The 69,030-nt window shown below is 55.0% G+C and overlaps 4 protein-coding genes across 12 annotated transcripts; all 4 read left to right on the top strand.

Moving 5' to 3' along the window:
* Positions 1 to 4,110: 4,110 nt before the first annotated feature.
* Positions 4,111 to 5,043, top strand: LOC102451962 (olfactory receptor 5AR1-like). The gene has a single exon (XM_075926103.1). It carries the CDS (start codon positions 4,111 to 4,113, stop codon positions 5,041 to 5,043), a length of 933 nt encoding a protein of 310 aa, XP_075782218.1.
* Positions 5,044 to 11,130: 6,087 nt separating this feature from the next.
* Positions 11,131 to 12,069, top strand: LOC102451721 (olfactory receptor 8U9-like). Its single transcript, XM_014570160.2, has one exon. The coding sequence runs from the start codon at positions 11,131 to 11,133 to the stop codon at positions 12,067 to 12,069; it is 939 nt and encodes a 312-aa protein (XP_014425646.2).
* Positions 12,070 to 17,135: 5,066 nt separating this feature from the next.
* Positions 17,136 to 18,074, top strand: LOC102451484 (olfactory receptor 8U9-like). Its single transcript, XM_006116428.2, has one exon. It carries the CDS (start codon positions 17,136 to 17,138, stop codon positions 18,072 to 18,074), a length of 939 nt encoding a protein of 312 aa, XP_006116490.2.
* A 21,461-nt stretch (positions 18,075 to 39,535) lies between these two features.
* Positions 39,536 to 57,742, top strand: LOC142829286 (serine protease 53-like). Of its 9 annotated transcripts, XM_075928626.1 has the most exons (21): positions 39,536 to 39,660; positions 42,840 to 42,866; positions 44,248 to 44,416; positions 45,509 to 45,789; positions 45,910 to 46,076; positions 46,194 to 46,410; positions 46,543 to 46,693; positions 47,383 to 47,642; positions 47,788 to 47,951; positions 48,899 to 49,130; positions 49,355 to 49,411; positions 50,001 to 50,057; positions 50,440 to 50,496; positions 50,961 to 51,017; positions 51,387 to 51,443; positions 51,992 to 52,048; positions 52,720 to 52,776; positions 54,249 to 54,305; positions 54,848 to 54,904; positions 55,610 to 55,666; positions 56,990 to 57,742. In XM_075928626.1, the coding sequence occupies exons 1-21, from the start codon at positions 39,618 to 39,620 to the stop codon at positions 57,031 to 57,033; spliced, it is 2,325 nt and encodes a 774-aa protein (XP_075784741.1). In that variant the 5' UTR covers positions 39,536 to 39,617; the 3' UTR covers positions 57,034 to 57,742. The 9 variants fall into 9 exon arrangements, with proteins under 9 accessions (XP_075784741.1, XP_075784742.1, XP_075784744.1 ...); XM_075928627.1 differs by lacking the exon at positions 50,440 to 50,496; XM_075928629.1 differs by lacking the exon at positions 54,848 to 54,904.
* The last annotated feature ends 11,288 nt before the right edge of the window (positions 57,743 to 69,030 follow it).

Below are 69,030 nucleotides of genomic sequence, written 5' to 3'. Positions count from 1 at the left end.
TAATTAGCCTCACTAGCACCAGTCCTACAATTGACAGGTACCTTTTTTTCTGTTCCATATAACTTGGGAGCTTAAGGCCTTTTTGAATAGCGAGGACCCAGGAAAGGTGGCCTCTTTGCCTTCCCCACCACAAGCTAAATATGAGTGAAGAGTTTGACACTGTTGCAGAAAAAGCAAACTTGATTCTGGGCTGCATTTACAGGAGTGTGGTGAGCAAGACACGAGAAGTCATTATTTCGCTCTACTATGCACTGATAGGTGCTAGGAGTGATATTAATGCCGGCAGCAACTTAACCACAATTCATAGAGTCTAAACTTTAAACAGAATCCTATAAATCGAATATCTCTTTGAACCTTAGCAACACACAGGAGAGCCAGACGGGTTCCAGCTTTGTACTTAGCAGCGTTCAGCTTTGATCCAGCTGGCTTGGGGCCTACCAGCCTCCCAAGACAACCCAACATTTGTTTGGGGTTGGACAATTTGGTTTCTCAGTTTGAACATGTTCTTGGTACCTGGCCAGAGCGCCGTCATGGTTCCATCACAGCAGGCTTTTGAAGGCCGGTCTCATCTGTTTCTATTTGAGACCTTCCACACTTTTTTGTGTGTAAATCAATATGCATCCCAGCTACTCATTCGGTCTAGTGAGTGTGTCAGGTCTGGCAGGTTTTGCTTCACCTGCCATTGGATTCTTTGCCAGTAGGCACTAAGGGGCTGTTGGGTTTCAAAAGTACCTGTAGCTTTTGAACAATTATAGAAATCTATATAATGTGCCTTGCAAGTGCGCAGGGCTCTGTGTTGGGAGAAAAATGGGGCACCTCAGCCATCTCCCTCTCCTGTCTGCCTAGAGTGTTGTCTAAGCACCCAGGGTGGAAAGATGCCGTGCAGCAGAATGGCCTTTATTATAGGTTAAGACAATTATAAAAAAAAGAAGGAACAAATATAAAGTTCCTATGACATTGGATTGCCTGTGGGCATCCTCCTGGGCGTTCTGCATTGGACTGAATACCAAAATGGCATTCAGGGTTGGGGTGTTCCTTCTAGCAGAGAAATAAACACAAAAAAGTCACATCCCACCCAACATCGCCATATTCACTGTGATTCCCTCCTCTTTGGTCTACTGGAAAAACATGGTAGACTCTAAAGAGCAGGTGTTCAGGGAACTTCATGACTCAGAGCTCTGTGAAGGGGACATAGATAAAATTGTACCTGGAACTAACTTGTCAGGTTGCCGGGTGGGAAAAAAAATCCATGTTCGGAAACCAAAAGCAGACAAAAATTCTGGTGAATTGAAAAGTCAATCAACAAACAAAAAGTGATTCTGAGTTGAATGAATCATTTCAATGCCAGCACTTCTCCCTCTCCACAGCCAACTCTTCAGCTCATGCCAAAATTCCTGGATGTAAAAACAAGGGGACCAACATTGTGTGTGAAAAGTTTCACCCACCTCTAGTTTCAATTTGTGTCTTGGTCACTGTGTCAAGGGATGAGGATCAGGAGGAGCAAATGCGGGTGTAAGGGTTCACCTCTCACAAGTGCCCCCTATTGGCTGAGAAGAGGTCTCCACAAACTCCTCTCCTCCCGTTGGCTCTGGACGTGGAAGGATCCCAGACGGCCTTTCTTCTTCCTCTTATAGGACCAGGCTTCCTTCCTACCCACTTGTGTAGCTACAAGGAGCGGAGGGGGCCTATGGCTCCACCCACAACACTGGATCCCGGCCCTGGGATACCAGAAATACCTCTAGACCACTTAGTGTCCTCATTGCCCAATGCTGCTCACTCCCTGGGCATCTCCTCCAAGAAGCTGCCCTCTCATTTCCCTCTTTCCGGGCTTTGAGATAAATTCCTCACTGCACCCTGTCCGGGATTCTGCATTACAAACATGGCCGGTCTTCAGCCACAGGACCTGGGCTTCAGCTCAGTCTGCAAACCAGCCCCCACTCGGAGCTGTCCGAGGTACCGCTGCCTTCCCAGTCCCTCCCTGGGGCTGTCTGGCTTGAGCTCCAGAAAAGAACTGCCAAGCTCTGGCCCATTAGCTTCTTTATACTGAACCCTGATTGGCTAAAGCAGAAGTAGCCTCTCTAGCATCCCTGGAGGACCCCACATCTGCTCTTTGGCCTGGGGAAGGTGTGTCCAGGCCACAAGCCTCCCGTAGGTGGTTTTGGGCCATGCCACAGGGAGTAAGCGATGGGAAACACTCCCCCAAATCTCTACCATTATGTGCACCTCCTGCACCAGTCTTTGCCCCTGGCAAACTGGAAGTCAGGCTGACCACATCTGGAGATGGGACCTTTTGTTCTTTTGTTTCCAAACCTGGCACTCAGGCTGGCTTCCTTCAAAGATTCCTTCAAAGATTTTTTTTAAAGTGGGAAATTGGATTTTCGTTTCAACTAGATTTGCATAAACATCTAGTTTTCCTTCAAAAAAAGCCAATCCCACACTCATAGTTTGGCAAGAACAGGAACTCTAGTGATGTCCTGGGGCAGTACCGCAGGAGGACAGACCATCCTGTATCAGAGGGGATGGAGTCCAGCCTGGGATCTGGGCCCATGGTAGAGGAGGATGGGATGTGGTATGTGGGCCATCTCTGGCTGTGTCCAGACTCCATGCCTCCGTCGACGGAGGCATGTAGATTAGCCAGATCGGAAGAGGGAAATGAAGCCGCGATTAAAATAATCGCGGCTTCATTTAAATTTAAATGGCTGCCCCGATCTGCCGATCAGCTGTTTGTCGGCAGATCGGGAGAGTCTGGACGCGATGCCCCGACAAAGAAGCCTTTCTTCATCGACACAGGTAAGCCTCGTGAAACCAGGTTTACCTGTGTCGATGAAGAAAGGCTTCTTTGTCGGGGCATCGCGTCCAGACTCTCCCGATCTGCCGACAAACAGCTGATCGGCAGATCGGGGCAGCCATTTAAATTTAAATGAAGCCGCGATTATTTTAATCGCGGCTTCATTTCCCTCTTCCGATCTGGCTAATCTACATGCCTCCGTCGACGGAGGCATGGAGTCTGGACACAGCCTCTGTGTGTTTTGTTTCTGAGCTGAAATATTAACTTTTCAGCTGAAAGATGTGGGTCTCCACAAACACGCTTTTCCTAGCTCAGTTCTATGCACAACCCAGCTTGCAGTGCAAAAGCAGAATGAAATATCCCTCAGGCTTGGACTCTACAACTCTGATAAGAATTACATCATTTACGGACACAGGGGGAAAGAAGGTGCCAAATTAATCCCCAAGGCATCAGCTCCATGGCTGAGATTCACTGAGCTCGTTAATTAGCTGTTGTGTCTCTCACCTCAGCTATTCCCAGTGGCTCCAGGGATCCTATCCCATAGATCACAGATCTGATAATAAAACCTTCCAATTGCACCAAAGTGTCAGTTTCTACCGATGGAGAAACGCCGCCACGTCTCCCTCTGTCTTATGCACAGGTACGTTCTATTGTCCAGCTTCAGAGTCACACACTCACAGAGACAATGTCTCTGACAGAAGTCCCAGCTCCTGCCTATTGAGTTAAAGGATGAGAAATTGGCTTGGAAAAAATATAGGCGATTAATAAGTCACAGAAGCTGGTGCCTTCCTCTCTTTACGTCTCAGGGGTTTTATACTGAGTAATGTTCATGCCGTTATGAGATGCCAAAGAGCTTCATTGTCACAGTGAGTAAGTTTCACCCCAAAACCGACATGCTGAGCCACAGAGCTTCCCTTCCCCAAGAAGGGTGGAGAGATTGACACTTGTTTACTCTCAGCCCTTTATGAACTAAGCAATAACCTCGTTAGCTAGAGATGGCTTTCACCCTAAATCTCCCACAGCGAAGTCACAAGTCGCTGTTTGCTGCTCCAATTAATGAACAGGAGTGTTTGGGGGCGGGGGGAATGAGTGACCTGCAGGTCCTTGTATGTGTGCAGTGTGTGCCATTGGCCAAACAAGTAGAATGACCAGCTGTTAACTAATGGTGCGGTGGTTTAAGCTCTTCCCTGATCTAAAACTGCAATCTATTGAGAAACTAATCTCCATTTTTCATCACTTACTTCATTACAGCAAAGGGACACGTTCCCTGTTATATCTACATGTCCGCATCCCTGTAGCAGCCTGATCTTGGCCCAGAGGAGATGGAAGAGGGAAATCACTCGGAGGTGACTGAGTTCATTCTCACAGGACTGACAGATCGTCCAGAGTTGCAGGCCCCTCTCTGTGGGGTGTTCGTAATGATTTATGTTATCACCCTGGTGGGCAACGGGGGGATGATCTTCTTAATCACAACAGACCCCCGACTCCACACCCCCATGTACTTTTTCCTCCGGAGTTTGTCTTTCTGTGATCTCTGCTGCTCCACAGTGATTGCCCCTAAGATGCTGCAGATTTTCTTAGCAGAGAAGAAAAGCATTTCTCGCACTGCCTGCGCTGTGCAAATATATTTCTTCCTTTATTGTGTAGATATTGAGTGTCTCTTGCTGGCTGTGATGGCGTACGACCGTTATGTGGCCATCTGTAACCCGCTGCACTATACGGTCACCATGTCAAGACAACGTTGTAACTTGTTGGTGGCTGGGGTGTGCGCTGTGGGTTTGGTGGATTCTGTGATACTGACATATTTTACATTCCGGCTGTCGTTCTGTCGCTCCAATCTCATCAGGCATTTCTACTGTAATTTCCCCCCACTTATGGCGCTCTCCTGCTCTGACACCCACATCAGAGAGATTCTCATGTTTGCCTCCACATGCTACATCATAGTGAGCAGCGCTGTGACCATCCTCCTGTCCTATGTCTGTATCTTCTCCAGCATCCTGCGCATCCGCTCTGCCAAAGGCCGGTGCAAAGCCTTCTCCACCTGCGCTTCCCACTTGTGCGCCGTGGGCATGTTTCATGGCACCCAACTCTTCATGTATTTACGTCCCCCCTCCAGCTATTCCATGGACACCGACAAAATAGCCTCCGTGTTCTACACGCTGGTGATCCCCATGTTGAACCCCCTCATCTACAGCCTGAGGAACAGGGAGGTGAAGGACGCCTTGAGGAAAGCCGTGAATAAATTCCTGGCCTAGTCTTGGACCTGTTCATCTCATTGTGGTTAACCGATGGGCAGTGGAAACAGGGCAATTCAGTTTGCAGCCCATTGTGATAGCATTTCACACAGTCCTTCGTAGAATTGTTCATTATTATGTTGTTGTTGTTTTACGCGTGTCTGTATTCCAAGACGGGCTGCAGATCTCCATTGAGAACAGGGCTTCTCTCCAATATTGCCTTAGTGTGCACATCACAGTCTATGTGATGTGCTTTGAAAACAGGAAGTGGACTATATTGAGAAAGAAATGGGGCAAAATGTCTCCCGCTTCTTCCAGTACTTTGGGCAGTTCCATTGGTGACGTGTGCGATTTTTGTGGGGAAATCAAAGAGAGTTTTCCCAGTATCCTGCTATTCTGCAGCCCTTTCTGTGCTCTGTGGGGTTCCTGTACCTACTGTCACCTGCTTTGTGTCCATGCACGAGGAGGAGAGAGGTGATTTCCATCACACCGTGCTACGGCAATGGGAGAGTGATGTCACTGATGAGTCGAGCTTTACATTTCAAAGCCCTTTCTATAGCTTGGTACCCATTGGCTAAGGGAGTGGAGTCTCCCCATTCCCAGACATGTAGGGAACATTACAGAACAGATAAGATGCTCCAGTGCTTGTTGTTGTTCATAGGCAAGGGAAATAGATTCTGTACTACCGGGCTCCCCTGTCCTTCTCTGCACCATCAATTAAAATTGTTTAAAATATAACAATGAGGGTTTGCTGCTATATTTTCACTTCCCATGTTCCATGAGGATATTCCTTGAAGAATGGAGGAAATATTTGAATGAAGGAAATCTTTTAGTCTGGACACCATGCAGTTACCTGTACTTAGTCAAACTTTCCAGAGGCAGCGTTTTCAAAAGCCATCACTCATTCAGGACAGCAGTGGACGCCAATGTGGATCTTAAATTCCTGCTGCCACCCTTTCCTCATCTCTGAGTGTGAGTAAGTAGGCTTGCCTGCCTTATTACTGGGTGCATCAATGTGGATGTGTCTTTCTATAACCCTCATCAACGTAGCAACTATGAGCAGCTTACAAACTTGAATGTATTTAAATATAAGTCATCCTGTGGCTCCTTAAAGGGTAACACATATTTCTTTAAATTATCATGACCTTACGGGGGCAAACCCCACTTCTTTAGCTGGTGAGCTGGAATAGAAATACTAGAAACCAAGTTATGTATTTGAAATGTAGCTGTTCTTCTACAAAGCTTATAGGAAGCACATGGGATGTTTATATGTGGGAGGGGGGTTATCAGGTGGACTAGGTCCCAATGCTCCCTACAGGAGGCCAGAGGCCTTGCCATACTCCATCCCAGTGAAAGGGGCAGAAGAGAGATCCTCCATTCTGGAGAGAGTGGCTGTCTCCATGTCAGCCAATCAGGGCCCAGCAGACCAGTGTAAAAGAAGCTTCTAGCCTAGCGCCTGGCAGTTCCTCACAGGAGCTCGACCAAGGCAGATCTATATACTGACGGGGAGAACAGCAGCACCATGGACAGCTCCACGTGTAAGCTGAACTCTAGAGCTAGGGGAGGCCCAAGTCCAGTGGCAGAAGATTGGCCACGTGCTAAATATAAGAACTCATAGCACTGTGGACAGGGCTAGTGAGATCCTGGCCTCAGATCCTTGTGATGACCAGACCAGGGTAGCCCCCGGGGGAACTGAGCCAGGGAGCTACCAAACAGCCAGGCAAAAACTTACCTGACATCCCTCAGCCACAGAGGGGACCACACATGGGTGGAGTGGGTTTTAGGGGGGAAAGGCAATACGCTGGGTTTATTGAGAATACAAGGCAAAGCAGTTATCATACGCATACACAGACAGACAAACACACACACGGTCCCACATGTCCATGTCCAGGACCAACTATATTGCTTACAGAGGAGTGGGGGGGTCTATCAGTGCAGACCCATGCTCCAGTCTTTGGCAGGCTGTACCCCCAAAACTATGGCAAAGCACCCCCTTTCCATAGCAGTTTTCCTCCATTGGGATTGGGGAGTTTTGCACGGCCATGCTCTTTTTCTGAGGGAAAGTTGGGATCTCCTTTGCTTCCCTTGCTCCTTCTCTTTTTTGTGCTGCCAGGCTATGCTGGTTACCATCACAGATATCACGCCCCAGTTGATAAATTCTCACCCTATTCCTTAGGGTCCTGGGTTATCCAAAGAGCACAGATCGCCATGCAGTTATCTGTGACGCCTCCTTCCCCACAGTTGGATCCCCCCTTTAGCATCTCTGGTACGGTGGTGTCCTTCATGCTTATCTCCCACACGTTCCTTCCTCTCACATATAACAAGGGTTACAAACCGAATGTCACAAGAGCAGATCATGACATTCCTTCCCTCTGTTATGTTACAATAGCTACTGCAGAAATAGAAACACAATGGTAACCGTAAACATCTCAATCTATTTCTGCTCCCAGATGGTTTGGCAGAGTGTACAGCATCAAACACACTGAGACGTAGCACATTAATACTTAGAATGTCATCAAAATCAGGAAATAGGATATTTTTATGTCAATTTCAGCAGCCGATCACAGAGGGAGAGTTCAGGATTGATATTCCTCTGCAAATATGACCCTGGTTCCCTGGGCTTGATCAAATACATTAACTGGATGTCGCCCGCTACAGCCAGTGTCTACCACCTCTAACAACTGCATTGTTACATCCAAAGGGAGGAGGGGACACTTCCAGCCCACTTAATTAGCCTCACTGGCACCAGTCCTACAATTGACAGGTACCTCTTTTTTCTGCTTCATATAACTTGGGAGCTGGAAGCTTAAGGCCTTTTTGAATAGCCGGGACCCAGGGAAGGTGCCCTCTTTCCTCTCCCCACCAGTGGTACTGCAGGTGCTAGGAGTGATATTAATACCGGCAGTAACTTAACCACAATTCATGGAGTCTAAGCTTTAAACACATTCATATACATCGAATATCTATTTGAACCTTAGCAACACACGAGAGAGCCAGACGGGTTCCAGCTTTGTATTTACCAGCGTTCAGCTTCGATCCAACTGGCTGGTGGCCTGCCAGCCTCCCAAGGCAAACCAACGTTTGTTTGGGTTGGACAATTTGCTTTCACGTAGGAGCATGTTATTGGTACCTGGCCACAGCCCTGTGATGGTTCTGTCACACCAGGCTTTTTGAAGGCCAGCTATATATTAGATGCACTGAGTGTGTCGGGTTTCGCAGGCATTGCTTCAGTAGGCACTAAGGGGCTATGAGTCTTATAGAGGTATTCATAGCTCATGTAGAAATATAGTAATACAAGTGATCTGCTTTGTAAGCGCTCAGTGCTCTGTGTTGGGATAAAAAATGAGACACCTCAGCCATCTCCCTCTCCTGTCTGCCTGGTGTGCTGCCTATGCAGCCAATGTGGAACAATGCCATACATCAGAATGGCCTGTATTATAGATTTAGAGAACTACAAACCAAGAACATATATAATATTTCTATGAGAGTGCATTGCTTGTGGGCATCCCCTTGTGCCATCTGCATTGAACTGAATGCCAAAATGGCATTCAGGGTTGGGGTGTTCCTTCTAGAAGAGAAATAAACACAGAAGTCACATCACACCCAACATCACCTTGTTCACAGTCATTCCTTTCTCTTGGGTCTACTGGAAAAACACGGTAGACTCTGAAGAGCAGGTGTTCAGGGAACTTCATGACTCAGAGCTCTGTGAAGGGGACATGGATAGAATTGGACCTGGAACTAACTTGTCAGGTTGCTGTGGGGGGAAAAAAATTCATTTACCGAAACCAAAAGCAGACAAAAATTCTGGTGAATTGAAAACTCAACCCAAAAAAATGTGTGATTCTGGGTTGCATGAATCATTTCAGTCCCACCACTTCTCCCTCTCCCCTGCCAACTGTTTAGTTCATCCCAAAATTCCTGGAAAAAGAAAGGGACCAGCACTGTGTGTGGAAAGTTTCACCCACCCCTTGTTTCATTTTGTGTCTTGGTCACTGTGTCAAGGGATGAGGATCAGGAGGAGCAAATGGGGGTGTAAAGGGCTCACCTCTCGCAAGTGCCCCCTTTTGGCTGAGGAGAGGTCTCCACAAACTCCTCTCCTCCCACTGGCTCTGGGTGTGGAAGGATCCCAGACGTCCTTTCTTCTGAGTTGCCTGGGACCAGGTTTCTTTCCTACCCACTTCTGTAGCTACAAGAGGCTGAGGGGGTCTATGGCCCCACCCACGCCACTGGATTCTGGCTCTGGGACACCAGAAATAGCACTGGCCCACTAAGTGTCCTTACTGCCCACTGAAGCTGCCCTCTCCTTGCCCTCTTTCCGGGCTTTGAGAGAAATTCCTCACTGTACCCCGTCCAGGGTTCTGCAATTCACCCTAGCCCAACACGGCCGGTCTTCAGCCACAGGACTTGGGCTTCAGCTGACTCTACAAACAGGCCCCAACTTGGAGCTGTCCGAGGAACTGCTGCCTTCCCAGTCCCTCTCTGGAGCTGCCTGGCTTGAGTTCCAGAGAGCTTCTTTATACTGGGCCCTGATTGGCTGAAGCAGAAGCAGCCTCTCTAGCATCCCTGGAGGACCCCACATCTGCTCTTTTGCCTGGGGAAGGTGTGTTCAGGCCCAAAGCCTCCAGCAGGAGGTTTTGGGCCAAGCCACAGGTGGCAAGCAAGCGGACACACTCCCTCAAATCGCCACCATTATGTGCACCTTCTCCACCAGTCCTTGCCCCTGGCAAATTGGAAGTCAGGCCAACCGCATGTGGAAATGGGAAGTTATGTTCTTTTGTGTCCAAACGCGGTGCTCAGGAAATTTGTTCCTTAAAAGATTTTTTTAAAGTGGGAAATTGGATTTTCGTTTCAACTAGATTTACATGGAAATCTAGTTTCCCTTCAAAAAAGCGAATCCTACACTCATAGTCTGGCTAGAATGGGAACTTTAGTGATGTTCCGGGGTGCAGGAGGACAGACCATCTTGCATCAGAGGGGATGGAGTCCAGCCTGGGATCTGGGCCCATGGCAGAGAAGGATGGGATGTCCTACCTGGGGCATCCCTGTGAGTTTAGTTTCTGAGCTGAAAGTAGTTGGTCTCCACAAACACACCCTTTCTAGGTCAGCTCTACACAGGACCCACCTTGCAGAGGCAAGAGCAGAATGAAATATCCCTCAGGCTTGGACTCTGCAACTCTGATACAAATTGCATCCCTTACTGGCACAAGGGCAAAAGAAGGTGAGAAATTAATCCCCAGGGTATTAGTTCTATTGCTGAGATTCATGGAGCTCGTTAATTTGTTGTTGTTTCCCCGAGCTCAGGTATTCCCAGTGGCTCCCAGGATCCTGTCCCATAGATCACAGATCTGAGAATAAAATCTCCCAATTGCACCAAAGAGTCAGTTTCTATCGATGGAGAAACGCCGGCACGTCTCTCTCTGTCTTATGCGCAGGTACGTGCTGTTGTCCTCTGTAAGACTCACACACCCACACGGACAGCGTCTCTGAGAGAAGTCCCAGCTACTGCCTATTGATTTAAAGGATGAGAAATTTGCTTGGAAAAAATAGGCGATTATTTAGTCACAGAAGCCGATGCCTTCCTGTCTTTACCTCTCAGGGGGTTTATACAGACTAATGGCAATACTGTTATGAGATGCCAGAGAGCTTAATTATCACAAGGAGCAAGTTTCTCCCAAAACCGACATGCTGAGCCACAGAGCTCCTCTTGCCCAAAGAGGATGGAGAGATTGATGCTTGTTTACCCTCAGCACTTCATGATAAGCAATAATCTCCTTAGACACAGATGGTTTCACCCTGATTGTCTCACAACAAAGTCACAAGTCCCTATTTGCTGCTCAGAACAGAGAACAGGAGTGTTTGTGTGCGGGGATGACTAACTTTCATGCCCTTGTAGGTGTGCAGTGTGTGAAATTGACCAAACAAGTGGAATGCCCACCTGTGAACTAACGGCTCTGTGGTTTAAACCCTTCCCTGATCTAGAACTGCTACCTATTGAGAAACTAACCTCCATTTTTCATCGCTTACTTCATTAGAGCGAAGGGACACGTTCCCCAACGCATCCACTTGTCCACATCCCTATAGCTGCCTGATCTCGGCTCAGAGGAGATGGAAGAGGGAAATCACTCGGAAGTGACTGAGTTCATTCTCTCAGGCCTGACAGATCGTCCAGAGTTGCAGGTCCCGCTCTTTGGGGTGTTCCTACTGATGTATGTTATCACTGTGGTGGGCAACGGGGGGATGATCTTCTTAATCACGACAGACCCCCGACTCCACACCCCCATGTACTTTTTCCTCCGGAGTTTGTCTTTGTGTGATCTCTGCTGCTCCACAGTGATTGCCCCTAAGATGCTGCAGATTTTCTTAGCGGAGAGGAAAATCATTTCTCACGCTGCTTGCGCTGTGCAATTGTTTTTCTTCCTTTATTGCATTGATATCGAGTGTCTCTTGCTGGCTGTGATGGCGTACGACCGTTATGTGGCCATCTGTAACCCCCTGTTGTATATGGTCATCATGTCCAGGCAGCGTTGTAACCTTCTGGTGGCTGGAGTGTTTGCTGTGGGGTTGGTGGATTCAGTGATACTGACGTGTTTTACATTTCAACTGTCATTCTGTCACTCCAATGTCATCAAGCATTTCTACTGTGACTCCCCCCCACTCCTGGCACTCTCCTGTTCTGACACCCGCATCAGAGAGATCGTGATGTTTGCCTCCACATGCTACATCATAGTGAGCAGTGCAGTGACCATCCTCCTGTCCTATGTCTGTATCTTCTCCAGCATCCTGCGCATCCATTCTGCCAAAGGCCGGTGCAAAGCCTTCTCCACCTGCGCTTCCCACTTGTGCGCAGTGGGCATGTTTCATGGCACCCAACTCTTCATGTATTTACGTCCTCCCTCCACCTATTCCATGGACACCGACAAAATAACCTCAGTGTTTTACTCGTTGGTGATCCCCATGTTGAACCCCCTCATCTACAGCCTGAGGAACAGGGAGGTGAAGGACGCCCTGAGGAAAACCATCAATAAACTCCTAACTCAGTCTTGAATCTGTTGATCTCAGTGCTGGTTGACGCATGGGCACTGGAAATGGGACAACTGAGTTTGCAACCCATGGAATACCCCCATGGGCTGTGTGAAATGACATCACTTTGTTATTATGTTGTTATTGTACATGTGTCTGTACTGCAACATGGTTTTCAGGTCTCCAGTGAGATCAGGGATTTTCTCAAATATTGCCCTAGTGTGCACGTAATGATCTAGGTGATGTGGTTTGAAAACTGCAAGCTGACTGCGTTAAGAAAGAAAGGGGGCATCAAATGTAGCTCCCTCTTCTTTCCAGCCGTGTTGATTTCATTGGGCAGTTGTAAGAGTGATGTGTGTGATTACTGTGGGGGGAACCAAAGGGATTTTTCTCGGCTTCCTGCGACTCTGTAACCCTTTCTGTGTTTTGCAGGCTTCTTCTATATATTGTCACCTGCTTTGTGTCAAGGCATGAGGAGGAGAGAGGTGATTTCCAACACACTGTGCTAGGGCAATGAGAGAGATATGTCACTGATGTGTAGACCTTTGCTTTTCAAAACCCTTTCTATAGTTTGGTACCCGTGGGTTAAGGGACTGGAATCTCCCCACTCCCAGACATGGAGATCTTAGCATCTCTTGTTAATATCACAGAACCTATATGATACTTCCGTGAATGCTGATGCTCACAGGAAGAGGAAATAGATTCTTCACTCTTTGGCTCCCTCGTCCTTCTCTGTACCATCAATACAAATTGTTTTAAACATAAGAATGTGGGTTTGCAACTTTATTTTCACTTCCCATGCTCCATGAGGATATGCCTTGAAGAATGGAGGAAATGTTTCAAGGAAGGAAATCTGCCAGTCTCGACAACATGTACTTATCTCTACTCAGTCAAACTATCCAGAGGCAGCGTTTTCAAAAGCAGAGTGCTAATGGACAGGCATGAAAATGTGGATCTTAAATTCCTGCTGTCTTCCTTTGTCCATCTCTGATGAGTGCGAGTAACTAGACTTGCCTAGCTTATTACAGGGTGAAAAATGTTGATGCATCTTTCTATGACCCTCATCAACGTAGCAACTCTGAGCACCTCACAAACTTGAATATATTTAAAAAGACGTAGTCCTGTGGCTCCTTAAAGGGTAACACATATTTCTTTAAATTATTACTAGCTTTCACTTGCAAAACCCACTTCTTTAGATGGTGAGCTGGGGTAGAAATACTAGAAACCAAGTTATGTATTTGAAAAGTAGCCCTTCTTCTACAAAGCAATTGAGTTTTGCTTCTAGGAAGTACATGGGATCTTTGCGGGGAGGGGTCAGTTATGGGTGGGACTATGTCCCGACCCCCCATACAGTTGGCCAGATGCATTGCCATACGAGGATTCCAGTGTACCCTCCTAAGCCCCCTCACCTTACAGGTGGGAAATTTTTCCTAATGTCCAACTTAAACCTTTCTTGCTGCAGTTTATGCCCATGGCTTCTTGTCCTGTCCTCAGAGGCCAAGGAGAACAATTCTTCTCTCTCATCCTTATGACACCCTTTTAGAGACTTGAAAATTGCTATTGGGTCCCCTCTCAGTCTTCTCTTTTCAAACTAAACAAGCCCAATTCCTTCAGCCTTCCCTCACAGGTCATGTTCTCTAGACCTTTCATCATTTTTGTTGCTCTTCTCTGAACCTTCTCAATTTCTCCACATCTTTCTTGTAATATCATGCCCGGAACTGGACACAATACTCCACTTGAGGCCTAATCAGCATAGAGCAGAGCGGAGGAATGACTTCTCGTTTCCTCCTCACAACACTCCTGTTCATGAAGCCCAGAATGATGTTTGCTTTTTTTGCTATAGTGTCCCACTGCTGACTCAAATTTAGCTTGTGGTCCACTCTGACCCCTAGATCCCTTTCTGCAGGACTCCTTCCTAGACAGTCGCTTCCCATTCTGTGTGTGTGACACGGACTGTTCCTTCTTAAGTGGAACACTCTGGCCGTGTCCAGACTCAGGGGTTTTTTCGGGAAAAGTAGCCTTTTCCCGAAAAAACTTCCCCTGCGTCCAGACTCAAGCCGCGTTCTTTCGAAATTATTTCGAAAGAACGCGGCTTTTCTTTCGATGGCGGTAAACCTCAATTTACGAGGAAGAACGCCTTCTTTCGAAAGTTCCTCTTTCGAAAGAAGGCGTTCTTCAATGTGAAGAGGCCGTCTTCGAAAGAGAGCATACAGACTCGCTGGGTGCTCTCTTTCGAAAAAGTGGATTTCTCTTTCGAAAGATCTGCCTGCAGTCTAGACGCGATCTTTCGAAAGAGGCTCTTTCGAAAGATGCTTTCGAAAGAGCCTCTTTCGAAAGAAGCCTGCAGTCTAGACATAGCCCCTGCGTTTGTCCTTATTCAACTTCATCCTATTTACCCCAGACCATTTCTCTACTTTTTCCAGATCAATTTGAATTATGATCCTATCCTCCAAAGCACTCTCAAATCCCTCCTATCTTGGTATCATTTCCAAACTTAATGAGCGTACCCTCTATGTCAATATCTAAATGGTTGATGAAAATATCGAACAGAACCGGTATCAAAACAGATTCCTGCGGAACCCCACTTGTCACACACTTCTAACAGTTAATATCTACTCTGAGAATTGTTATCCAACCAGTTATGCACCCACCTTATAGTAGCCCCATCCTGATTGCATTTCCCTAGGTTATTGTTAAGAAGATCATGTAAGACCATGTGATATGCTTTATTGAAGTCTAAGTATACCACATCCACCACTTCTCCCTTATCCATAAAGATTGTTATCCAATCGAAGAAAGCTGTCAGATTGGTTTGACATGATTCGTTCTTTACAAATCCATACGGGGTGTCACCTATCACCTTATTATCTCCTAGATGTTGCAGATGAATTTCTTGCTCCATTCTCTTTCCCTGGCACAGACATTAAACTAACTGCTCTGTAGTTTCCTGAGTTGTTTTTATTTCCCTTTTTATAGCTGGACCCTAGATTTGCCCATTTCCAGTCTTCTGGAATCTCACCTGTCTTCCATGACTTTTCAAAATGACAGCGAAAGGCTCAGCTACCTCCTCTATCAGCTCCTTGAGTATTCTCAGATGCATTTCATCAGGCCTTGGTGTCTTGAAGACATCTAACTTTTCAAAGTAATTTTTCACTTGTTCTTTTTAAAAATTTTATCTTCTAAACCTACCCCATTTCCACTAGAATTCGCTATGTTAAGCATCTCTTCATCATCAGAAAAAGAAGCCTCGTCTGGGTCCTCTTTCAGGGCTTTGAGATAAAGTCCTCGCTGCACCCTGTCCGGGGTTCTCCAATTTTCTGTAGCCCAACAAGACTGGTTTTCCGTTACCAGACCAAGGCTTCAGCTGAGTCGTCAAACCAGCCCCCTCTTGGAGCTATCCGAGGTACCGCTCCTTCCCAATTCCTCCCTGGGCCTGCCTACATTGAGATACATAGACTAACTGCCTGGCCCTGGCCCAGCAGCCGCTCTACACTGCCTTATTGGGTGCCGATCGGCTGCATTTGAAGAAGCCTTTCTACTTGCCTGCGGGACCTTTCTGCTCTTTCCCATAACGAAGCGTGTTGCAAGGCCATAGCTGTCCAGTAGGGGGCTTCGAGTTAGCTCCACCCAATTACCGGTGATAAGCAAGGGTGCACCTTCCCTGAAATCTACACCTTCATGCACAACCAAGCACAAGTCCTTGCCACAGGGAAACCGGAAGTCAGGCCGACCACATCTGGAGACGGGCCTTTTTGGTTTTTGTTTTCAAATCTGGAGCACAGGGCAGCTGGAAATTTTTTCTTTATAAGAAGTACGAAGTTGTATTTTCATTTCAATTAGATTTCCATGGAATTCTTTCCCATCACAATAGCAAAACCCACAGTCAGAGATTGGTAAGAATGGGAACTCTAGTGATGTCCCAGGGCAGTATGGCAGGAGGACAGACCATCACGCATCAGAGGGATGGATGCCAGCCTGGGAGCCCGGCCCATGGCAGAGAAGGTGGGATGTGATACCTGGGGCATCCCTGTGTGTTTTGTTAATGAGTTGAAATGTTAAGTTTTCAGCTGAAAGATTTTGGTTTCCCCAAACACCCTTTCTGGGTCAGCTCTACACAGGACCCACCTTGCAGTGATAAGAGCAGAATGAAATATCCCTCACCCTTAGACTCTGCAACCTTGATGCAAATTGCATCACTTACTGCCGCAGGAGGAAAAAAGGCACCAAATTAATCCCCAGGGTATTAGTCCCATGGCTGAGATTTACTGAGCTCATTAATTTGTTGTCGTGTCTCTGAGCTCAAGTATTCCCAGGAGTTCTAGGGATCTTGTCCCATGGATCACAGATCTCAGAATAAAACGTCCCAATTATACCAAAGTGTCAGTTTCTGTTGATGGAGAAACGCCAGCACATCTCTCTCTGCTGTCCGCAGGTACGTGGTGTTCTCCTTCCTCAGAGTCACACCTGCACATAGACAGTGTCTCTGACAGAAGTCCCAGTTCTTGCCTATTGAGTTAAGGCATGAGAAATTTGCTTGGAGAAAATAGACGATTAGTCACAGAAGCCGGTGTCTTTCTGTCTTTTCGTCTCAGGAGTTTTATACAGAGTAATGTAAGAGCCGTTATCAGATGCTAAGGAGCTTCATCATCACAGTAAGCTAGTTTCACCCCCTACCGACATGCCACGCTATAGATCTCCCCTGGCCCAAAGAGGGTGAAGAGACTGACACTCCTCTACTCTCAGCCCTGCATGAGCTAATGATCTCATTAGATATAGATGGTTACACCCTCATTCTCCCACAACAGTCACAACTCGCTGTTTACTGCTCAGAAAAGAGAACAGGAGGGTTTGTGTGTGATGGATGATTAAGATAAGTGTCCTTGAATGTGTGTAGTTTGATCAAACAAGTGCAAAGTCCAGCTGTGAACATCTGGCTCTCTGAACTAAGCCCTTCCCTGATCTCGTACTGCTACCTATTAAGAAACTGACCTCCATTTTTCATCACTTATTTCATAACAGTGAAAGGACATGTTCCCAGATCCATCCACCTGCCCACATCCCTGGACCTCCCTATTCTCAGTTCAGAGGAGATGGAAGAGGGAAATCACTCAGAAGCGACTGAATTCATACTCTCAGGGCTGACAGACCGTCTGGAGTTGCATGTCCCCCTGTTTACGTTGTTCCTACTGATTTATGTTATCACCCTGATGGGCAACGGGGGGATGATTTTGTTAATCACAATTGATTCCCGACTCCACACCCCCATGTACTTTTTCCTCCGAATTTTGTCTTTCTCTGATCTCTGCTATTCCTCAGTGATTGTCCCTGAGATGTTGCAGATTTTCTTAGCCGAGAGGAAAAGCATTTCTCGCACTGCCTGCGCTGTGCAAATGTATATCTTTGTCCATTGTGTAGATATGGAGTGTTTCTTGCTGGCTGTGATGGCGTACGACCGTTACGTGGCCATCTGTAACCCACTCCTTTATACAGTCGTAATGTCCAGACAGCGTTGTAACCAGCTGGTGGCTGGGGTGTGCACTGTGGGGTTGGTAGATGCAATGATACTGACGTATTATATATTCCGGCTGTCGTTCTGCAGCTCCAACATCATCCATCATTTCTACTGCGACTCCCTCCCACTGCTGGTTCTCTCCTGCTCTGACACCCGTACCACTGTGATTGCATTAATTGCTTCCATGTGCTACACTGTAGTGATCAGCCTTGTGACCATTCTCCTCTCCTATATCTGTATCCTCTACGCCATCCTGCAGATCCGCTCTGCCGAAGGCCGGTACAAAGCCTTCTCCACCTGCGCTTCCCATTTGTGCGCAGTGGGCATGTTTCACGGCACCCAACTCTTCATCTATTTCCATCCCAGTTCCAGCTATTCCATAGATGTGGATAAAATAGCTTCCGTGTTTTACACAGCAATGATCCCCATGTTGAATCCCCTCGTCTACAGCCTGAGGAACAGGGAGGTGAAAGACGCCCTGAGGAAAGTAAGGAATAAACTGCTAATCAAGTCCTGATTGTGTTCATCACAGTGCTGGTTGAGTGATGGGCAGTGGATACAGTTGAATTCAGTTCCCACCCTACAATGATGTCTTTTTGCATTATTATCTTGTTACTATTCATGTGTCTGTATTCCAACAAGGGCTGCAGGTCCCCCCTGAGATCAGGGCTGCATCCGGCTACTGCCTCTGTGTGCAAATAAAAATCTAGGTGATGTGCTTATAAAACGGAGAGCTGTCTGAACTTGAATGGGGGGGCATCAAATCTAGCCCCCTCTTCTTTCTAGCGCTGTTGATCCCATTGGGCTCAACAAGGGTGACGTGTCTGAAATCTATGGGTGAACCAAAGAAGGTTTTCGCACCTTCCTGCTACTCTGTAGCCCTTTCTGTGCTCTGTGGAGTTCCTGTACCAATTGTTTCCTGCTTTGTGTCCTGGCATGAGGAGGAGGGAGGTGATTTCCACCACACCGTGCTAGGGCGATGGGACAGTGATGTCAGGGATGAGTAGAGCTTTGCATTTCAAAGCCCTTTCTATTGCTTGGTACCCGTGGCTTAACAGACTGGGGATGTTGGAGTCTCTTGATAATATTACAGAACCTATATGATGTGTCAGTGTTTGCTGATGCTCAGAGGAAAGGGAAATAGGTTCTTCACTCCTGGGCCCCCCTGTCCTTCTCTGCACCGTCAGTACAAATTGTTTTAAAAAGTAAAATGTGGGTTTGCAACTGTATTTTCCCTTCCCTTGTTCCATGAGGATATTCCTTGAAGAATGGAGGAATTGTCTGAAGGAAGGAATCTCAGCAATACGGTTACTTCTGATCAGTCAGACTATCCAGAGGCACTTCCAGCCCACTTAATTAGCTTCACTAGTACCAGTCCTACTATTGACAGATACCTTTTTCTTTTCTGTTCCATATAACCTGGGATCTGGGAGCTCAAGGACTTTTTGAATAGCCAGGACCCGGGGAAGGTACCCTCTTTGCCTTCCCCACCAGTGGGACTGCAGATGCTAGGAGTGATATTAATGACGACAGCAACTTAACCACAATTCATAGAGTCTAAACTTTAAATCAAATATCTCTTTGAACCTTAGCAACACACGGGAGAGCCAGACGGGTTCCAGCTTTGTATTTAGCAGCGTTCAGCTTTGATCCAACTGGCTGGTGGCCTGCCATCATCCCAAGGCAAACCAACTATTGTTTGGCTTGGACAATTTGCTTTCACGTTTGAGCATGTTATTGGGACCTGGCCAGAGCTCCATCATGGTTCCGTCACACCGGGCTTTTTGAAGGCTGACTACACATGGGCTGTGTCTACACTGGCAAGTTATTCCGGCAAATCAGCCACTTTTCTGGAAAAACTTGCCAGCTGTCTATACTGGCCACTTGAATTTCCGGAAATGCACTGACGATCTCATTTAAAATCATCTGTGCTTTTCCGGAAAAACTATGCTGCTCCCGTTTGGGCAAAAGTCTTTTTCCGGAAAACTGTTCCAGAAAAGGGCCAGTGTAGACAGCACAGTAGTGTTTTCTGCAAAAAAGCCCTGATCACGAATATGACGATCGAGGCTTTTTTGAGGAAAAGCACGTCTAGTTTCCTATTCCGCTGGGTAGGAAAATATGTCAAAAAACAGCCTTATCTTAACCACGAGATCTTGCATGATCCAAAAATAAAAAAGGAGTCATATAAAAAATGGAAACTAGGACAAATTACAGAGGATGACTATAAGCAAACAACAAAGGAATGCAGGGGCAAGATTAGAAAGGCAAAGGCACGAAATGAGCTCAAACTAGCTACAGGAATAAAGGGAAACAGGAAGACATTCTATAAATATATTAGAAGCAAAAGGAAGACCAAGGACAGGGTAGGCCCACTGCTCAGACAGGAGGGAGAAATAGTAACAGGAAACTTGGAAATGGCAGAGATGCTTAATGACTTCTTTGTTTCAGTCTTCACAGAGAAGTCTGATGAAGGAATGCCTAATATAGTGAATGCTAGTGGAAAGGGGGGAGGTTTAGAAGATAAAGTAAAAGAGGAACAAGTTAAAAATCACTTAGAAAAGTTAGATGCCTGCAAGTCACCAGGGCCTGATGAAATGCATCCTAGAATACTCAAGGAGCTGATAGAGGAGGTATCTGAAACTTTAGCTATCATCTTTGGAAAATCATGGGAGACAGGAGATTCCTGAAGACTGGAAAAGGGCAAATCTAATGCCCATCTATAAAAAGGGAAGTAAGAACAACCCAGGAAACTACAGACCAGTTAGTTTAACTTCTATGCCAGGAAAGATGATGAAGCAAGAAATTAAGGAAATCATTTGCAAACACTTGGAAGATGGTAAGGTGATAGGGAACAGCCAGCATGGATTTGTAAAGAACAAATCACGTCAAACCAATCTGATAGCTTTCTTTGATAGGATAATGGGTCTTGTGGATAAGGGAGAAGCGGTGGATGTGGTATACCTAGACTTTAGTAAGGCATTTGATACAGTCTGGCATGATATTCTTATCAATAAACTAGGCAAATACAACTTAGATGGGGCTACTATAAGGTGGGTGCATAACTGGCTGGATAACCATACTCAGAGACGTTATTAATAGGTCTCAATCCTGCTGGAAAGTTATAACAAGTGGGGTTCCGTAGGGGTCTGTTTTCGGACCGGCTCTGTTCAATATCTTCATCAAAGATTTAGATATTGGCATGGAAAGTATGTTTATTAAGTTTCAGATGCTACCAACCTCAGAGGGGTTGCAACTGCTCTGGAGGATAGGGTCATAATGCAAAATGATCTGGACAAATTTGAGAAACGGTCTGAGGTAAACAGGATGAAGTTTAACAAGGAGAAATGCAAAGTGCTCTACTTAGGAAGGAACAGTCTGTGTCTCACACACAGAATGGGAAGCGACTGTCTAGGAAGGAGTCCTGCAGAAAGCGATCTAGGAGTCAGAGTGGACCACGATCTAAATATGAGTCAATAGTATGACGCTGTTGCAAAAAAAGCAAACATGATTCTGGGATGCATTAATAGGTCTGTTGTGAGCAAGACATGAGAAGTCATTTTTCCACTCTACTCTGCTCTGATTAGGCCTCAATTGGAGTATTGTGTCCAGTTCTGGGCACCGCATTTCAAGAAAGATGTGGAGAAACTGGAGAGGGTCCAGAGAAGAGCTACAAGAATGATTAAAGGTCTAGAGAACATGAGCTATGAGGGAAGGCTGAAAGAACTGGGCAGTTTTCAGGTATCTAAAAGGGTGTCATAAGGAGGAGGGAGAAAACTTGTTCATCTTGGCCTCTGAGGATAGAAGAAGAAGCAATGGGCTTAAACGGCAGCAAGGGAGGTTTAGGTTGGACATTAGGAAAAAGTTCCTAACTGTCAGGGTGGTGAAACACTGGAATAAATTGCTCAGGGAGGTTGTGGAGTCTCTACCTCTTGAAGTATTTAAGAGCAGGTTAGATAAATATCTTTCAGGGATGGTCTAGACAGTATTTGGTCCTGCCATGAGGGCAGGGGACTGGACTTGATGACTTCTCGAGGTCTCTTCCACTCCTAGTATTCTATGACTTCATGATTCTATCACATCAGAATATCCAACGGTCAGAGTTTGATAAGAACTGGAACTCTAGTGATGTCTCAGGGCAGGATGGCAGGAGGACAGACCATCATGCATCAGAGGGATGGATTCCAGCCTGGAAGCCCGGCCTATGGCAGAGAAGGTGGGATGGGATACCTGGGGCATCCCTGTGTGTTTTGTTGGAGTTGAAATGTAAAGTTTTCAGCTGAAAGATGTTGGTCCCACCAAACACCCTTTCTGGGTCAGCTCTACACAGGACCCAGCTTGCAGTGACAAGAGCAGAATGAAATATCCCTCACCCTTAGACTCTGCAACCCTGATACAAATTGCATCACGTACTGCTACAGGTGGAAAAAGGCACCAAATTAATCCCCAGGGTATCAGTCCTATGGCTGGGATTCACTGAGCTCGTTAATTTGTTGTTGTGTCTCTCTGAGCTCAGGTATTTCCAGTGGCTCCAGGGATCTTATCCCATGGACCACGGATCTCAGAATAAAACCTCCCAAGTCCAAAAACGTGTCAGTTTCTATCGATGGAGAAATGCCGACATGTGTCTCTCTGCTGTCCGCAGGTACGTGCTGTTATCCTGCATCAGAGCCACACACCCACACAGACAGTGTCTCTGACAGTAATCCCAGCTCCTGACTATTGAGTTAAGGGATTAGAAATGGGCTTGGAAAAAATAGGCCATTAGTTAGTTACAAAAGCCGGTGCCTTCCTGTCTTTACGTCTCAGGAGTTTTATACAAAGTAATGTACATGCTGTTATCAGATGGCAAAGAGCTTCATTATCACAGAGAGCAAGTTTCACCCCAAACCAACACGCCGAGCCACAGAGCTTCCCTTGCCCAAGGAGAGCAGAGAGATTAACACTCGTTTACTCTCAGCCCTTCACGAGCTAAGCAATAACCTCGTTAGACACAGATGGGTTCACCCTCATTCTCCCACAACATAGTGAGAAAATTGCTGTTTGCTGCTCAGAATAGAGAACAGGAGTGTTTGTGTGTGTGGAATCATAGAATCATAGAATAATAGGACTGGAAGGGACCTCGAGAGGTCATCGAGTCCAGCCCCCCGCCCTCAAGGCAGGACCAAGCTCCGTCTACACCATCCCTGACAGATGTCTATCTAACCTGTTCTTAAATATCTCCAGAGAGGGAGATTCCACCACCTCCCTTGGCAATTTATTCCAATATTTGACCACCCTGACAGTTAGGAACTTTTTCCTAATGTCCAATCTAAACCTCCCCTGCTGCACGTTAAGCCCATTACTCCTTGTCCTGTCCTCAGAAACCAAGAGGAACAAATTTTCTCCTTCCTCCTTGTGACACCCTTTTAGATATTTGAAAACCGCTATCATGTCCCCCCTTAATCTTCTTGTTTCCAAACTAAACAAGCCCAGTTCATGAAGCCTGGCTTCATAGGTCATGTTCTCTAAACCTTTCATAATTCTTGTCGCTCTTCTCTGTACCCTTTCCAATTTCTCCACATCTTTCTTGAAATGTGGCGCCCAGAACTGGACACAATACTCCAGCTGAGGCCTAACTAGTGCAGAGTAGAGTGGCAGAATGACTTCACGAGTTTTGCTTACAACACACCTGTTGATACAACCTAGAATCATATTTGCTTTTTTTGCAACAGCATCACATGTTGACTCATATTCAACTTGTGGTCCACTATGATCCCTAGATCCCTTTCCGCCATGCTCCTTCCTAGACAGTCGCTTCCCATCGTGTATGTATGGAACTGATTGTTCCTTCCTAAGTGGAGCACTTTGCATTTCTCTTTATTAAACCTCATCCTGTTTAGCTCTGACCATTTCTCTTACTTGCTAAGGTCATTTTGAATTATGTCCCTATCCTCCAAAGAAGTTGCAACCCCACCCAGTTTGGTATCATCTGCAAACTTAATAAGCGTACTCTCTATCCCAATATCTACATCATTGATGAAGATATTGAACAGTACGGGTCCCAAAACAGACCCTTGCGGAACTCCACTTGTTATCCCTTTCCAGCAGGATTTAGCACCGTTAACAACCACTCTCTGACTACAGTTATCCAGCCAATTATGCACCCACCTTATCGTGGCCCTATCTAAGTTATATTTGCCTAGTTTATCAATAAGTTGATAAGAATGATTGAGCTGTATGTCCTCGTATGTCTACGGTGTGTGAAATTGATCAAACAAATGCAAAGTCCAGCTGTGAACATCTGGCTCTGTGAACTAAGCTCTTCCCCGATCTCATACTGCTATCTATTAAAAAACTGACCTCCATTTTTCATCACTTACTTCAGAACACTGAAAGGACACCTTCCCATCTCCATCCACCTGACCACATAGATGGACCTGCCTGTTCTCAGTTCTGAGGAGATGGAAGACGGAAATCGCTCGGAAACAACTGAGTTCATTCTCTCAGGACTGACAGATCGTCCGGAATTGCAGGTCCCCCTGTTTGTGTTGTTCCTACTGATTTATGTTATCACCCTGGTGGGGAATGGGGGGATGATTTTCTTAATCACAATTGACCCCCGACTCCACACCCCCATGTACTTTTTCCTCCGGAGTTTGTCTCTCTCTGATCTCTGCTGTTCAACAGTGATTGTCCCTGAGATGCTGCAGATTATCTTAGCCGAGAGGAAAAGCATTTCTCGCACTGCCTGCGCTGTGCAAATGTATTTCTTTGTCCATTGTATAGATATTGAGTGTCTCTTGCTGGCTCTGATGGCGTACGACCGTTATGTGGCCATCTGTAACCCACTGCTCTATACGGTCATCATGTCCAGACAGCGCTGTAACCTGCTGGTGGCTGGGGTATGCGCTGTGGGATTGGTGGATTCGCTGATACTGACGTGTTGTACATTCTGCAGCTCCAACGTCATCCATTATTTCTACTGTGACTGCTCCCCACTGCTGGATCTCTCCTGCACTGACAGCCGCACCAGTGAGATTCTGATACTTGCCTCTATGTGCTACATCATGTTGAGCAGCGCTGTGACCATCCTCCTGTCCTATATCTATATAATCTCCACCATCCTGCGCATCCGCTCTGCCGAGGGCCGGTGCAAAGCCTTCTCCACCTGCACCTCCCACTTGTGTGCGGTGGGCATATTTTATGGCAGCCAACTCATCACCTATTTCCCACCCACCTCCAGCTATTCTGCAGACCTGGATAAAATAGCCGCAGTGTTTTACACGGCAGTGATCCCCATGTTGAACCCCCTCATCTACAGCCTGAGGAACAGGGAGGTGAAGGACGCCCTGAGGAAAGCAAAGAATAAACTGCTAACCAAGGCTTGATTGCGCTCATCCCCATGCTGGTGGGAAGAGATGAATTCATTTCCCACCCTACAATGTTGTCATTTTGCAGAATCCACGGTGGTATTGTTCATTATTATCTTGTTCCTATACATGTTTCTCTATTCCAACAAGGGATGTAGGTCTGCCCTGAGATTAGGGCTGCATTTGGCTACTGCCTCTGTGTGTGAATAAAAATCAAGTTGATATGCTTTATCGAACGGCGAGCTGACTGTACTGGTGGGGGGGGGGGGGGGCATCAAATCTAGCCTCAACATCTTTTTAGTGCTGTTGATTCCATTGGGCAGTTCCAAGGGTAACGTGTGTGATTTCTGTATGTGTCAAAAACCGTCACTCATTTAGAGAACTAATGGGGAGATACAAAAATGTGGCTTTTAAATTCTTGCTGCCTCCCTTTGTCCATCTCTGAGTGGGAGTAACTAGACTTGCCTGTCTCATTACAGGGTGAAAAATGTTGATGGATCATTCTATGACCCTCTTTGACATAGCAACTGTGAGCACCTCACAAACTTGGATATATTTAAAAAGACGTAGTCTGGTGGCTCCTGAAAGAGCAACACATATTTCTTTAAGTTATCATGAGCTTTCAAAGGGAAAACCCACTTCTTTAGATGGTGAGCTGGGGTAGCAATACCAGAAACCTAATTATGTATCTCAAAAGTAGCCGTTCTGCTACAAAGCAATTGTGCTTTGCTCATAGAAAGTACTTGAGATCTTTGATGGCTGGGGGATCAGTTATGGGGTGGACAAGACCCTGATGACCTGTACAGTAGGCCGGAGACCTTGCCACACCCTTTCCCAGTGAGAGGAGCAGAAGAGAAGTCCTCCAGGCTGGAGAGAGTGGCTGTCTCCACATCAGACAATCAGAGCCCAGCAGACCAGTTTGAAAGAAACAGCTGAGCTAGGGCCGGGCAGTTCCTTGCCGGAATTCGACCCAGGCAGATCTATATACTGAGGGGGAGAACAGCAGCACTGCGGACAGCTCCGAGTTTAAGCTGAACTCTAGAGCTTGGGGAGGCCCAGGTCCAGTGGTGGAAAATGGGCCAGAAGCTGAATACAAGGACTCTCAGCACCACGGACAGGGCTAATGAGATCCTAACCTCAGATCCTTCTGAAGACCAGACAGGGCAGCATCCCGGGGGAAGTGAGCCAAGGAGCTACCAAACAGCCAGGCAAAGAATTTACCCAATACCCTCAGCCACAGAGTACGTCCACACATGGGTGGACACGGTTCTGGGGAGAAGGAGAAATACGCCGGGTTTATTGAGAATACAATGGCAAAGCAGTTATCATATGCATACATCGACAGACACACAAATACTGTCCCACCAGTCCATGTCCAGGAACACCCAGATTGCTTACAAACTGAAGAGTGGGGGGTGGTCTATCGGTGCGGACTGATGCTCCAGTCTTTGGCAGGATGTACCCCCAAAATTATGGCAAAGCACCTTCTTTACATAACAGTTTTCCTTCATTGGGATCAGGGAGTTTTGCATTCTCATGCTATTTTTCTGAGGGAAGTTTGCTGTCATCTGTGGTTTCCCTTGCTCCTTCTCTTCTTTGTGCTGCCAGGCTAAGCTGATTGAAATCACAAATATCTTGTCCCAGTTGTTAAATGCCTGTCTAGTCTCTCAGTGTCCTGGATTATCCAAAATGGCAGATCAACATGCAGTCATCTCAGCACTGCCTCCTTCACAGTTGGATCCTCCCAGGAGCATCTCTGGTCCGGTGATGATCTTCACACTTCTCTCCCACACGTTACTTCCTCTCACACATAATTCACAAGAGCAGATCACGACATTTTTTACCCTCTGTTATGTTACAATAGCTACTGCAGAACTACAAACACAATGGGAACCCTAAACATCTACATCTATTTCTCCTTCCAGATGGTGTGGCAGAGTACACACCATGAAACATATTAAGAGGGAGCACATTAAGACCTGAATGCCTAGAATGTCACCAGAAGCAGGAAATAGGGATTTTCGACGTCAATTTCAACAGCTGATCACAGAGAGAGATCAGGATTGGCATTCCTCTGCAAATCTGACCCTGGTTCCCTGGGCTTGATCAAAGACATTAACTGGGTATCGCCTGCTACAGCCAGTGCCCGCTACCTCTACCAACTGCATTGTTACATCCAAAGGGAAGGAGGAGACACTTCCAGCCCACTTAATTAGCCTCACTAGCCCCAGTCCTACAATTGACAGATGGCAGATTTACAGGCGCTAGCTTCCACCCAATGCCTGGAGGTGGGGGGTCAAGCGAGCCCACCCTCCTGAGTATTTCAGGGTCTTATGGGATCCTTTAGTCCCTGAAACTTGGCACCCTCCCAGAGTCCAGGCTAATTCAGTAACTAACCACTAGGCAAGCTGACACTCCAAATGCCCTAGCACAATGGTAGGACTAGTGTGAGGTGGGGGAAGGGGGATTAGGGGGACCCAGGCCCACCCTGTCCACCGCGCCCCAGCCCGGGGCCCTAAGGGATCAGGGAGTTTAACCCTTACCCAGCTGTTTGGGTTCCACCCCGAAGCACGTTAGCCCACGGGTGCCAAAAGTGCTCTGCTCTGGGCTGCTTCCTATCCTCCCCCCGTATGGCAGCCCCTCCAGATGGGCCCTTAGAACTTACCGCTCCATCGTCCTCTCTGGTTCCTGCCTCTCTGCTCCGGCCTCATGGGAGGCCCTGTCGGCTCCTCCACCTGGGCGGGGTAAAGCGTTCCCTCCCCCCGGGTGCCCGGTGACTCCTGCAGTGTGAGTAGCCCCACTGCTTTCTCTTGGGCCTTTTCAACCGGCCTGCCCAGGGCCAGCATGGCACATGGCCTTGGGACGCCGGGCCTAGGGGTCATAGCTCTGCCCCTACATTCTGCAGTCGGCCACTGGAGGCGCAGCACTGGCAGCTGACAGCCACTCTTCCTCAGCACTGCTTGGCCCTGCTCCCTTTCTGGCTGGGCTGCCGGAGCCCCACCGGGCTCTGTGCTGGCCTTGACAGGCCCGGCGCACCAGCCACTGCTCCCTGGCATGGTGGCGCCCCGCCCCCATGCCGGGAGAGCGGGGAGAGTCCTGCCGGGCTCAGTGCAGGCCCCAGCAGGCCCATCACAGAGGCGTTCAGCTTTGATCCAACTGGCTTGTGGCCTGCCAGCCTCCCAAGGCAACCCAACATTTGTTTGGGTTGGACAATTTGCTTTCACGTATGAGCATGTTATTGGGACCTGGCCAGAGCTCCGTCATGGTTCCATCATACCAGGCTTTTTGAAGACCAGCTACACATGACGCGCAGTGAGCGTGTCCAGTCTATTTGAGACCTTCCACACTTTTCTTTGCAGATTCATACCCATCCCAACTACGCATTAGGTGCAGTGAGTTTCTCAGGTCTGGCAGGAGTTGCTTCACTGGACATTGGACTCTTTGGATATGTCTACACTACAGCGAATAGTTAATTCGAAATAACTTATTTTGAAATAACACGTCTACACACAAAATGCATTTCGAAATAGCGTTTTGGTATTTCAAAATAGCGCTTCCACACTGAGTGGTTGCTGAATCACATTTAAGGCCAGCCGGAACCTGGTGTGGCAGGGCAATAGGTCAGGAGTTACTGTGGCTGCTGCCTGAGGCTATCTGAGGCCTGTGCTTAAAGGGACCCCCCCGGACAGCTGGTTCTCAGGTTTTCCTCCTTGCTTACCTACCTCGCTGAGGGACAGCAAAGCATTTTGTCTCTGCGTGCTCTGGTTGCCCTCACTCGGGACACCACAGGACTCTGCAACATGGAGCCAGAGCTGCCTCTGGGCACTCTGGAGCTTCTCTTGGATGCGTTGCTGTGAGCCTGGATGCACTTTCTGCAGGCTGCCATCCGGGAGGTCCATCGGGGGGGGGGGGTTGTCAGTATCCAGGAGGCCCTGCGGGAGAGCTTCCACTATGAGGAACACTAAGAGCATTAAGAGCCTCCCTGGTCTGCCTAAGGAAAGGGAGTCTGGAGAGAGGAGGAGAGGGGAGGGGGAAACATGGGAGGAGGATGCTGGAAGGTGAAAGCAAGGTGAAGCTCAGGGCTCAGGGTTGGGAGTCTTTCCGGACCAACTTGATTTTCATGCGAACCTGCGCCTGGGTTCACATGCAGCCTTTGGTGGCCAGGCTGGCATCAACCCTGCCATAGATGGCCATGTTCCTCCATCTAGTGCAGAGATCGTGGACATTGGGGGCATCCCCCCCAAACCTGAAGAAGGTCCATGATATCCACCCTGGACCAGGAAAGTGCCCTTCTTTTCCAGGCCCTTGCAGGCTCCTGGGCGCTGGCAGACTGCTCCTGGGGAGCGGTGGAGGGCTGGCTGCCAGTGGCTTGCTGACTCATGTTTTGGGGCCACTGGGTTAGAGGCAGTTTCTGCTGGCTCTGGGCTGGCAGGCTTGGAGCTGGTACAGGCACTGTGGCCACAGTCAACCCCTTGAAGGGCTCCAGGGAGAAGGGAGGGAGAGGAGTGTTCTTGGCTGAGGCTGGAGTGGCCACCAGGGCACCATGGGAAAGCTGGAAGCCCCCTATCTCGAATCTGGCATTATTCCTTGTGGAATGAGGTTTACCAAATTCAGATTAAGCGTATGTCTACACTTGCACCCTATTTCAAAATAGAGATGCAAATGCAGCAATTCGAAATTGCAAATGAAGTCAGGATTTAAATATCCCACACCTCATTTGCATAATTGCATTATGGCACTATTTCGAGTTAACGGTATTTCGAATTAACAGACGTTGTGTAGACACGGTTATTTTGAGAGAAAACCCTGATTGGCTGCAGTTAAACTAGCCTCTCTACTTGCCTGCAGGAACCTCTTTGCTGTTTCCTGTCAGGAAGGGTGTGGCAAGGCCATAGATGTCCAGTAAGGGACGTCGAGCTAGTTCCACCCCATCATCGGGGGACGCTCACGTTAGATCCACCCCATCACGCTACCTCAAATCTCTGCCATCATGCACAGTCTGAAGCACCGGTCCTTGCCCCTGGCAAACGGGAAATCAGTCCGACCACATCTAGAGACAGACTATTTTCTTCTTTTCTTTCCAAACCGCGCAGGCCGGCTGGAAATTTTTTCTTTATAAGATTTTTTTTAAGTACGAAGTTGGATTTTCATTTCAATTCGATTTCCATGGAATTCTTTCCCACCACAACAGCAAATCACATAGTATGGTAAGAACGGGAACTCTAGTGATGTCCCAGGCCAGTATGGCAGGAGGACAGACCATCATGCATCAGAGGGATGGATTCCAGCCTGGAAGCCCGGCCCGTGGCAGAAAAGAGGGGATGTGGTACCTGGGACACCTCCGTGTGTTTTGTTTCTAAGTTGAAATGTTACGTTTTCAGCTGAAAAATTGCGGTCTCACCAAACACCCTTTCTGGGTCAGCTCTACACAGGACCCAGCTTGCAGTGATAAGAGCAGAATGAAATTTCCCTCAGGCTTGGACTCTGCAACTCTGATACAAATTGCATCCCTTACTGCCGCAGGAGGAAAAAAGGCACCAAATTAACCCCAAAGATGAGATTCACTGAGCTCATTAATTTGTTGTTGTGTCTCTCTGCGCTCAGGTATTCCCAGTGGCTCCAGGGATCTTGTCCCATAGATCACAGATCTCAGAATAAAACCTCCCAATTGCACCGTGTCAGTTTCTGTCGATAAGGAACGCCGCCACGTCTCTCTCTGCTGTCCGCAGGTACGTGCTATTATCCTGGGTCAGAGTCACACACCCACATGGACAGTGTCTCTGGCAGAAGACCCAGCTCCTGCCTATTGAGTTAAGGGATTAGAAATTTGTTTGAAGAAATAGGTGATTATTTAGGTACAGAAGCCAGTGCCTTCCTGTCTTTACATCTCAGGGGTTTTATACAAAGTAATGTAAATGCCGTTATCAGATGCCAAAGAGCTTCATTATCACAGAGAGCAAGTTTCAGCCCAAGTGACACACCAAGCCACAGAGCTCCCTTTGCCCAAGGAGAGTGGAGAGATTGACACTCGTTTACTCTCAGCCCTTCATGAGCTAAGCAATGATCTCGTTAGACACAGATGGTTTCACCCTCATTCTCCCACCACAAAGTTACAAGTCGCTGTTTGCTGCTCAGACTAGAGAACAGGAGTGTTTGTGTGTGGGGTGATGTCTAAGCTGTGTGCCCTTGTATGTGTACGGTGTGTGAAATCGATCAAACAAGTGCAAAGTCCAGCTGTGAACATCTGGCTCTGCAAACTAAGCCCTTTCCTGGTCTCGTACTGCTACCTATGAAAAATCTGACTTCCACTTTTCATCACTTACTTCATAACAGGGAAAGGACACGTTCCCAAAACCATCCACCAGCCCATATCCCTGGACCTGCCTGGTCTCAGTTCAGAGGAGATGGAAGAGGGAAATCGCTCGGAGGCGACCGAGTTTATTCTCTCAGGACTGACAGATCGTCCGGCGTTGCAGCTCCCACTATTTGTGTTGTTCCTACTGATTTATGTTATCACCCTGGTGGGAAATGGGGGGATGATCTTGTTAATCACAATTGACTCCCGACTCCACACCCCCATGTACTTTTTCCTCCGAATTTTGTCTTTCTCCGATCTCTGCTATTCCTCGGTGATTGTCCCTGAGATGCTGCATTTTTTCTTAGCTGAGAGAAAAAGCATTTCTCGCACTGCCTGCGCTGTGCAAATGTATTTCTTTCTTCATTGTGTAGATACTGCGTGTCTCTTGCTGGCTGTGATGGCGTATGACCGTTATGTGGCCATCTGTAACCCACTCCTCTATACGGTCATCATGTCCAGACAGCGCTGTAACCAGCTGGTGGCTGGGGTGTGCGCTGTGGGATTGGCGGATTCATTGACACTGACGTGTTCTATATTCCGGCTGTCGTTCTGCCTTTCCAACATCATCCAGCATTACTACTGTGACTCCCTCCCACTTCTGCTCCTCTCGTGCTCTGACACCCGCACCAGTGAGATTCTGTTATTTGCGTCCACATGCTACATCTTAGTGAGCAGCGCTGCGACCATCCTCCTCTCCTATGTCTGTATCTTCTCCACCATCCTGCGCATCCGCTCTGCCGAGGGCCAGTACAAAGCCTTCTCCACCTGCGCTTCCCACTTGTGCGCGGTGGGCATGTTTCATGGCACCCAACTCTACGTCTGTTTCCATCCCATCTCTGGCTATTCCTTAGACACCGATAAAATAGCCTCCGTGTTTTACACAGCAGTGATCCCCATGTTGAACCCTCTCATCTACAGCCTGAGGAACAGGGAGGTGAAGGGCGCCCTGAGGAAAGCAAAGAATAAACTGCTAACCAAGGCTTGATTGTGCTCATCCCAGGGCTAGTTGAGTGATGGGCAGTGGAAAGAGATGAATTCCGTTCCCGCCCTACAATGATGTCATTTTGCGGAGCCCGGGGTGGTATTGTTCATTATTATCTTGTTACTATACATGTGTCTGTATTCCAACAAGGGCTGCAGGTCCCCCTGATATCAGGGCTGCATTCGGCTGCTGCCTCTGTGTACGAAGAAAAACCTAGGTGATATGCTTTTCAAATGGGGAGCTGACTGGACTAGGATGAGGGGAGTCATCAAATCTAGCCCCCTCTTCTGTCTAGCGCTGCTGATTGCATTGGGCAGTTCCGAGGGTGACGTGTGTGATTTCTGAGGGTCAACCAAAGGGAGTTTGGGGAGCTTGGACACTAAAATATCTGTAAATATCTGGGACACGTTCCTGTCCATATTGCTTCCCCAAGCCGCTGCTTTAGGCCTTCAGGTGGAAAAATCCTGAGGGTCAGTATGAATTGCTTCCCTCTGGGGGTCTCCTTAGGGAAAGGACCCATAATATCATAGCTACATGCTGGAACTGGACCTCTATGATGGGGAGGGCTTGCAGTGTTGCCTTGGCCTTGTCTCAGGGCTTCCCCATCTGTTGGCACACCTTACAGATACGCACGTAGCCAGTAACATCCTGTCCCATCCCATCCCAATTGAAGGACCGTCTCAACCCGCCCTTTGTTTGGCTCCCCCCAGCATGGCCACTAGGATGATCGAGGGCTAAGTTTAAGAGCTTTTCCCGGTACTTAGTAGGAACCACCAACTGTCTCTGAGGATTCCAGTCCTCCTGGCTTTGCATTGGGCGCGCTTCTCCTCAGCTTCTTGTCAGGCGCGTTTCTCCTCAGCTTCGCGTGAGGCGCGCTTCTCCTCAGCGTCTCGTCGGGCGCGCTTCTACTCAGCTTCTCGTCGGGCGCGCTTCTCTTTGGCTTCTCGTCGGGCGCGCTTCTCCTCAGCTTCTCGTCGGGCGCGTTTCTCCTCAGCTTCTCGTCGGGCGCGCTTCTACTCAGCTTCTCGTTGGGCGCGCTTCTCCTCAGCGTCTCGTGGGGCGCGCTTCTCCTCAGCTTCTCGTCAGGCGCGCTTCTCCTCAGCGTCTCGTGGGGCGCGCTTCTCCTCAGCTTCTCGTCGGGCGCGCTTCTCCTCAGCGTCTCGTCAGGCGCGCTTCTCCTCAGCGTCTTGTGAGGCGCGCTTCTCCTCAGCATCTCGTCGGGCACGCTTCTCCTCAGCGTCTTGTGAGGCGCGCTTCTCCTCAGCTTCTCGTCGGGCACGCTTCTCCTCAGCGTCTCGTGGGGCGCGCTTCTCCTCAGCATCTCGTCGGGCGCGTTTCTCCTCAGCTTCTGGTCAGGCGCGCTTCTCCTCAGCTTCTCGTCGGGCGCGCTTCTCCTCAGCTTCTCGTCGGGCGCGCTTCTCCTCAGCTTCTCGTCAGGCGCGCTTCTCCTCAGCTTCTCGTCGGGCGCGTTTCTCCTCAGCTTCTCGTCGGGCACGCTTCTACTCAGCTTCTCGTTGGGCATGCTTCTCCTCAGCGTCTCGTGGGGCGCGCTTCTCCTCAGCTTCTCGTCAGGCGCGCTTCTCCTCAGCGTCTCGTGGGGCGCGCTTCTCCTCAGCTTCTCGTCAGGCGCGCTTCTCCTCAGCGTCTCGTCAGGCGCGCTTCTCCTCAGCTTCTCGTCGGGCGCGCTTCTCCTCAGCTTCTCATCGGGCGCGCTTCTCCTCAGCGTCTTGTGAGGCGCGCTTCTCCTCAGCATCTCGTCGGGCGCGTTTCTCCTCAGCTTCTGGTCAGGCGCGCTTCTCCTCAGCGTCTCGTCGGGCGCGCTTCTCCTCAGCTTCTCGTCGGGCGCGCTTCTCCTCAGCTTCTCGTCGGGCGCGCTTCTCCTCAGCTTCTTGTCGGGCGCGCTTCTCCTCGGCTTCTGGTCGGGCGCGTTTCTCCTCAGCTTCTCGTCGGGCGCGCTTCTCCTCGGCTTCTGGTCAGGCGCGCTTCTCCTCGGCTTCTGGTCAGGCGCGCTTCTCCTCAGCTTCTCGTCGGGCGCGTTTCTCCTCAGCTTCTCGTGAGGCGCGCTTCTCCTCAGCGTCTCGTGGGGCGCGCTTCTACTCAGCTTCTCATCGGGCGCGCTTCTCTTTGGCTTCTCGTCGGGTGCGCTTCTCCTCAGCTTCTCGTCGTGCGCGCTTCTCCTAAGCTTCTTGTCGTGCGCGCTTCTCCTCAGCTTCTCATCGGGCACGCTTCTCCTCAGCTTCTCGTCGGGCGCACTTCTCCTCAGCGTCTCGTTGGGCGCGCTTCTCTTTGGCTTCTCGTCGGGCGCGCTTCTCCTAAGCTTCTTGTCGTGCGCGCTTCTCCTCAGCTTCTCATCGGGCGCGCTTCTCCTCAGCTTCTTGTCGTGCGTGCTTCTCCTCAGCTTCTCGTCGGGCGCGCTTCTCCTCAGCTTCTCGTCGGGCGCGCTTCTCTTTGGCTTCTCGTCGGGTGCGCTTCTCCTCAGCTTCTCGTCGGGCGCGCTTCTCCTCAGCGTCTTATCGGGCGCGTTTCTCCTCAGCTTCTCGTCGGTCGCGCTTCTCCTCAGCTTCTCGTCGGGCACGCTTCTCCTCAGCTTCTCGTCGGGCGCGCTTCTCCTCAGCTTCTCGTCGGGCACGCTTCTCCTCAGCTTCTGGTCAGGCGCGCTTCTACTCAGCTTCTCGTCGGGCGCGCTTCTCCTCAGCTTCTCGTCGGGCGCGCTTCTCCTCAGCTTCTGGTCAGGCGCGCTTCTCCTCAGCTTCTCGTCGGGCGCGCTTCTACTCAGCTTCTCGTCGGGTGCGCTTCTCCTCAGCTTCTGGTCAGGCGCGCTTCTCCTCAGCTTCTCGTCGGGCGCGCTTCTCCTCAGCTTCTCGTCGGGCGCGCTTCTCCTCAGCTTCTCGTCGGGCGCGCTTCTCCTCAGCTTCTGGTCAGGCGCGCTTCTCCTCAGCTTCTCGTCGGGCGCGCTTCTCCTCAGCTTCTCGTCGGGCACGCTTCTCCTCAGCTTCTCGTCGGGCGCGCTTCTCCTCAGCTTCTGGTCAGGCGCGCTTCTCCTCAGCTTCTCGTCGGGCGCGCTTCTCCTCAGCTTCTCGTCGGGCGCGCTTCTCCTCAGCTTCTCGTCGGGTGCGCTTCTCCTCAGCTTCTGGTCAGGCGCGCTTCTCCTCAGCTTCTCGTCGGGCGCGCTTCTCCTCAGCTTCTCGTCGGGCGCGCTTCTACTCAGCTTCTCGTCGGGCGCGCTTCTCCTCAGCTTCTGGTCAGGCGCGCTTCTCCTCAGCTTCTCGTCGGGCGCGCTTCTACTCAGCTTCTCGTTGGGCATGCTTCTCCTCAGCTTCTGGTTGGGCACGCTTCTACTCAGCTTCTCGTCGGGCGCGCTTCTCCTCAGCTTCTCGTTGGGCGCGTTTCTCCTCAGCGTCTCGTGGGGCACGCTTCTCCTCAGCTTCTCGTCAGGCGCGCTTCTACTCAGCTTCTCGTGAGGCGCGCTTCTCCTCAGCGTCTCGTCGGGTGCGCTTCTCCTCAGCGTCTCGTGGGGCGCGCTTCTCCTCAGCGTCTCGTCGGGTGCGCTTCTCCTCAGCGTCTCGTGGGGCGCGCTTCTCCTCAGCGTCTTATCGGGCGCGTTTCTCCTCAGCTTCTCGTCGGTCGCGCTTCTCCTCAGCTTCTCGTCGGGCGCGCTTCTCCTCAGCGTCTTATCGGGCGCGTTTCTCCTCAGCTTCTCGTCGGTCGCGCTTCTCCTCAGCTTCTCGTCGGTCGCGCTTCTCCTCAGCTTCTCGTCGGGCGCGCTTCTCCTCAGCGTCTTATCGGGCGTGCTTCTCCTCAGCTTCTCGTCGGGCGCGCTTCTCCTCAGCTTCTCGTCGGGCGCGCTTCTCCTCAGCGTCTTATCGGGCGCGTTTCTCCTCAGCTTCTCGTCGGTCGCGCTTCTCCTCAGCTTCTCGTCGGTCGCGCTTCTCCTCAGCTTCTCGTCGGGCGCGCTTCTCCTCAGCGTCTTATCGGGCGTGCTTCTCCTCAGCTTCTCGTCGGGCGCGCTTCTCCTCAGCTTCTCGTCGGTCGCGCTTCTCCTCAGTTTCTCTTCGGTTGCGCTTCTGCTCAGCTTCTCGTCGGTCGCGCTTCTGCTCAGCTTCTCCTCTGTCAGAGGAGTGGACTTTTCTTCTTTTTTTCTTGAAACAGTCGTGGTTCAGCATCATGCAGGGGAGAGGTTACCAGCACATCACCCTGTAATATTTTGGTTCTTCTGGTGTCCAGCAGGTGAGAAATCCCAGTCCAGCAGCTGCAGCTCATTGTCACCTGCTCCACCTGCCAGTGGCTGATGGCACAAGGCCACGAGAGGCATCACAACAGCTCCCCAGATCGGGCCCTGCCTCGGTAGTCCCCAGGAGATACGGGGACCCCCAGGAAAGAGATGATCCAGTCCCCACCCCCGTCCTGCCCCCTCTTCCCCACAGATGGTGGAGGAAAACAGAAGAGCAGTAGAAGCTTCCAAGAGGGAATATGGACAATTTGTGCAGAAGCTGGTGAGTGCAAAGGGGCTGCAGGGCGGGTGTGAGGGGCACTGGCAGGGCTGTAGGAGGCTGTAGGTGGGGATTGAGGGGCGCCGGGAGGGCTGGGGGCAGGGCTGGGCTGGCAGGAGCAGTGGGGCAGGAGTGAGGGGCACCGGCAGGGCTGGGGGAGCCCAGGGTAGGGCTAGCAGATTGGGGTGCAGGCGTGTGGGTTTCTCCCCCTCCTGGCAGGAGCGTGACATGCGCCGCTCGCTGAGTATGAAGCCCGAGGAGATGCGGCGGTGCCTGGAGGGGAAGCGTCAGGAGATGCTGGGGCGCTTCTGGGAAAAGCTGCGGGGGGAGGCCTCCCACCTACAGGCTGCGCTGGAGGAGCTGGAGGAGGAGCTGGGCCGGCAGATGAACCAGCTCCTGTGGGCCTGCAAGCCGCGCTTCCCGCTGATGTAGGGCGTGGGCATGGGCCTGGCCATTGGAGGGGGTGCGCTGGCGGTGGTGGGTGCAGGTGCGTGGCTGGGTGTGGCTGCGTCTGCGTTGGTGGTGGAGGAAGCAATGGTCATCCTGTTCGGGGGGGTTCTGGGCAGCTGGGTGGGGGGTTTCTGTGGACGGAAACCTACTGAGAACCAGAGGGCACCAACACCCCAAGGCAGGGGGCAGAGGGGCGGGGCAGAGGGGCAGGGCGGGGCAGAGAATTCCGATCGGGTGCTTAAGGAACACGGAGGAATTCCAGGACTCCTGGGTTCCCCTCCCATCTCCCTGCATGACTATGGGCAGGTCACAGAATTGGTCTGTGACTCAGTTTCCCCTCTCCACTCTGGCCGTATCTGTCTATTTTGACTGTGAGCAATGTGGGTCGGGGATAGGCTCTTACACACATTGGGGATTTCGCTGTGGGTGTGCTGACCTCAGGGGCCTTGGAGTCAATCCACAGTGACCCAGCTGGGTTATGATCTCAGTAACAAACTCTTTTATTTTTGGCATCTGCGACTGAGGAATTTGCCCCTCAGCATTTCCTGAGCTGTTAGTGAGAAATCTGGCTTTGTCAGCCTCCCCTTACCCGTCCCCTCCCTACATCACGGGTGGGAGTGTTTTCCAGGGAAACCGAGGCGCAGCTCGGAAATGCGTCGCTTTCCCCTCACGCGCTGGCCTGCACTCATGCTGAGCTGGCTCGTTATGGCCTCTTAGCCGGTAAATGATTGGCTGGTTCAATTCCGGGCTGCCTCTCTGTACAGATACACGCACATACACGCATGCAGACCCAGACGAAATCAAAGAAACACGCTTCCCAGGAACAAGTTTTGCCTTGTGCTGGCTTCATCAGTTCCTATTCATTGATTAACAATGCACATGGGGCCTCTGCCAATTTGCAGGGATCATGCATGATGTAGAATGAAAGCCTGAATACTTCACTAAAGCCATTCAGCTGTGCTTCCTTGACCTTCAACATGTGCATCTGGTTTACACCAGTTTGGAGGAGACTTTTTTAGATTTGTTTACTGTTTGATGGCAGTGTCTGGGAGCCCCAGAGACAGACTAGCTCCCCATTGTACTAGTTATTGTATAAACCCCAAGCAGCAAGGTGAGTTCTGCCTCAGAGAGACTAAAGCATGTGGAACTTTTCACAAAAACATCCCTTCTCCCCACTGTATAGTAAGTGTTTGAGTTAAATGTAGATTTGGGACTTACAAAGCAAACAAGTCCATGCTTAGATTATGAGTTTATTGAGGGAGGGACTGTCTATAACTCTGTCTCTGCACTGTGCCTCGGATAATGAGGGCCGCACTTTCTGTAAGGTCTATGCATCACCCACAAGAATGCTGTTCCCAATCTCAGTTGATGCAGAACCTGGCAAAATGGGGTCTTCTATCTTGGTCTATGCAGTGCCTGGCACAAGGGGTGTGTGTGTGTGTGTGTGTGTGTGTGTGTGTGTGTGTGTGTGTGTGTGTGTGCACGCGATCTTGACAGGCTCTTAAATTGTGTAACACAATTGTACAATACTAGTGGTCAATATAATTCATTAGTTGTTAATAATGAATATGGTGAATAAAGTAAAATATTTGACAAAGAAGGGTACTCGAGTGACCTTTTTTAAAAAGGGAGTCAAAGGGTCTAAAATGAAATTCTTTCACCAAAGAGATTTCAACCAATTCAACAAATATCGGTTAAATACAGAGATTTTTCTCCCAATGGTTTCTTAGTTCTTTGAGACAAATGTGTGTGTGTGTGTGTGGGGGGGGGGGGGGGGGGGGGGGGGGGCGAGAAGCCAAATCCAAATAAAATCTGAATATTAAATCAGCAAGAATTCCTCTTGAGTTTGCATTGTGGATGTGAGTAAAAAGTTTGTTTAAAAAGCATCAAGCTACTGCAATAAAATCTAAATCTTTAACACTGAGAGGTTTTATCCCCTCTGTTTATTGGACATCGGAGTACAATAGAGATTCCCAAAACCAGGCAGAAGTGTTTTCAACTGTCTGATTAAGAACTCCTTTGTCTTCAGAGTTAATTTGGCCTTAATTCCTCACTGTGTCTCATCTCAAAATCTTTCCAGATCTCCAGTCACCCATAGAGTCATCTAGGGTGGCCAAGCCCTGAATTTCCAATGGCCAAAAATGGACACAGATTCCAGCACCACCAGAAAAGCCGCAAGGCAGGGGCAGAAGGCCCCCGTATTTCTGACTCCAGCCCAGCCCAGCGAGGAGCTGTACAAGCCTGGGAGGGGGGAGCAGAGAGGGCCCTCGCGAAGCAGCGGTGAGTAACCCGTTCGCACACGCCTGCCTCATTGAGTAATGCTGGCGAGGCGCGCCCAGGCGTGACGACCCGGGGCAGCAGGTGCGAGGTGTATTTAAACCGTGCCTAGGAGGCAGGCGCGGGAGGATTGCAGGAGACGGGCCCGTGGAGGATGGAATCCCTCGGCCTTCGGCGACTGCTGCTGCTCGGGATCTGTGAGTCATGGGAGGGGAGGGAGATCTGCCTGCAGGACGGGGTTGGTGCGGTTTGGAAGCGGCTCTGCAGGCATGTTGTGGTGAGGCTGAGATCGGCACCGAGCGACTGTGCAGCTGGGGCCAGGACCTGCAAAGCAGGGCTGGGGAGAGAACCCAGGAGGCCTGGCTCCCAGCCCCTGCTGCTCCAACCACTAGACCCCACTCCCCTCCCTGAACCAGGGAGATAATCCAGGAGTCCCGGCTCACACTCTTCCTGCTCTAACCACTAGCCCCTCACTCCCTTCCCAGAGCTGGGGACAGAACCTAGCCCCACTGACACCCAGCCCCTTGCTCTAACCACTAGCCCCCACTTCCCTCCCAGAGCTGGGGGCAGAACCTAGCCCCTCCCTCCTGACAGCCAGCCCCTTGCTCTAACCACTGGCCCCCACTCCCCTCCCAGAGCTGGGGACAGAACCTAGCCCCTCCCTCCTGACAGCCAGCCCCTTGCTCTAACCACTGGCCCCCACTCCCCTCCCAGAGCTGGGGAGTCCTGGCTCCCACATCACTGCCAGCCCGTTTTAATTCTGGGGTCCACCCCTCCCAGCGCCCCATCAGACAGGGCTCCCCCTTTCCCACCATCTTCCTGTGAGCTCCTCAGGCCCCCGGCTCCTCAGTGTGAATCTCTCCAAGCAATCTCTGCTCCCGGTACATCCCCGGGCCCGCCAGGGGCTCAGGGCATCGCCCGCTGCGTGGGTGCCGCCTTGGTTTCAGCTCTGCCCAGAGCCCCCTCTCTGGGGATGCCCCGCCTGTGGGGGCCTTTGCCCACTCTCTGTCCCTCCTCGGCGTCCCGGGGTTCCTCCCCCTCTCCCCCCTTCTCCTGCCACAGGGTGTCTTGCCAGGGCCCAGCCTCCTGCCTCCACACGTCTCCTCGCACCCAGCGCAGCCTCCCTGCAGCTCCCCCGCAGCCCTGCCTTCCTGCACATCCTCTCCCCAGCCCCCCAAACCTCCCCCAACTCCTCCCCCTTGGGCTTCGTCATCCCTGCGTCCAGCCCCTCCCTGGCTCGGGTTCTGGCTCCGAGTTGGCCAGGCTCCCGCCTGCCGGCAGCCTCTCACGCAATCTCCTCCCCGGTCCCTCTCCCATGGCCCTGAGCATCCTCCTTCGAAACCCAGCCCTGCCCGGCGGGGTGCGGTCCCAGGTCCAGCACCCCCTCCGGTGCCTGCTGGTGGCCGATGGATTCCCAGATTCCCAGACCCGAGGGCCCATCGCGACCAGCTAGGGGTGAGCTCCCTGGAGACCATCAGCCTGTCCCTCGATAACTCCTAGGGCGGAGCTCTCGGGAAAACAGCCAAACTTGATTCAAAAATCAAGGACCCCACCCTAAGCCTGGGGAAGTTGTTCCCATGGTTAATTTCGCTCCCCATTAAAAACATGCACCTTATTTATAGGCTGAATTTGGCAGCCACGTCCACCCTTGGCAGTTTTGTGAGAACAGGTGCTAGGTGTGACGGTGCTTCTCATCCTTTACTGATGGGCAGACCCCTCGAAAATGAGGGGCCGACGTTCCCGCTAGTCTTTTCCATGTGCTGATTTTTCCTCCGCTGTGTGCGGAATAAAATTGTTCCATGCACCAAGGCACATGCAAATGTGCACCACCAATAAAACCACAAAACACCCAGCAGGGGGCGCTCTGCTAATCAGCTGGGTGGCATTTCAATCTCAGCGGCGTGGCCGCACAAGCACACGTTTTACTGGCGGGGGCCCCTCTCAAAATCGTTTGTCTGCACAAATACAGTGGAATGCTGTTGAGTCCGTTTTCAGTTTAAAGTCTTTTGGGGACCCCTTTGGCACAGGCCACAGGCCTCCCAGGGATCTGCGGACTGCTGTTTGAGAATTACTGGTGTGTATCACTTACAGGCGCAGATGCCACACGGCTAGCTGTAGGATTTCTGTGTGTGTATCACAGCAGATCCCGCGGAAAAAACCTTCCAATCTTGATTTACCGATAGTTACGGATGGAGAATCTTCCCCGACCCTTGATTAATTGTTCCAGTGATTCAATCCCTCCTCGTTTCCCATCGGAATGTGTCTGACCTCAACTTCCACCCACTGGATCTTGTTAGACATTTCTGGGCGCAACTGAACGGCCCATTAACAAATATTCACTCCCTGTGGAGGTCATTAGAGAAGGTGACCAAGGCAGCTTTTAACTCTCTCTTTGTTAAGCTAAATAGATTGATTTAGGGCATCTCCCCATAAAGCAATAAAAAAACCCTTAAACACCAAGGACTGGTCCTGTAGCACCGTAGAGACGGACAAAACATGCGGATGGTGTCATGAGCTTTCGTGGGCACAGCCCACTTCTTCAGATGAGTGGAGCAAGAGGCACCGGGGGACAAATATAAAGCAGAAAAAGGGGAGAGGAGCAGGAGGGGGAAAAGGAGCCTTAACTCATTCTCACGGCTCTTCTCTGCACCCTGCGGCAACGTTATCCACACCCCATCTCCCCTCCCGCTGCAGGGACTTGTTCGGGGGAGTTTTGCCAAAGTTTCCGCGCTGGGAGCTGCTCGTGGGAGGTTTTCTCACAGCCACCTGCAGGTGCTGATGCTCTGGCCAGTGCATTTCGCGGGGAAGACACGTGTATTGATTCAAGGGGGGAGGGCAGGTTCTGAGAAACGTGAGTCAGGCACCTCGCCCTGGAGTCTGAACCGAAAAGAGCACGTGCCGGTCTCGGCAGCAGCGGCGCGAGCCAGGGGGCTGATCGTGAGGAAAACGTTTCCAGAGTCTGACAGGCTTTGGAAGGCTGGTTTTTGAGGAACTGCTGCCCGGGGAGGGGCGCACTGGATCACGACAGCTCTCTGGTTTGTGTAGATTGGACCAGTCCTTGCCGACAGCTGCAATCTGGGTTTGGGGTTTAAATTCCATGGTCAGCCATAGTCACTGCTAACCACTAGACTCCACTGCCCTCCCCGAACCAGGGACAGAGCCCAGGGGTCCTTCTCCTCCAGCCCAGGGGCTCTAGTCCACAAAAGTGAGTGCCTCAAAGATGGACGCTCTCCCTGCTGAGTCCACTGGACATATCGGGCCTGGGCTGTCCTGGAGTCAGATACCAGGCCCTGCTGCACCACCGTGGCTCTCCAGATGAGACCCCGCCCGGGGCTACCAACGCAGGCTCCTCACCCTTGTTTTCTCTCCCTTACAGGCCTCCAGCAGGGAGCAGCGGCTGCAGGTAGGAAGCCCCAAACTCTGCTCCGAACTTGTGGCAGGTGATTTCAGCTGCCCTCTTCCGGGCTCCCGATTGGCTGGTTCCACCAGCCATGGAGCAGTGGTGGGCGGGGAGTAGGGACAACGGGTCCCGAAAGGAGGATTGACGCATTCCCCAGTGGGCTACTGCGAACCTGTCAATGCCCTGAGACCGGGGGGTGGAAATTCAGCACTGGGGTGTGTGAACCTGGATGCTGCAGGGAAGACACGGGAAGGGACCGTCCCCTTCTCAACACTGGGGAGGCCTCACCCCGAGTCCTGTCTCCATTTCGGAGCGTTGCGCTTTAGGAAAGATGTGGCCACGTGGAGAGAGTCCGGAGGAAAAGCAAGACCCTGGGAAACGCTTCCATTCGCTGAGCGATGGGGAAAGGCTCACACCCCGGGCTGGGTTGGGTCTTGAGAAGAGAAGAGGGCGGGGGGAGCGGAGGCCCATCTTGAAATGGGTGCAGGGCCCTTATACAGTGGCGGGTCACCCGGGGGTCTCCATGTCACTGATGGTCGGCCAAGGAGCAAAGGGCTTACTCGGCCGCAAGGGAGAGTTAGGTTAGAAAGTAGAAACTTTACAGCATCACAGAACACTGGAACTGACAGGGACCTCCAGGCTCATCAAGTCCAGCCCCCTGCCCTCACGGCAGGACCAAGCACCGTCTAGACCATCCCTGACAGGTGTGTGTCCAACCTGCTCTTACGTGTCTCCAGGGATGGAGATTCCACAACCTCCCTTTATTAAGCTCTGGACCAAGGTTTCCAAGGGCGGACGTGGGATCCCCATTCCTGGAGTGTCTAAAGATCAGGTCGGACAAACACGGGTCAAGGACGATACAGACTTACTGTGTCGGCGTTGGGGGCTGGACTCAATTGGCCCTTCCACTCCGACATTTCCAAGAGTCTATACGGGCTGGACCTCTCTAATCCGGCCCTCTCTGGCCGGCAACATCCATGGTCCGGCGTGATTTGAGCTCGCCGGACGTCCACTTGTGGGTGTGGCCAAGTTTCCTGCAGTCCCATAAAGTTTGTGTCCAGCTGCCCGTCCTGGCTCTGTGTCTGGGCTGTTCTTTAGCTCTAATTTACCCCTTGACGTCTTCTAAGCGCTCAGGAAGCAGCGGCAGTGTTGGGAATATTGACTTCTGTGGTCCGGCAAATTCTCTGGTTCAACATCAGTCAGGTCCTGAGGGTGCCAGACCAGAGAGGTTCAACCTATATTGATAGACTAGGCAAGTGAAGCCATTCCCTCCTGCTTTAACCACTGGACTCCACTCCCCTCCTGGGGTAACCGCTCCTCCTTTGATTTCTCCCATGAGTGGAGTCGATTATTGGGGGATCACTCAGTTCCCTCCTCTCTCCAGGACCAGCCTGTGGCCAGCAGAGAGTCTTAAGCCGAATCGTTGGTGGGATCAATGCCCAGAGAGGGGAATGGCCGTGGCAGGCCAGCCTGCAGCTCCGCGGGGAGCACTTGTGTGGAGGGACCTTGATCGGTGACAAGTGGATCCTCTCGGCTGCTCACTGCTTCATCGGGTGAGTTAGAACCTCCGGGCTAGCACCGGGGCGATAAAAGTCTGCATGCGTGGGGCAGCTTGACCTGTGGGTCTCCTCTCCTGCTGAGAGTGCTCAGGGCTGTTCTGGACCACAGCAAGGCCTCCAGAATGGTGTCGAGAGCTGTGCATCTAGAGCTTTGATGGACACCTACACTGAGAAAGCAGAGCTGGACATCCAGGGCTGTTTCATAGCCTAGGGCAAGAAAGCTAGAATCACGTGCTCCACTCAGAAAGCTAGAACCATGTGTTACATCCAGAATGGACAAGCCTGCCTCTATGGCTCTAGACCAGACCTGTGCTCAAACCACGTATGGCGGAGACTCTAGGAGAACATCCTGAGATTAAATCTCAAGCATCTACAAGATCTAGAAAGGTGTTCAGAGTCTATAGTACACAGCAATGAGTCTAGAACCATGCACCTAATCTAGAATGAGCCACGAGCAGTGAATGTAAAGTGGTGTGCACCATCTGCAGTTGTGGAGCTAAACTTGTAAGCATAATCTAGAAATTATGGAACCTTTAATCTAGAAAGAGCAACAGGAGCAGTGAATCTAGATCTGCATGCACCATCTAAAACAAACATGGAGACATGGAACTAAAACAGCATGTACCAACCACAGCAAAGAACCTCATGCTTTCTACATCTAGAATTAGCCTAGACCCACAATCGAATAGTTTTATACACTGCCTGGAGCCGTTCTAGAGCCATGGATGAAAAACAGTGAGCAAGACAGTTGAGTTCTGGAGGCACAATCTAGAAGGAAGCTAGAGCCACACATCTCCAGCTGAATCCAGAGCGAGTTTAGAGCCATGCATCTAAAGGGATGCCCACCAAGAGACACAAATCTAGAGCCGAGTGCATCCTACTCGATAACCGCAGAATGGGGAAGCAAGAAGCGTCCAGAGGCATTGAAATAGAACAAAGTCCCCCACCCAGAGTCAGGAAGCAACCTCAAGCTATGTGCCCTATCTAGAACAAGCCACTCCAGAGCCGCGGGCCTATAACAGTGGAGTCTAGAACCCAGCACTTTCCCAGCCCGGTCATGACACCCCCTTTCTTATCTCCCCGCAGGAAAGACACGACCAAGGACCCCGCTGCCTGGAAGGTGGTGCTGGGGCGTCTGCAGCTGAGCGGTGGCCCGCTGCAGGGGGTCGTGCGCAACGTCTCCCAGATCATCACCCATGAGAAGTACCAAGACTACACCCAGGGCATGGACATCGCTCTGCTGCGCCTGGCGGAGCCCGTCCCCTTTGGCCGTGACGTAGCCCCCATCTGCCTGCCCTACCCCAGCCACCAGTTCGCCTTCGGGTCCCAGTGCTGGGCCACCGGCTGGGGCCGGGTGATGGAGGACAGTGAGTGAAAGGGGAGAGCCCACTGGGGGAAGATGGAGACGTCTCACCCACCCTGCTCAGCTGGGGCAGGCTGGTCCCCAACTGGGTCCAGAGTGAGTCTTCTCCTCCCCCTCTCCGCAGGGACCCTACCACCCCCCATGCCTCTCAAGAAGGTGGAGCTGGACCTGCTCAGTGCCGAGACCTGCAACTGCATTCACAGCAACCTGCGGCAGAAGGAGCTGTCCAGTCCGGCCAGGCCGGGGCTGATCTGTGCCGGGTTCCAGAGTGGAGGCGTGGGGCCCTGCCAGGTGACTGAAAAGGGGGTGCCCAGTGGGAGCAGATGAGTTAGGGGAGGAGGTAAAGCATTGCCCTGAGCCAGGGGGCGAAGGGACCCCGCCCTCACTCCCCTGCCCATTCCTTCCCAGGGTGATTCGGGCGGGCCGGTGGTCTGCTCCGAGAACGGGACGTGGTTCCAGGCCGGGATCCTCAGCTTCTCAGTGGGCTGTGCCCGGCCCCACAGCCCCATCCTGATAACCGAGGTCACGGCCTACGCCAGCTGGATCGAGAACCGCACCGGGGGAGCCTCCTTTGCTGTCCAGACGGGGCCAGCCCCCTTCAGCAGCGAGGAAGGGAAGTGCAAAGGTATGGCCAGTGGGGAACGGGACATGGGGCCTTTCCCCTCCAGGGGGCGCTGGTTCTAGTCCAGCCCCAGGACTGAGGGTTGGGCTGGCTTAGGAGGGCAGGCGAGGGGCTACTGACTCCTACTCTCTCCAGGCTGTGGGAAGCCGAAGGGATACGAGCTGAACTTTTCCCCCACGGGGGCCTGGCCCTGGTACGTGAGCCTGCAGTTTGGAGGGCAGCACGTCTGCGGGGGAGCGCTGATCTCCGAGAGCTGGGTGCTGGCGGCTGCTCACTGCTTCATCGAGTGAGTGAGGGGCACCAGGCTGGGTGACCTAGCAGGGGCTGGGCGGAGGAGGGAGGGAGAGGAGGCCCCCTCCTTGGATATGCATGTCTCTGGCAGATACGAATGGCTGTCTGTAATGTCTGCCCTGCCCAGTTTTAATAGGCAGCAGGTTTGAGACACACAGAAAGAAGTGTCTCCTCACTCAATGCACCAACAACCTGTGGAACTCCTCGCCAGAGGATGTTGTGAAGACCAGGAGTTGAACAGAGCTCAAAAAGAGCCAGATAGATTCACTGAGGTTAGGTCCATCAATGGCTATTAGCCAGGATGGGCGGGGATGGTGTCCCTGGCCTGTTTGTCAGATGCTGGAAATGGGCAACAGAGGAGGGATCACTTGATGGTTCCCTGTTTTGTTCACTCCCTGGGGGCACCTGACATTGGCCACTGTGGGCAGACAGGACACTGGGCTGGATGGACTTTTGGTCTGACCCAGTCTGGCCACTCTGATGTTCTGATGGTCTCCCCCTTTGAACCCCACTCTGCTCCCAGAGCTAGGGACAAAACCCAGCAGCCTACCCCCCTCCTCCAGTCCCTGCTGCTGTATCCTACTAGACCCCACTCCCTCCCCCGAGACGGGGATAGGACCCCGGGAATCCTGGCTCCCAGCCTGCCCCCGACAAATCGGTGACCCCCGAGGGGCTGTGTTGCAGGCGGCAGGAGCACACGGACTGGAAGGTGCTGCTGGGCGAGCGGCGGGAGGGGGCAGAGCCACGCTGGCAAGAAGAGCGGGGCCTACGGAAGCTGATCCTCCACGGGGCCTTCGTGAACGTGACCGAGGGCAGCGACATCGCGCTGCTGCAGCTGGCCCAGCCGGTGGGGTTCGGGGAGCACCTCTGGGCCGTCTGCCTCCCTTACGAAACACACCGGTTCCGGCTTGGGGGCACCTGCTGGGCCAGGGGACGGGAGAAAGGTACGTGGCACATGGGGCCTTTCCCCTCTGGGGGCGCCAGATGGGGTCTGCCCCCCAGCTGGTAACTGTCTGGCTCAAGAGACCCGGGTTGGATTAAGGGGTAGGACGTCCTCACTTCCAACCCAATGTCTCTGTGCTTCCACAGCTCGGGCACCCACCCCACAGCCACTCCAGGGGGTGGGGGTGGCTCTCCTGGGACCAGTGGCCTGTAACTGCAGCTACAGCCAGTCCATCTTAGCTGGTGAGGCCGTGCCCATCCTCCCGGAAATGCTTTGTGCTGCTCAGCAGGAAGAGACCACCAGCTGTGAGGTGAGTGAGCTGTGGGCCCAGCATGGCCCCAGGGTCTTCAGAACATGTGGGCAGCCTCAGGAGCTGGCTCTGAAGGTCCCATCAATGGAGACATTCTCCCATCTTCTGTACTGGGGCCTGGTGCTGGGAGGGCGTCCATCCCTCCGTCTCATCCCTGCCCCGTTCTCAGATGCTCGGGACTGTCAGGGTGCAGACGACTCCAATGTAAATCTTGGCTCCTCTAGAGCTGTCCGTGGTGCTGAAAAGTCCTATCCCCCAGGGCTGAAGTTGGGCATGTACCCAGCACTGGGGGGGAGAGGGGGGGGTTATGGAACTGCCCATCATGTTGTAATGTCCAATTGGCCATTGCTGAACCAACCAGCATTGCCCTGGACATGCACCCATCCATCTATGGGCCTTATGGAACTGTCCATGGTGCTGATATGTGCTATTGGCCCTGGCTGATTGGGTCAGGCTCCTTTCTCTCTCCCCCCCCCCCATCTTCCACCTTCCTGTGGAACTGTCCATGGTGCTGGCATGTTCTAATGTCCTTGGCTGATTGGATGGGCATGTTCCCCCCCACCACCTTTCCTCCTGTGGAACTGTCCATGGTGCTGGCATGTTCTATTGCGTCCATGGCCACTTGGGGCTGGGTAAGGCCATGGATCCAGTATGTCCTGGTTCTCTGGCTGAGCTGTCCTATTTTCCATGGCTAATCCTGCTGTGGGTTGGGATGCAGCAACCGCAGCTCCCCATGGTGGGAGTGGGGCCCATGTGACTTCTGACCCACTGCACACTGCGGCAGCTCCTGGTCATTCATGGGTGGGGGAGCTTCCACTTAATTTCTGGGGAAGCTCCCCATGCAGCCACTCCCTGGGGAATACCCGGAGTATCCCCTGGGCCACAGCCCCCAAGAATGCACCCACCTGGGAGGTCCTGCAACTGTCCCTTTGCTCTTGGCCATGCAGGGCGATGATGGGGGGGCACTGATATGCAGCGAGAAGGGCACCTGGTTCCTGGCGGGCCTCTCCAGCTTCAGCAATGGCTGTGGGAGGAAGAGCCAGCCGGGCGTGTACACGGACGTGAGGGCACACGAGAAGTGGATCATGGACATCACACGGGATGGTTATTTTGGCAACCAGCCCATGCCAGTGCCGGCCATCACAGAAGAGGACACCTGCCCAGTGAAGCCGACTCCAAGTAAGGGGAGATCAAGAAGCAAGTTCCATTTCCTTGCAGGGTGCATCTAGGTCACGGCTTGGAAGGGAGCCCATGAAGGAAAACCAGGGTGCTCCACAGGGTCTTCCTGCTCTGCCCAGGCAGCCAGTGCTGTCCCCAGTGCCCACTGTGACACTAGGGGGCGCTGTGCTACAAGAAACAATGTGGGTGGCTCAGAGACACTCCCTGACTGTGTCTTCCTGCAGGTTCTGGTGGAGCAGGGACAAAGCCGGTGCCCACGGTGGGCACCACAAGTGGGCAAGGTGAGTCTCTAGGCAACTGAGGGGACATTTTCACTCCTCAGGCAGGCTGAGGGGTATCTGGCAGCGTGGTCTCACCACAGAGCGACCTGCAATCGGCCCCTTCCCAAGCAGAGCCACCGCCCGGCTCCTGAGAGAAAACTTCCACCCTGCCTGGCCAGAGCCCGGCCCTGCCACAACCAGCCCCTCTAGTGCTGTGCTAGGGCGCTCCCAGCTCCAGCGGGGGGAGAAGGGCAGAGCAGGGGATGTTCCCTCCTGGCAGACAGTGGTAAACCTGATGCCACAGGGTCCAGCAGGGGGTACTGTGGGGCAGGGAGCAGGGCAAACCTCAGCAGGGGGCACTCTCCCCAGGTAGGCAGGGCTAGCCCAGTGCCCCAGGGTGGTGCTAGGGGGTGCAGTGGGGAAGGGTTCAGCCCTGCTGCCGCCAACCCCTCTAGTGTCTCATTAGGAGCACCAGGCTCCAGGTGGTGGGGAGGGGCAGAGCAGGGACTTGGCTTCCCTCGGCGTCAGTGCTCCCCCCAATGCTCTCTGTGACACTGGGGGCGCTGTGCTGTGGGAACACGCCTTGACGATGTGTCTCTCTCTCCTGCAGGCTCCGGTGGAGCGGGGACAATGCTGGTGCCCACGGCTGGTACTACTAAAGGGCAAGGTGAGTCTCTAAGCACCCAAAGGTGCTTTTTCGCTCCCCAGCCACCCTGAGAGTGCTCCAGAGTGTGCTCCCTACAGAGCGACCTGCCCCTCCTGCAATCTGCCCCTCCCACCCAGCGTCACCTCCCAGCTCGTGGGACCCACCTTCCAGCCTGCCTGTCAACCCCCCTGCCAGCCAGAGCCCAGCCCCACTGCCCCCAGCCCCTCTAGTGCAGCACTAGGAGCACCAGGGCCTTAGCTGGTGGAAGGGGCAAAGCAGGGGATTCCCTTCCCTGGGCGTCAGTGCGGACTCCAGTGCCCCGCTGCGACAGTAGGGGGCGCTGTGCTGCGGGAACCAATGTGGGTGGCTCAGACACTCCCTGACCAACCTGTCTCTCCTGCAGGCTCTGGCGGAGCAGGGACAACACTGGTGCCCACAGCTGGTACCACGAGGGGGCAAGGTGAGTCCCTAAGCACCTGGGGACACTTTCTCACTCCCCAGGCAGGCCGAGGGGTGCTCAGACACGTGTGCTCTTTGCAGAGCTGCCTGCTCCCTGCCACCAGAGCCACCTCCCAGCTCCTGGGGCCAACCTCCCGCCCTGCCTGCCAACCCCCCAGCCAACCAGAGCCCTGCCCTGCTGCCCCCAGCCCCTCTAGTGCTGCGCAAGGGGGCTCCCAGCTCCAAGTGGTGGGGAAGGGCAGAGGAGAGGACGCTCCTCCTGGCAGACGGTGATGAACCTGATGCCACAGGGCAGCAGTAAAGGGCGCTGTGGGGCAGGGAGTGGGGCAGGATCCAGCAGGGGGCGCTCTCCCCTGGCAGGCAGAGCTGGCCCAGTGCCCACTTCCACATTAGGGGGCGCTGTGCTGAGGGAACCAATGTGGGTGGCTCAGAGACACTCCCTGACTGTGCTGCTCCCTCCTGCAGGCGCCGGTGGGGCAGAGACAGAGCCGGTGCCCACGGCAGGTACCACAAGGGGGCAAGGTGAGTCCCTAAGCCACTGAGGAGACATTTTTACCCTCCCCAGGCAGCATAACTGGTGTTCAGACGTGTGTGCTCTTTGCAGAGCGACCTGCCTCTCCTGCAGTCTGCCCCCTGCCACCTAGATCCACCCCCCAGCTCCTGGGGCCAAACTTCCACCCTGCCTGCCAACCCCCCACCAGCCAGAGCCCAGCCCTGCCGCCCCCAGCTTCTCTAGTGCATCATCAGGGGCACCATGGTCCAGGTGGTGGGGAGGGGCAGAGCAGGGACTTGGCTTCCCTCGGCGTCAGTGCTGCCCCCCGATGCTCCTGTGACACTGGGGGCGCTGTGCTGTGGGAACACGCCCTGATGATACGTCTCTCTCTCCTGCAGGCTCCGGTGGAGCAGGGACAACACCGGTGCCCACGGCTGGTACCACGAGGGGGCAAGGTGAGTCCCTAGGCACCTGCGGACACTTGTACAGTCCCATGGCCACCTAGAGGGTGTTCAGACGTGTGTGCTCCCTGCAAAGCAACCTGCCCCTCCCAACCAAATTCCACCCTGCCTGCCAACCCCCCAGCTGTCCAGAGCACAGCTCTGCCACCACCAGCCCCTCTAGTGTGGGGCTAGGGGGCTCTGTAGGGCAGGGAGTGGGTCAGGGCCCAGGAGGGGGCATTCTCCCATTGCTGGCAGAGCTGGTCAATGCCCCAGGGTGGTGCTAGGGAGCGCTGTGCTGCAGGGAGCAGGGCCAGGGCCAGCAGGGGGCGCTGTGCTGCAGGGAGCAGGGCCAGGGCCAGCAGGGGGCGCTGTGCTGCAGGGAGCAGGGCCAGGGCCAGCAGGGGGGCTGTGCTGCAGGGAGCAGGGCCAGGCCCAGCAGGGGGCACTCTCACCTCCCAGTAACTGCGCATGCTAATGCCCCCGTGCGGCACTAGGGGGCGCTGAGCTGCAGGAACAATGTCAGTGGCTCGGAGACCCTTCCTGACTTTGTGTTTCTCCAGGCTCTGGTGGAGCAGGGACAGAGCCGGTGCCCACGGTGGATACCACGAGGGGGCAAGGTGAGTCCCTAAGCACCCGGGGACACATTATCACACCCCAGGCAGGCCGAGGGGTGTTCAGACGTGTGTGCTTCCTGCTGAGTGACCTGCCCCTCCTGCAATCTGCCACCCCACCCAGAGCCACCTCCCAGCTCCTGGGACTAACACACTGGAGCATTGGGCCAGATTGTCTGCCACCCACCAACCCAGCCAGAGCCCAGCCCTGCCACCACCAGCCCCTCAAGTGAGGCACTAGGGGGCACCATACTGCAGGGAGCAGAGAGGGTCCCAAGAGGGGGTGCTGTGTGCGCCACTCGGGGCTGACCCCAGCGCAGTGCTGGGGGGCACTGTTCCTGCGCCGGGGACCCATGTAGGTGATTCACACATATAATATTTTTTTAAATGGGGTACTTTATAAAAAAAGTCAAAGTCCCCCCCAGTATCTACGGTTTTCAGACACTGACCATTGTTTTCTACCATTGCAACACGTTGGTTTAAACAACTTAATCGTGGGCGATGACGTGTGTGGGTGTAAAAGGACAATAAGAAAGCGCAGTAAAACTTACAACCAACAGTCAGTTTTCTCCAGCTGTCAGTCGTGCTGACGTACTCCCCCGACTTCTCTCCATTACCCCTAAGGGGACTCTTGACACTGGTTGAGAAACACTGGAATACTCCTCTCTCCCTTGCAGGTTCCACTAAAGGCTGGGCAAAGCCAGTGATACCTGGTGGTGCCACGGAAGAGGAAGGTGAGACCCCGATTCTCCTTTTTCACTCCCCTGCAACTCCCATGGGTGGTCTCATTGTGGAGCCACCTGCCCCTCCCACAATCCGCCCCCTCCCAACCAGAGCCACCTCCCAGCTCCTGGGACCAACCTTGTTTGAAACCACCCAGCCAGAGCCCAGCCCTGTCACCACCTTCCCCCTCTAGTGTGGTGCTAGGGGGCATCAACCCACAACGAGCAGGCCAGGAAGCAGGGCGGAGGCCCAGCAGGGGGCGCTGTGCTGCAGGGAGTGGGGCAGGGGTCCAGCATGGGGCGCTGTGCTGCTGGGAGCGGGGCAGGGATCCAGCAGGGGGCGTTGTGCTTCAGGGAGTGGGGTGGGGGCCCAGCAGAGGGCGCTGCGCTGCAGGGAGCGGGGCAGGGGTCCAGCAGGGGGTGTTGTGCTGCAGGGAGCGGGGCAGGGTTCTAGCAGGGGGCGCTGTGCTGCAGGGAGCGGGGTAGGGGTCCAGCAGGGGGCGCTGTGCTGCAGGGAGTGGGGCGGGAGCCCAGCAGAGGGTGCTGTGCTTCAGGGAGCGGGGCAGGGGTCCAGCAGGGGGCGCTGTGCTGCAGGGAGTGGGGCGGGAGCCCAGCAGAGGGTGCTGTGCTGCAGGGAGCGGGGCAGGGGTCCAGCAGGGGGTGCTGTGCTGCAGGGAGCGGGGCAGGGTTCTAGCAGGGGGCGCTGTGCTGCAGGGAGCGGGGTAGGGGTCCAGCAGGGGGCGCTGTGCTGCAGGGAGCGGGGCAGGGGTCCAGCAGGGGGTGCTGTGCTGCAGGGAGCGGGGCAGGGTTCTAGCAGGGGGCGCTGTGCTGCAGGGAGCGGGGTAGGGGTCCAGCAGGGGGCACTGTGCTGCAGGGAGCGGGGTAGGGGTCCAGCAGGGGGCGTTGTGCTGCAGGGAGGGGGCAGGGGTCCAGCAGGGGGCACTGTGCTGCAGGGAGCAGGGCAGGGGTCCAGCAGGGGGCGCTATGCTGCAGTGAGCAGGGCGGGGGCCCAGCAGGGGGCGCTGTGCTGCAGGGAGCAGGGTAGGGGTCCAGCAGGGGGCGCTGTGCTTCAGGGAGCGGGGCGGGGGCCCAGCAGGGGGCGCTGTGCTGCAGGGAGCGGGGCGGGGGTCCAGCAGGGGGCCTGTGCTGCAGGGAGCGGGGCAGGGGTCCAGCAGGGGGCGCTGTGCTGCAGGGAGCGGGGCAGGGGTTCAGCAGGGGGCGCTGTGCTGCAGGGAGCGGGGCAGGGGTTCAGCAGGGGGCGCTGTGCTGCAGGGAGCGGGGCAGGGGTTCAGCAGGGGGCGCTGTGCTGCAGGGAGCGGGGTAGAGGTCCAGCAGGGGGCGCTGTGCAGCAGGGAGCAGAGCAGAGGCCCAGCAGGGGGCGCAGTTCTGCAGGGAGCAGCCGGGGGCCCAGCCGGGGGCGCTGGGCCGCAGGGGACAATGTGGGTAACCCCGACACTCCCTGACGATGGCTCTTGCTCCTGCAGGTTCCGGTGCAGAGTGGGAGCTGCCGGTGCCCCCCGGTTGTGCCCAGCACAGGGAAGGTGAGTCACTAAGTGTCTCAGGCCCCTTTTCAAGCCACAGGCAGGCCAAGGGCTGTGGGGAGCAGGGGGTCTCTTTGCAGAGCGACCTGCCCCTGCTGCAGTCTGCCCCCTGCCACCCAGAGCCACCTCCCAGCTCCTGGGCCCAACCCTCCACCCTGCCTGCCAACCCCCCACCAGCCAGAGCCCAGCCCTGCTGCCCCCAACCCCTCTAGTGCGGCCCTACGTGGCACTAGGAGGCGCCTGTGGGTGGGGCTGGTGTTCAGCAGGGGGCGCTCTCTCCTGACAGTCTCTGCCGGCCCCAGTGTCCTAGGGCAGCACTAGGGGGCGCCGTGCTGCAGGGAGCAGGGGCAGGGCCCAGAAGGGGGCGCTCTCTCCTGGCAGGCAGGGCTGGCCCCATGCCCAGTGCAGCACTAGGGGGCGCTATCCCCTCTCCACCAACACCAACCTCAATGCCACTTTGCACTGATCCGGGCGCTGTGCTTCAGGGAAAATGGGGGTGACTTAGCAGAGACCCTCTCTGACCCCTTCTCTCTGCCCCACAGGTGCCAGTGGCAAGGGGCAGAAGCCAGTGCCGCCTGGCTGTGCCAAACGAGGGGAAGGTGAGTCACTTTTTCAGAGTGTAGCTGGTGTTCACAGGTGTGTGTCCTGCGAACTGCCACCCTGGCCAGAGCGACCTCCCTGCTCATGGAACCAGCCTTCTACTCCGTCTGCCAACCCCCGGCCACCCAGACCCCAGCTCTGCTGCCACCAGACCCTGTAGTGCGGTGCTAGGGGGCGCTTGCTGCAGGGAGCAGGGCCAGGCCCAGCAGGGGGCGCTCTCCCCTGGCAGGCAGGGCTGGCCTAATGCCCCAGGGTGGTGCTAGGGGGGTGCTGTGTTGCAGGGAGCAGGCAGGGACCCAGCAGGGGGCGCTCTCCTCAGGCAGGCAGGGCTGGCTCCAATGCTCCAGTGCAGCACTAGGGGGCGCTGTGGGGCAGGGAGCAGACAGGGACCCAGCAGAGGGCGCTCTCCTCAGGCAGGCAGGGCGGGCCCAATGTCCCAGTGCAGCACTAGGGGGCGCTGTGGGGCAGGGAGCAGGCAGGGACCCAGCAGGGGGCGCTCTCCTCAGGCAGGGCTGGCCCCAATGTCCCAGTGCAGCACTAGGGGGCGCTGTGGCGCAGGGAGCAAGGCAAGAACTCAGTTGATGGAGCTGTCCCCTACTGCCAACGCTGCTCTTGTTATACCAGCCGGGCGCTAGGGGGCGCTGTGCTGAAAGGACCCACGTGGGCCTGCGCAGACACTCACTGACTGGCTCTCTCCCCTGCAGGTGCCAGTGGCAAGGGGCAGAAGCCAAGGCCGCCTGGTGGTGCCAAAGGGGGGCAAGGTGAGTCCCTAGGCACCTGCGGATGCTTTTTACCCCCCATCCGCCCCGAGAGGTGTTCCAGAAAGTGTGCTCCCTGCAGAGCCACCTGCTCCCCCCCCCTGCAATCTGCCCCCTCCCAGCCAGAGCCACCTGCCCCCCCTGCAATCTGCCCCCTCCCAGCCAGAGCCACCTGCCCCCCCTGCAATCTGCCCCCTCCCAGCCAGAGCCACCTGCCCCCCTGCAATCTGCCTCCTCCCAGCCAGAGCCACCTGCCCCCCCTGCAATCTGCCCCCTCCCAGCCAGAGCCACCTGCCCCCCCTGCAATCTGCCCCCTCCCAGCCAGAGCCACCTGCCCCCCTGCAATCTGCCCCTCCCAGCCAGAGCCACCTGCCCCCCCTGCAATCTGCCCCCTCCCAGCCAGAGCCACCTGCCCCCCCTGCAATCTGCCCCTCCCAGCCAGAGCCACCTGCCCCTCCTGCAATCTGCCCCCTCCCAGCCAGAGCCACCTGCCCCTCCTGCAATCTGCCCCTCCCAGCCAGAGCCACCTGCCCCCCCTGCAATCTGCCCCCTCCCAGCCAGAGCCACCTGCCCCCCTGCAATCTGCCCCTTCCTGATCAGATTCCCTTCCCAACTCCGGGGAGCAAACTTCCACCCTGCCTGCCAACCACCCAGCCATCCGCAGCCCAGCCCCGCCCTGCCACCCCCTGGGGCTCCTACTTCCCTCCCCTGCATGTCTCAGGGGTGGTCAGGAGTGTGGTCTCACTGTGCCCCCTCCCAATCAGACCAACCCTGGGACCAACCTCGCTGCTAATCACCCAGCCAGAGCCCAGCCCTGTCACCACCTGCCCCTCTAGTGCAGTGCTAGGGGGCATCAACCTGCAGGGAGGGGGCAGGGCCCAGCAGGGGGCGCTCTCCCTGGCAGGTAGGGCTGGCCCAATGCCCCAGGGCGGTGCTAGGGGGCACTGTGGGGCAGGGAGTGGGGCAGGGCTCAGCAGGGGCACTCTCCCCCAGCAGGCAGAGTCCCTCCCTGTGCCTCCTTCACTCCCCCCCAGCACTTTCCACTGGATCCCAGGGTAACCTCTTTCTACATTGAACTACGTGCTAGTGGCTCAGTACCCAGCCAGCCCACCCCAGAAGTGGCTGCATTTCACGGCCAGATGAGCCAGGCCCATGCAGCTTCCCTGGCCAGCTGCTCCCCTGCAATTCCTCCCCAGAGGCGGCTGCATCTCAGCCCCAAGCCAGTGATCCCAGTGTCTGCAGCTTTCTGGAATCCGCCCAGATATAACCGTGGATGAAGATACCCCAGGGCCTCACTGCCTGTTGTCTTTCTGGTCACTTTCGCAGGTGGAAAAGGGAAGGGTCCCAAAGGGAGGCTCCGTTTCTTCTAGCCACTGACCCGCATCGGAGAATTCTGGCACCTCCCGGCCCTTCTTTCACCCACTGGAAGAGCGCCCGGGGCTAATCGGCAGCTCTCTCCGTTTTCTGTGCGGGCCCAGCTGCCGAGATGTCGAATCAGGCACGAGAGAGGCCTCCCGGTTTCCATGTGTGAGGATCCCTTCCCAGCGGGATCTCCCGCCCCCAGAACCAGCGCCCTCTGGATTTGGAAAGCACATTGCCTGGTGCTGCGATGCGCCTGGCTCTGGGGCGGAACGTTGTTGTTGATTATTGTTCCTGCTGTTATTTATGCTACAAGAATAGGCAGACTCTGGAATCAGGGACTCCCTTGTACTGGCCATTGTGCTGGCCCTGACCGAGTTTGGGGGCCGCACTGCACCGGATGCCTCACAGGTCTCGACTCGGACCCTGTCAGGGTGGGCACTGCACAGACCCCAGTCAGATCGGGCCTGGCTTTGTCACAGCCCCACGGGGCGACGGCCGTACCAAGAATCCAATAGCCGATATATAGTGAGCGCGGGGTGACCCCAGCCCTCTGCAATGCGGGTTTCATTCCTGTGCTCTACGGCTGTCCCGGGGGGTTGCGATGCTCCTGGGTGTGCCAGGGCGTCACACCAACGGGACCCGGTTCACCCGCACACGCCTGGTCTGTGCACGATTGTTAAAATCACAATAAACCCAGAGTCACTGAACGCAGCAAAGGGCTTCGCGCCTCAATCGAGAGTTTAACATTCGGGAGATTTCACGGGATCCTCTGCCCCCCGACAGGCTCCCGCCCTGCTCCGTACAGGGCAACGCCCCAGCACCCTGCTTCATTCCCTGCAGCGCAGCGCCCCCTGCTGGACCCCCCCCTGCTCCCTGCAGCACAGCACCCCCTGCTGGACCCCCCCCTGCTCCCTGCAGCACAGCACCCCCTGCTGGACCCCGCCCACTCCCTGCAGCACAGCACCCCCTGCTGGGCCCCGCCCACTCCCTGCAGCACAGCGCCCCCTGCTGGGCCCCCCCCTGCTCCCTGCAGCGCAGCACCCCCTGCTGGACCCCGCCCACTCCCTGCAGCACAGCACCCCCTGCTGGGCCCCGCCCACTCCCTGCAGCACAGCGCCCCCTGCTGGACCCCGCCCACTCCCTGCAGCACAGCGCCCCCTGCTGGGCCCCCCCTGCTCCCTGCAGCGCAGCACCCCCTGCTGGACCCCGCCCACTCCCTGCAGCACAGCACCCCCTGCTGGACCCCGCCTGCTCCCTGCAGCACAGCGCCCCCTGCTGGGCCCCCGCCCTGCTCCCTGCAGCACAGCGCCCCCTGCTGGGCCCCACCCTGCTCCCTGCAGCACAGCGCCCCCTGCTGGACCCCGCCCACTCCCTGCAGCACAGCGCCCCCTGCTGGACCCCGCCCACTCCCTGCAGCACAGCGCCCCCTGCTGGGCCCCACCCCTGCTCCCTGCAGCACAGCGCCCCCTGCTGGACCCCGCCCACTCCCTGCAGCACAGCGCCCCCTGCTGGGCCCCACCCCTGCTCCCTGCAGCACAGCGCCCCCCTGCTGGGCCCCACCCCTGCTCCCTGCAGCACAGCGCCCCCCTGCTGGGCCCCACCCCTGCTCCCTGCAGCACAGCGCCCCCTGCTGGGCCCCCACCCTGCTCCCTGCAGCACAGCGCACCCTGCTGGGCCCCCACCCTGCTCCATGCAGCACAGCGCCCCCTGCTGGGCCCCCCCTGCTCCCTGCAGAACTGCGCCCCCTAATGGGCCTCTGCTCGGCTCCCTGCTGCACAGCACCCACTGCTGGGCCCCCGCCCTGCTCCTAACAGGGCAACGCCCCAGCACCCTGCTTCATTCCCTGTGGCACAGCGCCCCCTGCTGGACCCCCCTGCTCCCTATGGCACAGCGCCCCCTGCTGGGCCCCCGCCCCGCTCCCTGCAGCACAGCGCCCCCTGCTGGGCCCCCCTGCTCCCTACGGCACAGCACCCCCTGCTGGGCCCCTGCCCCGCTCCCTGCAGCACAGCGCCCCCTGCTGGGCCCCCCTGCTCCCTACGGCACAGCACCCCCTGCTGGGCCCCCGCCCCGCTCCCTGCAGCACAGCGCCCCCTGCTGGGCCCCCCTGCTCCCTACGGCACAGCACCCCCTGCTGGGCCCCCGCCCCGCTCCCTGCAGCACAACGCCCCCTGCTGGGCCCTGCCCCGCTCCCTACAGAACAGCGCCCCCTGCTGGACCCCCGCCCTGCTCCCTGCAGCACAGCGCCCCCTGCTGTCCCCCACCCTGCTCCCTGCAGCACAGCGCCCCCTGCTGGACCCTGCCCCGCTCCCTGCAGCACAGCGCCCCCTGCTGGGCCCCCACCCACTCCCTGCAGCACAGCGCCCCCTGCTGGGCCCCCACCCTGCTCCTTGCAGCACAGCGCCCCCTGCTGGGCCCCCGCCCTGCTCCCTGCAGCACAGCGCCCCCTGCTGGGCCCCCACCCCGCTCCCTGAATCACAGCGCCCCCTTCTGGGCCTCCACCCTCTCCCTGCAGCACAGCGCCCCCTGCTGGGCCCCCACCCACTCCCTGCAGCACAGCGCCCCCTGCTGGGCCCCCACCCTGCTCCCTGCAGCACAGCGCCCCCTGCTGGACCCCCACCCTGCTCCCTGCAGCACAGCGCCCCCTGCTGGACCCCGCCCACTCCCTGCAGCACAGCACCCCCTGCTGGGCCCCCCTGCTCCCTACGGCACAGCACCCCCTGCTGGGCCCCCGCCCCGCTCCCTGCAGCACAACGCCCCCTGCTGGGCCCTGCCCCGCTCCCTACAGAACAGCGCCCCCTGCTGGACCCCCGCCCTGCTCCCTGCAGCACAGCGCCCCCTGCTGTCCCCCACCCTGCTCCCTGCAGCACAGCGCCCCCTGCTGGACCCTGCCCCGCTCCCTGCAGCACAGCGCCCCCTGCTGGGCCCCCACCCACTCCCTGCAGCACAGCGCCCCCAGCTGGGCCCCCACCCTGCTCCTTGCAGCACAGCGCCCCCTGCTGGGCCCCCGCCCTGCTCCCTGCAGCACAGCGCCCCCTGCTGGGCCCCCACCCCGCTCCCTGAATCACAGCGCCCCCTTCTGGGCCTCCACCCTCTCCCTGCAGCACAGCGCCCCCTGCTGGGCCCCCACCCACTCCCTGCAGCACAGCGCCCCCTGCTGGGCCCCCACCCTGCTCCCTGCAGCACAGCGCCCCCTGCTGGACCCCCACCCTGCTCCCTGCAGCACAGCGCCCCCTGCTGGACCCCGCCCACTCCCTGCAGCACAGCACCCCCTGCTGGGCCCCCCTGCTCCCTACGGCACAGCACCCCCTGCTGGGCCCCCGCCCCGCTCCCTGCAGCACAACGCCCCCTGCTGGGCCCTGCCCCGCTCCCTACAGAACAGCGCCCCCTGCTGGACCCCCGCCCTGCTCCCTGCAGCACAGCGCCCCCTGCTGTCCCCCACCCTGCTCCCTGCAGCACAGCGCCCCCTGCTGGACCCTGCCCCGCTCCCTGCAGCACAGCGCCCCCTGCTGGGCCCCCACCCACTCCCTGCAGCACAGCGCCCCCAGCTGGGCCCCCACCCTGCTCCTTGCAGCACAGCGCCCCCTGCTGGGCCCCCGCCCTGCTCCCTGCAGCACAGCGCCCCCTGCTGGGCCCCCACCCCGCTCCCTGAATCACAGCGCCCCCTTCTGGGCCTCCACCCTCTCCCTGCAGCACAGCGCCCCCTGCTGGGCCCCCACCCACTCCCTGCAGCACAGCGCCCCCTGCTGGGCCCCCACCCTGCTCCCTGCAGCACAGCGCCCCCTGCTGGACCCCGCCCACTCCCTGCAGCACAGCACCCCCTGCTGGGCCCCACCCTGCTCCCTGCAGCACAGCGCCCCCTGCTGGGCCCCACCCCTGCTCCCTGAAGCACAGCGCCCCCTGCTGGACCCCCACCCTGCTCCTTGCAGCACAGCGCCCCCTGCTGGGTCCTGCCCCGCTCCCTGCAGCACAGAGCCCCCTGCTGGGCCCCCACCCTGCTCCCTGAAGCACACCGCCCCCTGCTGGGCCCCACCCACTCCCTGCAGCACAGCGCCCCCTGCTGGGCCCCCACCCTGCTCCTTGCAGCACAGTGCCCCCTGCTGGGCCCTGCCCTGCTCCCTACAGAACAGCGCCCCCCTGCTGGACCCCCGCCCTGCTCCTTGCAGCACAGCACCCCCTGCTGTCCCCCACCCTGCTCCATGCAGCACAGCACCCCCTGCTGGACCCCCGCCCCGCTCCCTGCAGCACAGCGCCCCCTGCTGGGCTCCACCCACTCCCTGCAGCACAGCACCCCCTGCTGGGCCCCCCGCCCTGCCCCCTGCAGTACAGCGCCCCCTGCTGGGCCCCCGCCCCGCCCCCTGCAGCACAGCGCCCCCTGCTGGGCCCCCGCCCCGCTCCCTGCAGTACAGCGCCCCCTGCTGGGCCCCCGCACCGCTCCCTGCAGCACAGCGCCCCCTGCTGGGCCCCCCCTGCTCCCTGCAGCACAGCGCCCCCTGCTGGGCCCCCGCCCTACTCCCTGCAGCACAGCGCCCCCTGCTGGACCCCCACCCTGCTCCCTGCAGCACTGCGCCCCCTGCTGGACCCCCACCCTGCTCCCTGCAGCACAGCGCCCCCTGCTGGGCCCCCACCCTGCTCCCTGCAGCACAGCGCCCCCTGCTGGGCCCCCACCCTGCTCCCTGCAGCACAGCGCCCCCTGCTGGGCCTCCGCCCTGCTTCCTGCAGCACAGCAACCCCTAGCAGTGCCCTGGGGCATTGGTCCAGCCCTGCCTGCCAGTGGAGAGTGCCCCCTGCTGGGCCCCCACGCTGCTCCCTGCAGCACAGCGTCCCCTGCTGGGCCCCCACCCTGCTCCCTGCAGCACAGCGCCCCCTGCTGGGCCCCCACCCTGCTCCCTGCAGCACAGCGTCCCCTGCTGGGCCCCCACCCTGCTCCCTGCAGCACAGCGCCCCCTGCTGGGCCCCCACCCTGCTCCCTGCAGCACAGCGCCCCCTGCTGCGCCCCCACCGTGCTCCCTGCAGCACAGCGCCCCCTGCTGGGCCCCCACCCTGCTCCCTGCAGCACAGCGCCCCCTGCTGCGCCCCCACCCTGCTCCCTGCAGCACAGCGCCCCCTGCTGGGCCCCGCCCACTCCCTGCAGCACAGTGCCCCCTGCTGGGCCCCCACACTGCTCCCTGCAGCACAGCGCACCCTGCTGGGCCCCGCCCACTCCCTACAGCACAGTGCCCCCTGCTGGGCCAGACCCACTCCCTGCAGCACAGTGCCCCCTGCTGGGCCCCACCCGCTCCCTGCAGAACTACGCCCCCTGCTGGGCCTCTGCTCGGCTCCCTGCTGCACAGCGCCCACTGCTGGACCCCTGCCCCACTCCCTGCAGCACAGCGCCCCATGCTGGGCCTCCGCCCCGCTCCCTGCAGCACAGCGCCCCCTGCTGGGCCTCCGCCCCACTCCCTGCAGCACAGCGCCCTCTGCTGGGCCCCGCCCGCTCCCTGCAGCACAGCGCCCCCTGCTGGGCCCCGCCCGCTCCCTGAAGCACAGCGCCCCCTGCTGGTCCCCGCCCACTCCCTGCAGCACAGCGCCCCCTGCTGGGCCCTGCCCCACTCCCTGCAGCACAGCACCCCCTGCTTGGCCCTGCCCCACTCCCTGCAGCACAGCTCCCCGTGCTGGTCCTCGCCCACTCCCTGCAGCACAGCGCCCCCTGCTGGTCCCCGCCCACTCCCTGCAGCACAGCGCCCCCTGCTGGGCCCCACCCCGCTCCCTGCAGCACAGCGCCCCCTGCTGGGCCCCACCCCGCTCCCTGCAGCACAGCGCCCCCTGCTGGCCCAGTGCTATGCTCCCTGCAGCACAGCAATACCCTACTGGGCCCTGCCCCACTCCCTGCAGCACAGCACCCCCTCCTGGGCCCTGCCCACCCTCTACAGCCCAGCTCCCCCTGCTGGACCCCCGCCCTGCTCCCTGCAGCACAGCGCCCTCTGCTGGGCCTCCACCCTGCTCTCTACAGCACAGCGCCTCCTGCTGGGCCCCACCCACTCCCTGGGGCACAGCACCTCCTGCTGGGCCCCACCCACTCTCTGAGGCCCAGCACCTCCTGCTGAGCCCCACCCACTCCCTGCAACACAGTGTCCCCTACAGGGCCCCCACCCCGCTCCCTACAGCACAGTGCTCCCTACTGGGCCCCCGCACTGCTCCCTGCAGTACAGCACCCCCTGCTGTACCCCTGCCCTGCTCCTCGCATCACAGCACCCCCTGCTGTACCCCTGCACTGCTCCTCACATCACAGCACCCCCTGCTGTACCCCTGCCCTGCTCCTCGCATCACAGCACCCCCTGCTGTACCCCTGCACTGCTCCCTACAGCACAGCGCCCCCTACTGGGTCCCCACCCTGCTCCCTGCAGCACAGCGCCCCTGCTGGGCCCCCAACCCGCTCCCTGCAGCACAGCGCCCTATGCTGGGCCCCCACCCTGCTTCCTGCAGTACAGCTCCCTCTGCTGGGCCCCACCAACTACCTGCAGCACAGCACCCCCTGCTAGGCTCCTGCCCCGCTCCCTGCAGTACAGTGCCCCCTGCTGGGCCCTGCCCCACTTCCTGCAGCACAGCACCCCCTACTGGGCCCTGCCCCACTCCCTGCAGCCCAGCGCCCCCTGCTGGGCTCTGCCTTGCTGCCTGCAGCACAGTGCCCCCTCCACTTCCCGCTCCCAGCCCTCCTGCTCATCTGCAGTCCCACCAATCAATGCGTCCCCTCCCTCCCAGCACCTCCCGCCCACCCATCAGTTGTCCTGTAGCACCTGGGAGTCACTGTGGGAGAGGGGCGGACTGGGGTGGGAAGGAATGAAGAAGGGTGTGATGAGGGTGGGAAGAGGCAGGGAGGGGTTGGGGGCAGGTGTGCAGAGGGGGCGGGCACCCCACTTAACACTGAAAGAACAAAGAGCTGCTAAGAGGCGTGAACATATTCCCATTTAAAGAGGACTGGCAGCTTTTATGCCCTGTCTTGGCCCTGGTTAACCCCAGGGCCTGTTTGTGGGTCTTTGATAAGAGTCTTCTTGCCTTGCGTCCTTTTGGACAGCAACGTCTGGAGCGTTCCAACTGCCACCGATCCCATCGACACCTTGCAATTAACACCGCCCGTCACGTGGTTCCTACATAGCCTGAATCCCGAGGACACAAATGTGCCTTTCAGAAGGCAGCCTACCAGGAAATAGGAGGGAAGATTAAAGATGTTATCAGCTGGATTTTATGTCCTGTTGTGTGTTTCGGAACACTTTGAAGGCTGGTTGTGTTATCTCCGCTGACACCCACCGCCTGTTGCTGGGACACAAAGGAGTGTTCCTCCTCGACGTTGCATTCCCAGCACACAAGAACTAGGAATCACCACATGAAGTGAATAGGGAGCAGGTTTAAAAGAAACAAAAAGTTTTTCTTCTCGCAGCTCACAGTCAACCTGTGGAACTCCTTGCCAGAGGAGACTGTGAAGACGAGGTTCAAAAAAGAGCTAGGTAAATTCACGGAGGTTAGGTCCATCAATTCTTATTCGCCAGGATGGGTAGGAATGGTGTCTGATGAACAGAGGATGGGAATGAGCGACAGGGGAGGGATTACCTGTTCTGTTCGCTTCCTCTGGGGCACCTGGCATTGGCCACAGTCGGCTGACAGGACACTGAGCTGGACGGACCTTTGGTCTGACCCCGCCTGGCCGCTCTGATCTTCTCTTCTGGGGGCTGAAATCTTTCGTGGGATGAAATCAGCAACCCGATTGCAAGCCTGGGACTGATTCTATCGCCAAAGGTCGGGACAAGAATGGTGAGTCTCTCTTCGGTTGCTTGCAGGAGCAGGCAGGTCTGTAGCGGCCTCCCCTTAGCAGCGTAATGACGTCATCTACACCCATAACCAGCTTTTGATCCAGGCCTCTGCAAGCCAGTGGACAAAGGTCTCGTAAGATCCGACAGCTACAAGTTGAAGCTAGCTGAATTCCGGCCAAACAAAAGGGACCCCTTTTCGAACCGGGAGGAGTTACCCGCAGCAGCGATGCACCGACGGCTGGGGTGGGTTCTCCATCCTGGCCAGTTTTGAAAGCCAGAGTGTCTCTGTTTTCTCCCAGCGACCTGCCCTAGTTCAAGCAGGACGTCAGAGAGGGTCTCGGGTCTGTGTTAGCCGGGGGGTCGGATTAAATGACCCAGGATGGTCCCTTCTGGACTAAAGTCTGTGGCTCTGTAACACGGTGCTCTCCCCCTACGCCCATGTCCGATGGCACCTCGCCGGGTGGCTGCAACTTTCGCCCAGGCTCTGCATTACCCATGATCCTCTGCTCAGCCGTATCCCCTCGAGGAAGCCCCCGGAGGACTCCACCCGCAGCTCTCCCCTTGAGTGACATCCGCCGCTCCACCCCGACGGGCTCCACCCCGCACTCCCACTACAGCTGCGGGGCCGGGCGTGCGGCGCTGGGTCTGTGAGGCGGCACTGGACGGGGGTCGGCTGACGAGACCAAGGACTGTCTCCGCCCGGAGGCCTCCATCCCCCTCGGCTCAGGCGGCCTTCAAGCCAGCTGAGGAGCAGAAGAGGGAGAACTTGCGGCGGAGTTTCCAGGAGCTGGACAGCGAGAGCCGCACCCAGGCGACGGGCGCCCACAAAGCCGGGCCGGGCCGGGGGTCCTACTCGCTGCGCCCCACCCAGCCTGTGGGGGCAGAGACAGGGGGAGAGTGAGCAGGCTTGAGAAGCCCTGGGGCCCGCTCAAGGAGGCAGGGAGGGCCGGACCCCCTCCCTCACAGCCCCCAATTACCCCTGCCTCCCACGCCTCCCACCCACCCCTCCAGCTGCAGGCCCAGGGTTCCTCAAGGGCCTGTTGTCCCAGTCAGGAAGTGGCCGGGGACACTGCCTCCCCGCAGCCCCGTTGGCTCCCAGACGTGGGCTCTGGCAGAGGGCATATCTGTAGCAGAGGCATGACAGGAACCCAGCAACCCTGGCTCAATGCCTCTCAGCTCTTCTACCTTCCCTGGCACAAGATAGAGCAGCCAACAGAAAGCTGTCAGATTGGTTTGACATGATTTGTTCTTTACAAATTCATACCGGCTGCCAAGCATCACCTTATTATCTCCCAGATGTTTGCAGATGAATTTCTTGCTCCATGATCTTTCCCGGGAACAGAAGTTAAACTGACAGCTCTGTGGTTTCCGGAGTTGATCTTATTTCCTTTTTGATAGATGGGCACTAGATTTGCCCTTCTGCAGTCTTCTGGAATCTGTCCCGTCTTCCACGACTTTTCAAAGATGATCGCTAGAGGCTCAGATACCTCCTCTATCAGCTCCTTGAGTATTCTAGGATGCATTTCATCAGGCCCTGGTGACTTGCAGACATCTAACGTTTCTAAGTGATTTTTAATTAATTCTTTTTTATTTTATCTTCTAAACCTACCCCCTTCCCATTAGCATTCGCTGTGTGAGGCATTCCTTCTTCATCATCAGAAGATGCCCTGTCTTTGTCCTCTGCCAGGGCTTTGAAATAAAGTCTTCTCCACACAACATCCAGGGTGTGTCTAGACTGCAGGCTTCTTTCGAAAGAGGCTCTTTCGAAAGCATCTTTCGAAAGAGCCTCTTTCGAAAGATCGCGTCTAGACTGCAGGCGGATCTTTCGATAGAGGAAATCCGCTTTTTCGAAAGAGAGCACCCAGCGAGTCTGGATGCTCTCTTTCGAAGACAGCCTCTTTACATTGAAGAACGCCTTCCTTCGAAAGAGGAACTTTCGAAGGAAGGCGTTCTTCCTCGTGAAACGAGGTTTACCGCCATCGAAAGAAAAGCCGCGTTCTTTCGAAATAATTTCGAAAGAACGCGGCTTGAGTCTGGATGCAGGGGAAGTTCTTTCGAAAAAAGGGTACTTTTTTCGAAAGAACCCCTGAGTGTGGACACAGCCCCAGAGTTCTAGAAATCACCATAGCCCAGGAAGTCTGGTCTTCAGCCATAGGACCTGAGCTTTAGCTCAATCTGAAAAACGGCCCCCTTTCGGAGCTGTCTGAGGTATTGCTGCCTTCCCAGTGCATCCCTGGGGCTACTGGCTTGAGCTCCAGAGAGGAACTGCCAGGCCCTGGCCCACAAGCCTCCTTACATTGGCTTATTGGTCCCTAACTGGTGGCAGCAGAAGGAGCATCTGTAGCTTGTCTGGAGGACCTCTTTGCTCATTTCTGTAGGGAAGGGTGTGGCGAGGCCATGGGTGTCCAGTAGGAGGATTAAAGACAGGTCCACCCTATCACTGGGGAAACAAGGGCTCACACTACCTCAAATCTACACCATCATGCAGAACCTGCGCATCAGTCCTTGCCCCCGGGAAACTGGAAGTCAGGCCGACCACATCTGGAGACAGGCCTTTTTGTTCCTCTGTTTCCAAACCTGGTGCACAAGCCAGCTCAAAAGCTTTTCTTTATAAGATTTTTTTAAAGTTCGAAGTTGGATTTTCATTTCAGTTGGATTTCCATGGAATGCTATCCCATCACAACAGCAAATCCCACAGTCAGGGTTTGGTAAGAACAGGAACTCTAGTGATGTCCCAGGGCAGTATGGCAGGAGAACAGACCATCATGCACCAGAGGGATGGGTTCCAGCTTGGGAGCCTGGCCCAGGGCAGAGAAGGTGGGATGTGGTACCTAGGGCACCTCCGTGTGTTTTGTTAATGAGTCGAAATGTTAAGTTTTCAAATGAAAGATTTTGGTCTCACCAAACACCCTTTCTAGGTCAGCTCTACAGAGGACTCAGCTTGCAGTGATAAGGGCAGAATGAAATATCCCTCAGGCTTCAACTCTGCAACCCTGATACAAATTGCATCACTTAATGCTGCAGGTGGAAAAAAGGCACCAAATTAATCCCCAGGGTATCAGTCCCATGGCTGATTCACTGAGCTTGTTAATTTGTTGTTGTGTCTCTCTGCACTCAGGTATTCCCAGTGGCTCCAGGGATCCTGTCCCATAGATCACAGATCTCAGAATAAAATCTCCCAATTGCACCAACGTGTCAGTTTCTATCGATGGAGAAACGCCGCCACGTCTCTCTCTGCTGTCCATAGGTACGTGCTGTTATCCTGGGTCAGATTCACACACCCACACGGACAGTGTCTCTGACAGAAATCCCAGCTCCTGCCTATTGAGTAAAAGGATGAGAAATTTGCTTGGAAAAAATAGGTGATCACTTAGTCGCAGAAGCCGGTGTCTTCTTGTCTTTACATCTCAGGCATTTTAAACAGAGCAATGTTCATGCCGTTATCAGATGCCAAAGAGCTTCATTATCACAGTGAGCAAGTTTCACCCCAAACCAACATGCTGAACCACAGAGCTCCCCTTGCCCAAGGAGGGTGGAGAGACTGACACTCGTTTACTCACAGCACTTCATAAGCTAAACAACGATGTGGTTAGACACAGATAGTTTCACCCTCATTCTCCCACAACAAACTTACAAGTCGCTGTTGGCTGCTCAGAGTACGGAGCGTTCGTGTGTGAGGGTGATGTATAAGCTGTGATTCTTTCTATGTGTACTGGGAGTGAAATTGATCAGACAAGTGCAAAGTCCAGCTGTGAACATCTGGCTCTGTGAACTAAGCCCTTCCCTGAACTCGTACTGCTACCAAGTAAAAATCTGACCTCCATTTTCCATCACTTACTTCATAACAGTGAAAGGACACGTTCCCGTATCCATCCACCTGCCCACAACCCTGAACCTGCCTGTCCTCAGTTCAGAGGAGATGGAAGAGGGAAATCGCTCAGAGGCAACCGAGTTCATTCTCTCAGGACTGACAGATCGTCCGGAGTTGCAGGTCCCCCTGTTTGTGTTGTTCCTACTGATTTATGTTATCACCGTCATGGGGAACGGGGGGATGATTTTCTTAATCACAATTGACTCCCGACTCCACACCCCCATGTACTTTTTCCTCCAAATTTTGTCTTTCTCCGATCTCTGCTATTCCTCACTGGTTGTTCCTAAGATGTTGCAGATTTCCTTAGCTGAGAGAAAAAGCATTTCTCGCACTGCCTGTGCTGTGCAAAT

The sequence above is a fragment of the Pelodiscus sinensis genome, chromosome 4, assembly GCF_049634645.1.
Source record: "Pelodiscus sinensis isolate JC-2024 chromosome 4, ASM4963464v1, whole genome shotgun sequence".
Taxonomy (NCBI): Eukaryota; Metazoa; Chordata; order Testudines; family Trionychidae; genus Pelodiscus; species Pelodiscus sinensis.
Note: the sequence above shows the minus strand (reverse complement) of the source record. Positions and strands in the feature narration are given on the sequence as shown.

Excerpts from the sequence above, each read along its gene's own strand:
- LOC102451962 (XM_075926103.1), top strand. The coding sequence starts at position 4,111 with ATGGAAGAGGGAAATCACTCGGAGGTGACTGAGTTCATTCTCACAGGA.
- LOC102451721 (XM_014570160.2), top strand. The coding sequence starts at position 11,131 with ATGGAAGAGGGAAATCACTCGGAAGTGACTGAGTTCATTCTCTCAGGC.
- LOC102451484 (XM_006116428.2), top strand. The coding sequence starts at position 17,136 with ATGGAAGAGGGAAATCACTCAGAAGCGACTGAATTCATACTCTCAGGG.
- LOC142829286 (XM_075928626.1), top strand. The coding sequence starts at position 39,618 with ATGGAATCCCTCGGCCTTCGGCGACTGCTGCTGCTCGGGATCT. Across the intron at positions 42,867-44,247 it reads GCAGGGAGCAGCGGCTGCAG|GACCAGCCTGTGGCCAGCAG; the intron begins GTAGGAAGCCCC and ends TCCTCTCTCCAG. Across the intron at positions 46,694-47,382 it reads GCTGCTCACTGCTTCATCGA|GCGGCAGGAGCACACGGACT; the intron begins GTGAGTGAGGGG and ends GCTGTGTTGCAG.